Here is a 72,089-nt window from a genome sequence, read left to right on the forward strand (position 1 = left end):
CATTCCCACCAGCAATGGATGAGGGTACCCGTTCTTCCACAGCCTCTCCAGCAAAGGTTATCCTTGGTGTTTTTGAGTTTAGCCATTCTGACAGGTGTAAGATGATATCTCAAAGTTGTTTTGATTTGCATTTCCCTGATTGCTAAGGAAGTTGAGCACGACCTTAAGTGTCTTTTGGCCATTTGAACTTCTTCTGTTGAGAATTCTCTGTTCAGTTCAGTGCCCCATTTTTTAATTGGGTTAATTAGCATTTTAAAGTCTAGTTTCTTGAGTTCTCTATATATTTTGGAGATCAGACCTTTGTCTGTTGTGGGGTTGGTGAAGATCTTCTCCCAGTCAGTAGGTTGCCTTTGTGTCTTAGTGACAGTGTCCTTTGCTTTACAGAAGCTTCTCAGTTTAAGTAGGTCCAATTTATTCAATGTTGCCCTTAATGTCTGTGCTTCTGGGGTTATACATAGGAAGCGATCGCCTGTGCCCATCTGTTGTAGGGTATTTCCCACTTTCTCTTTTATCAGGTTCAGTGTGTTCGGACTGATATTGAGGTCTTTAATCCATTTGGACTTGAGTTTTGTGCACGGTGAGAGATATGGGTCTATTTTCATTCTTCTACAGGTTGACATCCAGTTGTGCCAGCACCATTTGTTGAAGATGCTTTCTTTCTTCCATTGCATACTTTTAGCTCCTTTATCGAAAATGAGGTGTTCATAGGTTTGTGGGATAAAATCCGGGTCTTCTATACGATTCCATTGGTCGACTTCTCTGTTTTTATGCCAGTACCACACTGTTTTCATTACTGTAGCTCTGTAATAGAGTTTGAAGTCAGGGATGGTAATGCCTCCAGAAGATCCTTTATTGTATAGGATTGTTTTGGCTATCCTGGGTTTTTTGTTTTTCCATATAAAGTTGATTATTGTCTTCTCCAGATCTGTGAAGAATTTTGATGGGATCTTGATGGGGATTGCATTGAATCTATAAATTGCCTTTGGTAGAATTGCCATTTTTACTATGTTGATCCTCCCAATCCAAGAGCAAGGGAGGTCCATCCATTTTTTGGTATCCTCTTCAATTTCTTTCTTCAATGCCTTAAAGTTCTTGTCAAATAGATCTTTCACTTCCTTGGTTAGATTTACCCCCAGATATTTTATGCTGTTTGTGGCTATCGTGAATGGTGAAGCTTCTCTGATTTCCCTCTCTGCTTCCCTATCCTTTGTGTATAAGAGGGCAACTGATTTTTTGGAGTTGATCTTGTATCCTGCCACATTACTAAAGCTGTTTATCAGCTGTATAAGTTCTTTGGTGGAGTTTTGGGGGTCGCTTATGTACACTATCATATCATCTGCAAATAACGAAAGTTTAACTTCTTCCTTTCCAATTCGAATCCCCTTGATCCCATTATGTTGTCTTATTGCTATTGCTAGAACTTCAAGCACTATATTGAAGAGGTATGGTGAGAGTGGACAGCCTTGCCGTGTTCCTGAGTTAAGCGGGATGGCTTTGAGTTTCATAGCAGTATTATTTGTAATAGCCAGAACCTGGAAACAACCTAGATGCCCTTCAATGGAAGAATGGATGAAGAAAGTATGAAATATATACACGCTAGAGTACTATGCTGCGGTAAAAAACAATGACTTCTCGAATTTTGCATGCAAATGGATGGAAATAGAAAACACTATCCTGAGTGAGGTGTCCCAGACCCAAAAAGATGAATATGGGATGTACTCACTCATAATTGGTTTCTAGCCATAAATAAGGACCACGGAGTCTACAATAGGTGAACCTAAAGAAGCTAAGGAAGAAGGTGAACCGAAGGAAAAACATATAGTTGTCCTCTTCGCTAAGGGAAGTAGACCAAATTTCCGGGGAGAAAATGGGATCTTGGGGAGGGGGTGGGATGGGGGTAAGGGGAGATGGGGAGAGAAAAGGTAGAAGGGAAGGAGGGGGGACCTGGGAAACGGGAGAATTGGGATAAAGGAAAGGTGGATAGGGGAGCACGGAACCACAATTCTTAGTTAAGGGAGCCACTTTAGGGTGGGCAAGCGACTTGACCCTAGAGGGGCTCCCTAGTGCCCAAGATGAGGTTCCCAGTTAGTTCCTTGGGCAGCTGAGGATTGGGAACCTGAAATGACCCTATCCTAGAGCAATACTGACGAATATCTTGCATATCATCATAGAATCTTCATCTGGTGATGGATAGAGATCGAGACAGTGACCCACACAGGAGCACTGGACTGAGCTCCCAAGGTCCCAAGGAGGAGCAGAAGGAGGGAGAACATGAGCAAAGAATTCGGGACCACGAGGCGTGCATCCACCCACTGAGACAGAGGAGCTGATCTACGGGGAGCTCACAAGGCCAGCTGGACTGTGACCGAAAAAGCATGGGATAAAACCGGACTCTCTGAACATGGCGAACAATGAGGGCTGATGAGACACCAAGGACAATGGCAGGGGGTTTTGATCCTACTTAATGTGCTGGCTTTGTGGGAGCCTAGCCAGTTTGGATGTTCACCTTCCTAGATATGGACGGAGGGGGGAGGACCTAGGACTTACCACAGGGCAGGGAACCCGGACTGCTCTGTGGACTGGAGAGGGAGGGGGAGAGGTGTGGGGGGAGGGGGAGAAGGGTGGGAGGAGGGGGAGAAGGGTGGGAGGAGGGGGAGAAGGGTGGGAGGAGGGGAAGGGAAATGGGAGGCTGGGAGGAGGTGGAAACTTGTTTTTTGTTTATGTTTTTTTTTTCTTCTTTTCGCAATAAAAAAAAACTACTTATTATTACATACTTAAAGATCATGATTCTGTTTTTAAAAACAACTATAATTCGAATATGTAACTTCATCACAGAATAAATTATTATTCTTAAAAAAAAGAAATGAATTGATTTTCATGGTTATATTTTCTAGTAAAAAGAAAAGTAACTAGATAGTAAACCATTAAGATAAATGAAAAAGGGATTAATTTTAAGGGCATATATTGTGTCACCCTTTTATTTCCTTTTGATTGGTTTTAGATACTTCTTGGGTTTCTCCTATATTTTGTAGCTATAGCCCCCTTCCCCCAAAAAAGCAAAAATTAGAAAATCTTTTTGAGGTTGCAGACTATATTCTTCACTCAAATTCCACATCTTTTGCCCTGAGGATAGTATTGTGAGTAAGCTACATAGCTTTTGATAAAGAACTCAAACCCATCTAAAGGTTGAAAATCATATGTATACATGCTTCATAGTACTGATAGGCTTTCATAAAATAATTGTTTCTAAAATGCATATTGTTTACTATATGTAAAACTCAGCAATGAGCATCTTTAATGTAATTCTTTTTCACAGTAGCACAGTCAAACTGGTAACTGAGGCAATAGCCAAATTAATTAATTTGTCAAAGGTCATTAGTAAGAAAGTAGACATGAAACTGTTCCCTCCAGGAGCCTTGTCAGAGGCTATGGGAGTTGCAGCAGGCGGCAACTTGTGTTCAGATATTACAGAACTAGTCATAACAATAACAACAACAACAAAACCTGGAAAACTTGAAGAAAGAAAAGGCTTTTTCTTAAGGCTTCCTTAAAAAATAGCTAATAATATTTATCAGCATATCAGTGACTCGAATGAGCCCTTAGAGAAAAGACAGGGGCTCAAAAAAAAAAAAAAGAGGATAATTAGGAAGATCAGAAAAGAAATTATGTAACTCTACCAGAAAAACAGAAAAGTAAGGCTAGACAAATTTTTAAAGTACAATAAATGCAGCAATGTGGAGAACTAGAAAGACAATGTGACATTGTAAGCGTGTCTTCACAATTGACAAAATCAAGATCATGTCCATGGAATGAAATAATTCTGTAATAAATTACATCTCAAATGAAGAGTTTATATGCAGCCCCTTTAATTTCATAATGGCAATAAAGTTTTCCATCTTGTTTTTCATTTTTCAGATATATGATATTCCAACGTAACTAACTTTATGACAGTGATAAAATCATAAAGAAATGCAAAAAAAGGGTTATAATAAATAAAGAGCTTTAAGAATGGAAACAATCAACCCATACATATGAGTAAAACTCCATAAGCAAGTCTATACACTCTAGTTTGACATAGAAAAAGCTCATTTAAAAGCTTTGTGATGAAAATTAGTAAAAATTTGAGATTACATCTGCCAATTAGAATTCCTGGAAAGAAGCGGTGTGTGCAAAGACCAATGGACTGATAGAACCGCAGTGATGTGGAGAGGCTGGGATGTTCTAAGTTCAGAGATTAATTACTTTATTTTGGGCTAGGTTTCGCCCCAGGAAGAACCATTCCTTGCTCATAAAAGTTAAAAGCCTTTTGGAATCTTTTTAATGGAGTCCCCTAGCTTCCACCCATTCGAAAGTTACAGACATCATTCAGGAGCCTCTGAGGCCAATAGGAAAGCTTCTTCCATCTTACTGTACCCACCTTTCTGATGGAAGCACCAAGGTGTCTTAAACATGTATTGGTTTATGACTTTGTTCTGTGAAACTATAAAACTCTATAAAACTCCCTTCACATGGAAACAATGAATTTTTGATAACCTTAATTTGTGTTCCCATGGCCATGGTCGTTCAAATTTGGCTCTAGGCTAAACTTTCTCTGTTCCCTTTAAAGTGTGAGCTCTGCTTTTTGTCTCCTCACTCTTAGCAAGTGCAGTTTTTCCAAAGCAATAGCAGAGGCAGCAGGAAAAAAAAATGCATCGCTACAAGGTGTCTTAAAATGCATCGCTGTGTTGCTTTTCTTTCATTCCTGTTGAATAGATGTGTAAATAAATTTAAAACAGCTATTATGGAGGATTGGAATTGTACAGCTTTATTACCCATATAAATATTGAGATTCATCCTATACTAAAGTGATCAACTTCAGTGACCTGTTTGAACATGGAATCACTTAATGCATTTCAAATGCATGCTTTCTGTGTATCACAAATGCTCCAACCCTGATGCTACTGGTGGCTATGAAGCTCCTGGGACTCCAGGCTGTTTGAGAACCAGGGAAACACTTCAATTACTGTTCCTGCCTAGAATAACCACAGGTGCTGCAATTGGCAGGGGCTGCTTCTCCTGGTCTCTTACATAATCTAGCTCCTGGGAAGACAAGAAAATAATATTCAGGAGACATAAAAGAAACTAAAGACTCCAAAAATGCATAAGGTGTTACATAACAATAAATGGCCGGGGGGGGGGGGGGGAAGAGAGAGAGAGGATAGAAATGGGAAGAAAGGAAGTGGTCATAACCCACCCACATAGCAGGGTAAGTGGTATTAAAGATAATCAGAATAGCTCCCCAATACTTCTCCTCCCTCCTTTGATTTTTTTCCTTTTCTTTCTAACTTGCGACTTTTCCTCCACCTTATACTTGTCAGAAGTACAACCCCACCATGTCAAGTGTAGTAATAAGAGCGGTGGGGCTGTGTCCCCAGCACCCCAGCCGCCTGCTAGCTTATGCCCCGAAATAATTACACGGACACTGTATTCTTTTAAACACTGCTTGGCCCATTTCTATCTAGCCTCTTCTAGGCTAACTCTCGCACCTGGACTAGCCCATTTCTAATAATCTGCTGTAGCCCACGAGGTGGCTTACCAGGGAGATTCTAGCCTACGTCCATCCTGGGTCGGAGCCTCATCGCATGTCTGGGAGAGGGGAGCATTGCGTCTCTGCTCCAGAGAGCAGAGCTGTCGAGTCTGAGCTCACTTCCTCTTCCTCCCAGCATTCTGTTCTGCTTACTCCTCCCACCTATGTTTTAACCTATGAGGGCCAGCCAAGCAGTTTCTTTATTGCTTAACCAACGAAACCAACAGATTGATATATGACACTCCCACATCAGTCAAGCACACCTCTAATAAAAAAAATGGGTGTAATAATTGTTAACATTTAGAGGACAAGGTATTGTTCTGACCTTCCCAGCCCTCTTAAATAGTCACTGCAAATTTATAAAGATCACAATCCTGGGTTAGGTGGTGGTGGCATGCACCTTTAATCCCTGCACTCAGGAGGCAGATGCAGGCGGATCTCTATGAGTTTGAGAGCAGCCTGGTCTACAAAAGTTAGTTCCAGGACAGGCTTCAAAGAGACAGAGAAACCCTGTCTCAAAAAACCAAACCAAAACAACAACAACAACAACAAAATGATGGGAATCCTGAAAAAATCAAATAACAAGAGTCTCAAAGAGAAAGCACTTGAACCCCAACCTGAATGTACTTCTACGGGCAAGCCAGAGGGAGTATGAGAAACACTGAGAGCTTAGCAATGCGAAAACAGTGCTAAGGAAGGAAGACCACGGCTTGTGAGAACATTCAGGTAACAGGCCTGGCACTAGCTGGCATGGTTCCCCAAAATTACTATATGAGAGAGAGGTATGCAATGTTTGCAGCACTCTTGGGAGACGCAGTGCTCTGGAAGAGCCATAGGGAAAGTTGGAAGACTGGGAGATGCCATGTGGAAGGACCAACAGCCGGCTGAGGTTAGGGCTAGGGAGCAAGAGTGGGAGGGTTTCCATGTTTAGTTGACTTTAACTGAATCTATCCTCATAGTAGACAGTCTGTATTATTAGAGATGATAGCTTGTGTCATTTTTTTCTAAATACACTACCTAAGTCAACTTCCTGGAGTTTTAAATGGTCATGATGGGTAGGAACTTTTGCTAACTCCCTACATGTTTTAAGGTAGCAAATTGTAAATAGCACAGGATACCAACATGGTGGAGAGAATGACCGATACATGATTTTTGGTCCCTGGAGCTTCGTTGTTAACGGAGCTTACAGGTGCAAAGAGCTTGTTATCTGTAACGTATAAAGCCGTGAGTGAGGTGGTGCCAACAGCTTTGACTAGGTGATGTCTTTCCTGTAGGGAAGCACCCCAGGCCAAAGGGGCCCCCTTGTCACCAGAAACTAGACTAGTGCTCTCCCGTTTGTTGCCATATCTGTGATCAAATCGGCATCATTCGACCTCTTACTACAGAGAAGTCTGTGTAAATATACTAGACCACTGGAGTGTATTTGAATTTGCCAACCTAACTGCTGTAGCTCCATGAGATGAGCCTTTGATTCAATAAACATTCAAAGCAAGCTAGTAAATTGCATTGACTGTTATTATGAAAATGCCTCCTCTGAGGAGAAGGTCAGAGGAGTTAAGGACTATAGGGGCTCACGTAACAAACAGAGGCAAGCTAATAAGTTCAGCTAAAATTCAAAGATCTGGGAATTACAAGGACTGGAGCAAGTAGCAGCAGCCCTGAAACCATACAAATACCTAGCTTACAGGCACTGCCAAGGACCAGGGTGAATCTGGTTGCTTTGGCTTTGCCATGGGATCTTTATTTTTTAGTCTAAGAATCATAATGGTTCCTATTTACAAAAGCACCATCAAAAATACTTGAATTCTAGCAGGGGCCTGAGTTGAAACAGTTTCTAAAGGATTGTCAAAAAATGGAGATCTACAATGTCCTGCTAGGATGCTAATTTGGTTGCTCAGATAACACTGGATATTTCTGAGACCAGAAATACAGACTGTAGCTAACAACAGGAATGAAATAGTTCAATCAGTAATTTTCTTATGCCTGAGCACAAAATCCATCTAAGATATCTGTTCTAATTACGTATTGGAAGCCATTGCTAGCATCTCACTGAGTACTGGCCTAACACATACAAAAGAAAGATACCAGGCAATTTTGAATCTAGGATACCAAGGTAAAGTTAGAGGCATTTAAATATTAATCAAGTCTCATAGCAAAAGTTGTTCATGAATTAAAATGTAATGCATTGGGAAACACTGGGAGATGAGCAAATTCAAGGAAGGCAATCACTCCATAAAAGCAGTTTTGCTTTGAGGGCTATAGGATCGGCAATGAAACACCCAGGGGACCTCTCTAACCCCATTTCTGCATGCCCGTTTTCTAAACATTGGCTCACAGTTGATCACAAGAAGGCACATGACTTGCTGCTAAACATTCCTGGATGTGCCATCGTGTGGCTGTAAACCGCCAGTGACATACAATGCACAGGAGAAAAGTTTAAGCAGAAGTCACTCAAATCTCCTTCATCTGCAGCCAGGGACCTTGCTATAAAGTCAAGGAAATAGGCACCCATTGAAAGAGTTCTCCTGAGAACTGAGACCATGTAAACTATGTCACTGACAACCAATTGCTAAGGCCAGGTGTGAATAAGGCACATGCTTTAGCCAGGTTTCTAGAGTTCATCACGTGTCTCCTGTAGAGAGTAGCCTTTAAGCCTTCAAACTTGTGTTGTTGGCTTAATGAGACAGAAGGGACACCCCAAGGAAAATATTCAATCAAATCTGACTGTGAAAATTGGGCTATTGAGGTAGAATCTGGAAGATATGATGCTAAAATGAAATAAGTTGCAAGGGGACAGATGCTACGTGATTTAACTTATATGAGATCCACCAAATAGCTAAACTCACAGAAACAGAAAATAGAACAGGGGTTACCCGGGGAAAGAAAGGGTGGAATGTATAGATTGTTCTGTTACACAAAATTAATTTGCTATTGAGATCTGTTCTAAAGCCCGTAATTAGCAAGCCTACAAGTATTGCCATGATCTGAATGTTTAATAAGACCCCCTCAAATCCCTGTACTGAAACCTAGCTCTCAAACCTAAAAGAATTAAGGAGTCTTGAAGAAGTGATTAAGTCAACACAGAGCATTTAAAAGGATCAGCTTCTGTATAAAGACAAATTAAAGTTGCCTGTTTGCTTTTCTGCCCTACAAGGATACAATTATAAGGTTCCATCTGGGGAATGCAGACCTGGCTAGCACCAGAGGGTGAAGCTGCTATCATCTTGATCCTGGATTTACCAGGCATGAGACCCTTGAAACGTCAATTTCTGATCCCTACACAACTTCATAATCTAAGAAGCTTTATTACATCAGTCCAAATTGACTAAGACATGAACTTAGACATTTGTGTGTCATGTCAAAGTTGTATTTCTTAATTTTATTGTTCTGGTATGGGACAACTTTACGATTCCTTCTATATACAAACTTTCCACATTTCCCAGGAGACATGGCCAGGGAAGAGCATCATTAGTAATGCTGTTATGCTTGTTGGTTTTGTAGCAAATCACATTCCCGCTGAACTGGAAAGTTCAACACAAGTAAGAGGTTTGTTAGAGTAGATTATAGCAAATAGCTGGAGAGCCATTTGATTTCAGGCCCTAGGAAGAAGGTGAGCATGCTATTTCTATGCCAATTCAGCAGGGCAAAGAGAGTAATCATGGCCATCTGTCTCGGATCTGGTTCTGGCTAATAGCCAATATTGGAAAAATATCCTTAGATTTCTTTTCCCTGGAAAATAAAAGATTAGGTTACCATCAGTCTGTAATTTGAAAATTAGAAAGAAAAAAACGTATTATCCCAAATGATGCTGTGCTGGTTAGCAATGCCTGTTGTGCCTATAGCTACGTCAAACTGTTCGCTACAGCTAGATGGTCTTTTGAGGGGGTATAAGCCTGTTAATAAGACTGGATGGAAAAAGATTTACACACATGATGCTCACTAGGATTCGGAGATGATGGTTGGAGAAGCTGAGCTGGAGCTTCCCCGAGCTTGCTCTTCAGCTTTTGTTCTCGACTTGCCTGCATTTCTGCCTTCTTCATTTTCATCATCTGGTCCCTATCCTTACCTTTGAGCTGCACATGGACAAGTTAGGGCACAAAGAAACCTGAAAAGTCCTGCTTCTTTCTCATGCCACAATGAGGTATTCCACAGACCAGGCAGCTTTTTTTTTTTTTTTTTTTTTTAACTTTCCTGAGAGCTTCCCTGAGCGCCTCAGGGATGCTAACAGTATTGTTGTGACTCTTTGGTACACAGCCGTTATCATGTTCTGTGGAGAAATTCTTCTTTGGCTGATGCTGGCTCTTTTGTAACCTTGTGAAATCTTACAGGTCCTGCTACAGCTTGTCAGATGCTCCCCCCGCCAACGCCCTGGCCACACACACACCCGATTCACTTGCCTTCCACCCGCCCCTCTCACAATGGCATCTTCAGGAATTACTCAAATGCATGGTCTAGTGTGCAGAAAGTTGTTTGTCTCTGATTTACCCCTTGAATTCAATTACTTTCGTTCAGATTTCCTGATGAAAATCATACAGAGGCTTTTAACTGTGTTTAAAAACATACTAATCAATTATTCTGTCAGCATTTTACACACATTCCATGTATGAGACAATCATTCCCACTGTGCCACTCTTTCATATGTTAAATTCATTTCTATATTGAATTTTTGAACAGTTAGGCTATGGAAAGACATCCACGTATGACAGATTGATTCATTTGCTTTGGTGCCTAATAATATCCATGAGTATATTCGTTGCACTTCAAGCTCCTATAACTTGAATATTTAATTCGATTTTTAAAAAGATTTTGTTTTACTTTCAATTGCATGTATCTATGTGTGATAATATGTTTTAATGAATATGACTGTGGTGTCCACAGAGGTCAGCAGAAGACAATGGACCCCTTGTTTCTTTAGTTATAAGTGGTGGTGTACAACTTGGCATGGATACTGGGAACTAAACTCTAGTACACGGCAAATGCTCCCTTAACAGCTGAGCTGTCTCTCCAGTCCATAGTCTTTGGCTATCAATACAACACATTTGGATTTGTTTGTTTGCTGTGTTTTGTTAGCAATCATTTTGAGGGAGGAAATGCCTTTTTTATTTTTCTATTTTTAAAAGAGGACAGCAGACAAAAGCTTGTTTTTTATTTTGATGACTGACCCACCCAAGCCCACAGGCAGCCCACTATGTACAGACACTAGGGAAGCTTTATTTCTTGGTCTCTCCCTCCTTAGTGATCTCCACCCTCCTTGACCTGCTCCAGGTGCTATCACGCTTCCATGGTCTTAGATCTGCTAGCCCCAGCCTGGCCAGTCAGAAGCTTCTTGCAGGTGGTCCTCATCTGCCTTCAGCCTGTGGATGTGCTCCATAAAGATTTGCCTGTTTATGAAAACATTCCCTTTGACCTTCAGGTACAGGCTGTGGTCAATCTTAGATGCATGTTATCTCCTGAGAAGTCAGCGTAGGAGCTGCATCCTTCTCATCCAGGTCATCTCAGGCATTCGAGCATCACTGTGTATCTATTTAAGAGAAGGAAACCTGCGGCATGATGTTTCTCCACACTCCCCCACCCCGATCATGAAATGAAATTCTATACCTGAAAGAAGATAAGTGAGTACTAAAAAAGAAAGCCTTATCAAGGAAGTTCTGATTTGGTGGGGCATTGGGGTGGTTAATTTCAATAAGCAACTTGATACAACCTGGAAAGCCCTATGAAGAAGAAAAAGGTAGGTGAATTTAGGCAGTCATCTCTTCGGTCTTAAAGCAGCCAGTTACCTCAAATTCCTGCTTGAGGACTCCAACACTGGGAAGGACTGCATCCTTGAATTGTGAGTCAGAATAATCCCCTTTTGTCAAGTATGTTGCCATAGCCCTAAGTAAAGAAACTAATACAGGCACCCAAGAGTTGCTGTGGTACCTCTTCAAGTTTCTGAAAAACAATCAGCTATGGCTGATGGCTCCCAGGGCTGTGGTAGAAATGGAGCTAGGCGAGAAATGTGAATTTTATCTTCTTTCAGCATTTTTACCATTTATCTTCTTCTAGCATTTATCATTCCTAGGTTTCTTCATTATTCCAACATTATCTAGCATTCCTAAGCCACTTTTTCCTCCCAGGGAATGAAATGGGTCATTAAATAGTCCATCCAGGATGCTAAGCCCCTAAAGCATTATCACCTTTTAAGTGCTAACTATTTGAGAACAATTTCAGATATCAATTTCTATCCCAAACCTAGGAGCAGAAAGAAAAGGAAAAAACGCTCAAAGGCTGAAGATTTTATCATAAAAGCCTGTCTTCCACCATCAGCCAACCAATTTATGAACCCCACTATTTGAATTATCGCAGTCTCGTGATGAGTTGGTCTCCTCTATATTATAATCTAGGAAGAGAAGCGGATGTGACAAAGTTGTCAGAAAAATTGGGGATAGGTTAAGGGAAAGCCGGAGAGTAAAGGAAAGAATGGGAAGTGTGAAACAGCGATGCATATCTGACGGCACAAAAGCAGGGGGATTGTCACAGAGGCCATCCAGACCTACCACGCTGCTAAAGAGATGAGGGCGCTATGACTGAGGAAATAGTGTTTGATAGTTCAAGTGCTGACAAAGTGTGGTCGGCTTTTACATTCTACAGCAATCCTGTATGCCTTACTTATAATAAACAGCCACCATAAAAGTGTATTGTAGATATTTAGAGAACAGTGTTTATGTATATAGTCCTATATACACTGTGTTTTTTTTTATTTTTTTTAATTTATTTATTTATTAAGGAATTCTGTCTCGTCCCCGCAACCGCTTCCCATTTCCCTCCCCCTCCCCCGATCAAGTCCCCCTCCCTCATCTGCTCGAAGAGCAATCAGGGTTCCCTGACCTGTGGGAAGCCCAAGGACTGCCCACCTCTATCCAGGTCTCGTAAGGTGAGCATCCAAACTGCCTAGGCTCCCACAAAGCCAGTACGTGCAGTAGGATCAAAAACCCACTGCGATTGTTCTTGAATTCTCAGTATTCCTCATTGTCCGCTATGTTCAGTTAGTCCGGATTTATCCCATACTTTTTCAGACCTAGGCCAGCTGGCCTTGGTGAGTTCCCAATAGAACATCCCCATTGTCTTAGTGTGTGGGTGCACCCCTCGTGGTCCTGAGTTCCTTGCTCGTGCTCCGTCTCCTTCTGCTCCTGATTTGGACCTTGAGATTTCTGTCCGGTGCTCCCATGTGGGTCTCTGTCTCTGTCTCCTTTCATCGCCTGATGAAGGTTAATATTAATATAAGTAGTTGTATATACAATTATATACATGTATACAGTTAATATACATTGTGGATGTCACACAGTTTTAAGGACATTTATAATTCTTTTTAAGCATCTACTTTTTTTTTAATTTTTTTTATTTTCGAGACAGGGTTTCTCTGTAGCTTTTTGGTTCCTGTCCTGGAACTAGCTTTTCTAGACCAGGCTGGCCTTGAACTCACAGAGAACCGCCTACCTCTGCCTCCCAAGTGCTGGGATTAAAGGCGTGAGCCACCACCGCCCGGCTAAGCATCTACTTTTAACATGATATAAGAAGTCATAGCACTATCAACCAAGTTTTGTTTCTTTAGAAATATATGATTTTAATAAAGTTTTCCAATCTGAGAATTGAGGGGAGAACTAATTAATAGAATCTTGTCTATACATATCATAAATTTCAATTTTCTCAAGTAAAACATTAATATATTTAGCAAGTTTTGAATATAAATGTGGTTTTGTCAGAAGTCAATATGCTTTTTCTTGTATCAGTTCTTGCCTGTGTGAAATATACACATGAACCTAAAACACTCATATAATTTTTCAAAAAAATTAAGGTAGTAACAGAACTAATAAATAAATGTAAGACAAAATTATACCCCATATTTTAACCAGTTAAAATATTTATGATAAACATATGATTATTTTCTCACAATCAGTAAAAATCCAGAAGAAACACATAAGCTATATATGTAAAATCTGAATTTCTACAAGCTTTTATTAGATTAATCATAGTCATGCTCTAGATGACCAGACTATGACCTACTTAGGAGACTGAGAACGTCAAAAAGCTGAAATATATACTACAACGCAAAGCAAAACAGTTAAAACCTTTTTCTCTTGCTTGAACTAGTCTTTAGGTTATTTTTAGAATTATTTTTAGTTTCTGATAGCAGACAATGATTGTTCACTGGATTATCAAACAAGAACAGAGGACATCAAGGAAAACATGCTTATTTATATTAATTATGTGCTTGGTAAAGAGTAATTTCATATTATAATTTAGTAAGAGAAGCTTCCCGGAGTGATCTTGTCAGAGCACAGCAGGACCCAGCAGTTGTGACAGAGCATCTTCTGGTTATCTATCAAACAAGCAGGTTACAGACACTGCATCTTTCAGTCGTGAATTGAAAAAAAAAAAAATCTGCATTTCCATTTAGTTGTTTCTTTTAGATTTTGTATTAGTGTGAAAGAAAGTACATATGTAATACAAGTATACTATGAGAATTACCAACAGACCATTTGAACTTTAGATTTTAATTTCATTTCAAAAGTTTGGTTTACTGAAAAGTCATGAATTTTAGAGTAAGTGGCATGGTAGTTAGTGTAAGACTTCAGGGGCTTTGTAATTAGACATTTCCTTGTGTCTATATTTGAGATTTATATCCCCCAGTAACCTAATTAATCAAACAAGATATAAATAATTGCCCTCTTTAATAAACAATGATGCCAATACGAACAAAAACAAGTTGATCATCAATCATTGCTTTCCCAGACACTATCCCAGATCGACTCTAAAACAAAATGGTTTGTCCTGTGATGAAGTTGAAAATGTTCATGTTTTGTCAAATAAAAAAAAAAACACACACACACATTAAAGCCTGTTGTGATTTAAATGTGAAGCAGCCCCTTGTAGGCTCATGTAGATCAACCCTTGGTCTCTAGCTGGTGGTGCTGTCTTGGAAGACTTTGGAACCTCAGGTTACAGCCTTGCTGGAGGAAGTAAATTACTGAGATCCCCTTTGAGGTTTTATACTCTGGCCCCAACATCTGTTTATTCTGTAATCCCTGAGTGTGGATTTAATGTGACCACTCCGGCCACATTGCCTTCCCTGTCTCCTGCCATATCTCCCCACCCCACTGAACTGTATCTAGGAACTGTAATACAGAATAAACCCATCCCCCTTTGAGGTGCGTGGGGGGGGGTATTTTATTTATCACAGCAAGGAAAAATCAACTAAGGTAAGTGTCTTAGTTTTTTTCCCTCTGTGAAGAGAGGCACCATGACCACTGCAACTCTTACAAGGAAAACATCATCATGATGAGATGAGAGCATGGCGGCATGCAGGCAGGTGTGGTGCTGGAGCTGAGAATCCTACATCTTGACTCCAAGACAATAGGAAGTCAACTGACTTTTGCACTGAATGAAACTTGAAAAAAAGACCTAAAAGCCCACCCCCACAGTGATACACTCTCCAACAAACCACACAGATTCCAAAAAAACCACAACTCCTAATAATGCGACTCCCTCTGGGGCCATTTTCTTTGAACCACCACCACCACAAGGTACATAAGAAAGGAATTAACAACAATAATGGGGAAATGTGGAAGCTTTTTGTTGTTCTATCTTTTTTATTATGAAATGTCTGAGTTTTAAGCACGTAAGTGTATGTATGTGCGCATGCGCGCGTGTGTGTGTGCATACTCTCATGTGCTATGTTCAAACCCAGAGTGTTTTATTTTCATTTTGAAATGTCTTAATGACTCTGTGTTAAGCACATTGCACAAATATGTCAGAAATTCCTGCAGGCCTGGCACTGGAGTGTCAGCGAGCAACCCCTGCCAGCCGTAAAACCCCCTCTGGGCCATAACTGGCCTAGTTCAGGAGTTAGCACACAGCCCTAATCCATTCTTTGTGTTACAGATACCATTTGTGAATCTTGTCTGAGAGTTTCCCATGGATACAAAGCCTATGCAAAACTTAGAGGCAACCCAGAAAACCGTGGTACCTCGTGAAGGAAACGTTTGTACTTGGCATTGTATTTTTCATTCAATTTGTTTTGAGATATGGAAATCCACTAGCTAAAGTGTAAACATAGGGAAAAATAAAATTTCCTAAGGGCTAAGTGAAAGTGCTTCAGTCTACAGAGACTGAGGACCTCTGTGGCTGCTAAGGCTAAGTTCATTCTCAAAGTGTCTCTGAGTCTTCATTTCATGGACCCGCATGAAGCCACACACCTGTGCTGCAATACCCATGATACACAATGTTCTTAATTAATAATTTTGAATACAGTGGTAAGTTATACCTATAAGAGAAACTAAAGCAAAGACTTTGAGGCAGATTGTGCACTGGAGCGGGACTTCTGGGAAGAAAGAAGCAGTAAGCATGGTGAAGAGGAAAAGGAATAAAATCTAGCTGGGCAAAGAGGGCTTCTGAGTAAATATCTCAAGATAACAACGTGAGAGAGTAGGACATTTACCTAATGGCTCCGCACACCCACTTCAGTGCAGTTAAACGTCCTGAAGTTCAGATTGAGAGACCTGTACCTTTCAGGAAAGCACTAGATGGAAGAAGTGAGTTGCCTGTCTTTGACACAGTAGCCGCCATTGTACTTGGGGATGGTCCACATCAATACTGATGAAAGCACAAGATGTAGCCTAAATCATCAGCTAATGAAACGAACCTCAGCTACGTTTAAAATATTGTTATTAGAGGCAAAACTAAACATAGTCATGATACATTGCCCTTTAAAATTCTTTTGTAGCGTAGCTTTTAATCTAGTTATTTTATTGATCAAATTCTCTGATGAAGATCCAAGCATCCAGTTCTTGGGCCTTCTCAGTTTGATCCATTCTTTGTTTTTGTCTCGTCATCCCTCACATTTTCCAATACCAACCTTTGTCCTCAGTCACACTGAAGCCTCTCCTTCTCCTACCCATGACCCACTGTTTCTTGATCTTATTGGAAATGACATCAAAGACCAAATCTGGTAAATTCTTTTATACCATATTGAAACAATAAGTCTTATCCTAATAAAAAATATTTGAAGTGAAAAAGATATTTTCTGCTCTATATTTTAGTAATATTTTCCCAACTGTTTCACTTAAACTAAATTGAGCAGGACTAGAGGACAGGAGTAGAAGTGAGAAATTCATTCTGTGGTGTTTCTAGTAACTCACATAGGAAATGGCAGTGACTTAGATTCAGTGATAGTGCTGGGAACGTAGAGAGAAGAATGCACTGGGGATCTAAAGTAGTGGCAGTATGAACTTCATTGGCTAATGCACTGGGGTGTTGGTTAATTAAAAAAGAAGAAAACAAACTTAATCTGGGGCACGAGAACTAAATGGGATGTAGCAACATTTTCTTAAATTAGAAATTAAACTGTACTTTATATGAACATGTATATATGCATAAACATACATAAAAGCCTTTTAGAAGGCTGAATAGAGCTAAGTAATAAACCCAAATGCTGGAGTTTATGAACTGGGGCAGTAGGAAAAGCCAGAGAATAATGATAACAGTTTAGGAAATAATAGTATGTTGATGGTATTTGAGGCTATAGAAACAGATCACATACATGTGGGATCAAGGTATATAGGAAGGATACAGATGAGATTCAATCCCAGGGTCCCTTGATTTTTAGAGTTAAGGTGGATGATGGAGAACCAGCAAAGAAGATTGAAAAGGAGTTAGTGATACAACACAATCAACAGAGAAGCTAGTGTTCCTGAAACCAATCAGCTCTTCCAAACAGTATTCAGTTATGCCAAATACTAAGAAACTGAGTAAGAGCATACCAAGAGAGGCCATTGGATCTAAGTACACTAGACCAGATTATCTTTGCCAGTGAGCTGGTCAATTTGAATTATCACTCTAACTGTATTTAGAATCACCTAGGATAGATCCGGGAGGATGTTTACAGAGTTTAACTGACAAGGGAAGACCCACCTTTAGTGTATGTGACATTAAAAAGAGCTGGGATCCCAGACTAAATTAAAAAGGGAAAAAATGCAAACGGAACACCAGCATTCACCTCTCTGCAGTACCTGACTACAGCATGATGTGTCTCATGCTCCTGTTGCCATGACTTCCCCATCATGATGCTCAAACTGTGAGACAAATAAACCGTTTTTTCTTGGAACTGCATTTGTTGGGTATTGTGCTATAGCACCGAGATAAGGACCTAACAGCGAGAGGGATCGGGAAGAAAGGACGATTGCTGTGAACGAAGGAGGATGTCAGGCTTCTGTGTTCTGTACTTCTGTCGAGTGTGTAAAGTTACTTTGGGATTATTTCTGTTATCAAGTGATGTTGATGTATCTCTATGTTGATTTCCTGGTGTATCTGTTCTGACCTCATGGTGGGAGTATATTCGCTTTCCAAGCACAGATTCATCCACTTTGCTGTCATTGTCAATAGCAACCAGGCTCTTCTCTTCAACTCTGAGTCATGTCCAAGACTATGCAAGCTGACTTATGGTGGCCTCAAAGCCCTTCCATATCTGTACTGTAGACCTGCTATTGGGTATAGTGCACCTGTTCCTTTCCAATTATTCACTATGGTTTTGTTGCTGTTGTTTTATGCTTTGGCAATGTCTCCGACTGACCTTAAACTCACTAAATAATGAGAGGATGACCTTGAACCTTTGATCCTGTTGATTCTCCCTGCCAGTTTCCTGACTGCTGGGAGTAAAGGTGTATGCCACTATATCCTGCTGTATGTGGTGTTGGAGATCAGATCCAGGTTCCAGTGTATGCTATACTAGGTAAGTACTCTACTAATTGAATTATTCATTGCAAAAATCTCCCTAGAACTCTCTAGCAGTGTGTACTGTGAGATGAAGTACACTTGAGAAATCAATTATTAGTCACTTGCCTTTATGTCAGCAATGGTTCAGTTACAATGGAGAGATTTAATGGGATACTGGAATTCCACATTACGCCAGAGGCACATATCTTTTCTATAAAGAGCCAAGTGAAAAGCCAGAGATTTGCAAGCCACAGAGCCTGACAATCACCAACTGCTTCTATTGTGCAGGGAAAAGCCATAGCCAGCAACCAATTGGAATGGCTGTGATCTGAAGCTATGAGAGAATACTAAGAACCATGCCGAAGGCTGTATCTACTTTGTCTAAGCCTGCCCTACTCAACTGTGGGAGCTTCTGAAGAAGTGAGTTTCCAGAGGGAAGTGGCAGTGGGGAACAGGGGAGACAGAGACAGTCATCCTGAAACCCTGGTTCAGAGTTGGTAGATGCCATCAGGAAAAGCCAGCATGTTTACCTTGCTCACAGGGGTTGTGGAAACGGAGACCTGAGAGGCTTGTGGGAAGATATCTCAGTATAGCTACTGCCTATGGGATGCATCTGGTGGCAGGCGAGGAACTATTGTAGGTCTTTAGGGTCAGCATCTGGAAAAGTCCTTGAGATGAGCAGATGCGAGACAAAACTGAGTACCCAGATGTGCTGTGTGCACGGACATCATCTTCTCAGCCTGAGGACCTTGTGGATACAATGGCCACTGCTTCTTCAAAACCTCCCAGTTTCATGAGATTTTTCTCTCTTAGTCAATGCTCAGCTGGATGTTTAGGGGTTAAAGAGAGTCCAGGAGAACAGCTCTCAGTTTAATAAAGTTAACAGTAGAACAAAGCTTTTTCCATCTTTGGGCCCCACATGCATTTGAGGTAGAAAGAGATCATAACAGCATAAAGTGGCTGATGAACAGTAAATCTTTCCTGAGCTGAAGATTCCTGTGAAAAAAAAGCCCCAGACCCCTGAAAGAGAAATAAATAATGCATAGAAAGTACTTATTTTCACTTCTCTTAGAAACACTAAGATTAGATCGTCAGACATTTGTTTCTCTGAGGACAAGAGTTAATCATTCCTATTTATTAGATGTGTAGCTGAAAATACATTGTAATTTTGTGGATTTTTTTTTCATTCTTTCAACACTAGTTTTAAAAGAATCAAAGAACTTAGCATTTAGGAGCTATTAGACATGGATGTTATCTCTTCATTTTTTCTATATATTTATCTTAATTTTGTCTTTGCATGAAATTACACAATGTATGCAGTGCCTACAGAGGCCAGGAGTCAGATACCCTGTAACTGGAGTTACAGAGAGTTGTGGGCCCACCATGTATGTGATGACAACTGAACCCAGGTTCACTATAAGAGCAGTTAGGGCTCTTAATGGCTGAAGCATCTCATCTCTACAAACCCCAATTCTATCTTTTCTTAACTAAGGTCATAAGGATTTTTCATCTTATTTTCCTCTAGATATTTATTGTTTTATTTGCATCAATATGTCTTTGCTAATAATCGGAATTCATTTTTGTATTAGCTATTAAGCACAAACTAAGATACATTTCTTAACCCATATCAGACTGATTCAGCATTATTTGTTGTAAAGGCTGGGTTATAGGTTTTAAGAATTACGAGAGAGTTATAAGAAAGCAAATGAATTGGGTACTAAAAGAACGTCTTTTGAAGTAAGGCTTCTAAGGGTGGTGGTAAAAGTATTTTCTTGTTATGTAAGTAAGTTACATGCACTTAATTATTGACATAAAACATAAAAGGGACATGGCTGGTGTCTGGAGAGATACTCAGCAGTAAAAAGTACCTCCCACTCACCCAGAAGACAATAGTTTGGCTCCCAGTACCAGCATAGGGTGTCTCAGAGTCATCTGTAACTCCAAAGGATCAGACACCCTCTTCTGGCCTCTGTGGACAGATGCACACACAGACCACAGAGACTGTGTGTGTGTGTGTGTGTGTGTGTGTGTGTGTGTGTGTGTGTGTAAAGCTAAATCTTAAAAGAAAATGTATATATAGGGAGTGATTGAGATCCTGAGAGAATGTGTTTGGTTGACACAGGCATGGCGTGTCAAAGACTAATCCTCAGACCTATGGGAATGGAAAAGTTTTCTTCCTACGGTGAGGCCTGGAGGGATAGAAAAGCCTTTCCTGGTTCTGGGTGAGAATACCATCAGTCTGTAGAGAAAATTCATCCCCTAGGCATTCATGGCTTAAAGACTGCTCCCCTACAGAGAGGGCACTGTTGTAGAATATTATTTTAACTGGGAAAAAATGTTACATTTATTTATGCTGCAGACTATTACTCTAACTGTATAAAAGTGTGTTACTTTTATTTATGCTGCACTTTTTTAATGATGTAAGTATGTGAATTTAATTATGTAAAGATGTGTTGCATTTGTTTCACCTTGCCTGCCTAAGGCCCCTGATTGGTCTAATAAAGAACTGACCAGCCAATAGCTAGGCAAAATAAAGGATATGTGGACTAGCAGACAGAGAGAATAAAAGGAGTAGAAATCTAGGCTCAAAAAGAAAAAGTAGGAAGTAGAGAAGAAGGAGGGGAGAACAAGAGAGATGCCTGGGGTAAGAAGTCAGGTATACACCAGACAGACAGACATAGAGAAACAGTGATAGTAAGATATACAGAAGTAAGAAAGTTAAAAGCTCTGAGGCAAGAGGTAGGCAAAGAGAAACAGGTTAATTTAAGTAAAAACAGCTACCCAGAAACAAACCTAAGCTAGGCTGAGTATTCAAAACTAATAAGTCTCTGGCTCATGATTTGGGAGCCAGGAAAAAGCCTGGTAGAGTACATCTACAAAAATTAGCTAAACTTACCTCCTTGTTCAGCGTATACCCCAAACCTGGTCTCCTTGTTCAACTGTATGCAAGAATCTCACTTTCCTGTTCAACTGTAAGTAATAAATACACTGAATTTCTAGGGTGCTATGGTTTCTCATTCAGAGAGCCCAGCGCACCTCATCCCAGCTTTTCTGTGTCTGTGTTTCTCATTTCTTTATTCCCTCACTACCCTAATCATGGCAGTCACTGGAACTGTACAAGGACGGAACAGGCAAGAATGGCATAACAACATACAGAAAAAGAAGTTTTATGAATTGTGTGAATAATACCTCCACCCCCAAAATAAAGCTTTTGAAAGGATAACAATTACATAGGACTAAAATTATTAGTGAGTTTTAACAGGTATGGACCTTTAAGAAGACTGGAGACTAATTTGATCAGGGGTCAAATACAATATCAATCAATATCCACACAGTTAATTTTTGTGTGTACAGACAAGTTTAAGTGTTATATGTTAAGCAGTAGGACAGCTAAGACATTAGAAATAAACAATATGGAAAGGATTCCTCTGTCCAGCACCAAGGGTTTTTGTGGGGATACATTCATAAAGGCAAAGTGGTACTGGTGAAGAGAGATATCTAGAAAAGACCAGAGAAATCAGAAGTAGAGCCATGCAAACATACTCAAATTCTTGAAATAGCTACACAAGAAATTCAATGGGATTAAGTTGAAGGAAAAGTTCAATTGCAAAATTTTATTTATAGCACTTCATTTAAACTACATTCTTAACATAATGAAAATATAAGAATGGAAAAGGTTAATAATTGTGACTTAGGAAGGTGACTCTTTTTTGTATAAGTATAGCATGAAGATGTAACTGTTTCTTTGTGGATGATGGATCAACAAGCACATTAAAAAAAAACTCTATAGAAACATTATGGCTGGAGATTTGGCTCAGGTATAGAGCATTTGCTAAGTGTTGCAAGTCCCCCAGTTGGCACTCCAGCACTGAAAGAAACAAAAGACAAAAACCTAACATAACATAGATGTAACACAAGCACACATACACACACTGGGTGGTGGTGGGAAGACAGAAGCAGAGAGATGCTTGTAAAACCAGCAAAATGTGCAGAGGGTCAGTAGGTTTCATTAGCATCAAGTTTTTTGTGTGACTGTCCTTTAGTTAACCTTGGGAAACCGGTGGTGCAGGGGTCCTCCTGCCTGCTCTCTCATCACCTTCTGTGGACTTAATAGTCGTCTAAAATAATTTCTTAAATAAGGAAAAGAGACGCTCTAGCCTTTGTTGCCTTTGGTTTACTTGTTCATGGAACATCCGGAAAGCTTTCAAGGGCCACAGTGAGGAAGCCCACATGATGAAGGTGTTGGTGATATTATGGATGAAAGTTAATGTTGTAAAATATAAATCCAGCTAATTGAAATAAACAACTTCCATTGCTGATCTTCAGCTACAGTTATGATCTAAGAATATGATTGTAAAACATTTTATTTTAAGAGAGTCTAATACTTAAAGACCCCCATCAAACTAAAGCATGACACTTTCTGGGTAATAACCCAGGAATCATAATATAGTTGCAGGTTTTCAGTGATACCTCAAGTCACTGATTTTCCCTACTCTGTACAAACTTTTAAAATGTAAGAATAGTCTAGCAAAGAAAAAGAAAATGATCCCAGCCCAATGCATGCACACACAACAGAAATAGTATTTGAAAATCTCTACATGAAGAATGAAAATTGAACCTAATTTTCACTCCCTCTGAGTTAAGAAAAAAACCTGCTGAGGAAAACCCAATTTTCCAAGAACCTATTGTGTTAATACCAGTTCCCTACTAGCCTGAATGTCTAAGGGCTCGATGTGACAAAATGGAAACCTGCATTCAATGAAAACTAAAGCCCCATGAGAAGTCTGATGCAAAAAACAAGATAGGCCTTTGAGAGTTGATAGGGTTCTTCTTTGAGGAATGATGGGGGGACAGAGCCTGACAAAATGTAACAATTCTAATTACACTATTAAAGATTAGAAAACAAAACATTCTTTAAAGGATGTGTAGTTGATTGTTTTACTTCTTTTCTCTTTTGGGAGTCTACCACCCAGCTCCCCAAATCAATGCACAGAGTCTTCTTATTTTTTATAAATGCCCGGCCTTAGCTTGGCTTATGCCTAGCCAGCTTTTCTTAAATTGTTGGTCCCCATGGATGTGGATCTACTCCACCTTAACCAAAGGTCAGAGAGTTCAGGCCTATCCTTGCTCTTTCAAGGTTATGACAGGAGATTTGACCAGGATGTGGCCATCTACAGGATGCTTGGCCTAAAGTGTGGTCACTGCATATTCTGCCTAAACAACAGAATCTTGACTTAGGATATAGTTACTTGATGTTTTGGGTATTGGAGAGGTAATTACTTTGTTTCTTGTTTGTGTCATGGTGAAGAAGTCTTGCCTTCATCTCCCCCTGCTTTGGATTGGTGTATATAACGCATAAGGAAAAAATGCAGGTGAATTCAGTATTCACTGGGTTGCCCTCCTGACTCTATTCTGTGTCTCTATTTCTTTTGTATCTCTGGGTTTTTTTTTCTGTCTAATATTTCTAATTCCCGTGTCCATACCCTGGAATATACAAACCTGCCGAGGTTGGACTCCCAGCATTTAATTAAGTTATTCCATCTATCTTTTGCCTCTGGGATTTCTCCTGTCTCTATTTCTGTATACCTTTCTTATTTCTTACTTTATGGCTTGCTGTGTAGCTGGGTGGCTGGCCTCTGGAATCCCTCTCCTTATCCTGCTCCTCCTTGATCCATCTTCCCAGATTTTTCCTACTATTCATTTTCTCTGCTTAGCATCCTGCCTATCCTTTCTCCTACCTGATTATTAGCCATTCAGCTCTTTATTAGACCAGTCAGGTATTTTAAATAGCACAGCTTTAAAGAGTTAAACAAATGCAACATTAAGGAAGGCAAAAGATTTTTGCATCATTGAAACAAATGTTTCACAGCATATAAACAAACGTAACACATCTTAAATTAATATTATAGTACAAAGGTGCTTCTAATCTATTATCTCTGAGCAGAGACTATGCCCATGAGTGAATTAGAGACTCTGTGTTCCCTTTATTCCAAGGTCACCCGAAAGGAAGGAAGTGGAGATAATTCGGGTATCCCTGTATCAGAGTAATTGTATTCACTGTTTTCTAGCCAACCCTCCATTTCATCAGAGTTAGCGGTTGACTTGACATATTTCTGATTGACTCACAGCTCTGAAGAAGTGGACAGGGGTAGCATCAAGTATTTCCATATTAATCACATAGGGAAATTTTCTTCTGATAAATGTATGCCATCAAACAAACACCAATAAGCACTGAGCTAACATGCACAAGTTATACTGAAGAATACCTGGTATGGGGGACTTCAGAAGACACAGCTAATTATGAGCATTAACTAAGTGGTGGAAAATGGAAAAAATAGAACATACACAAAGATATTTTTGAGACAGTCCTGTTATGTAGTCCAGGTTGGTCTCAAACTCATGGTAATACTCTTGTCTTAGCCTCCTCACTATGGGATCATGGGCATGACTCACTACATGGACCACAACATCACAAGCATACATTTTAACATACCTGAGTTATTGTCTAATTTTTGAATAACAGATGGCAAACATGCATTTGAAACATTTATTTTGCAAATAAAAGAACAGTCTTTTTACCATTCTCTGGAAATCATTATGAGTGTCAACACTGAACAGTATGATATTACACACTTTATTTACATAGACTGATTAAAAAATAGATATTATCTTCTAATATCAGGTCACAGATGCACTAAATGTGTAGCACCAAGCGAGAGATGGCAGGCCAACCTTGAAGGGTGACTAGTGCATGGGCCCTCCCTTTCTTATGAAATGTCTTTGCTATGTTGAATTGATGCCCAAATGATCTGTCACCCTCAAGCTGGTTTCCTCTTCTGGTACTCAGTCATCGTTCTAATGATGAATGGCTTTAGTTGCTCAGTCTTCATTCAGTCTTTGGTGTACAGTAATTTGTCTCATCTCTACACTGACTGTCTTGCCAAAGTCACTTGTTAGTGGCTAAAGCCTATATTCAGTGTTGTCTCCTGCTATTCATATTTTTTATTAATACACTAACCCTTTCCTTCAGTTAAAGGTACTTCATCAATAAAACATAAAAAAGACTATGTCCAGTTCATCAGATCCAGCCTGAAGAAAGAGGAGGAAAAACCTAACTTGCCAATCATTTGTGGAACCCTCTAGTGGTTTGCCATCTCCTGGCCTCTGGGTAGTCTTCCCTGCATTCTCTGTTTTGTGTATCATATAAACAAAAGAGGGAGGGTAGTTCAGACTGAGAAAAATTACCTTACTCAAATTTTTGAAATTAAGTTTGTAACTTCCTATCATGACTAGCTCATGATATAAGGAAACACCTTAATCAGTTGTGACATTAAGAGGAACACCTTGGTTCCTTTCTTAAAATTAAAAATGCGTTGTGTTCTACTTCCAACTGAGTGAGCACAAATCATGTGTTATCCATTATTTATAAGAATCGAGGACTGTCTTTGCAGAAAACCTTATTCGATTTTAGTTGAAAAATTTTTTCAATGATAGCATTTCTACGTCAGGTTGACCTTTAATCCTGTCAGTGATGGAGAGACCCCTTCTGCTGGCCTATGAAAATGAGTCAGTGTATTTTACTGTGTAACATTATCTCCATCCCTTGCAGAGAATAGTTATTAGAGGAAGAAATATCATTTTTAAGAGTTTTAAACAAGTAAACTAAACTTGTTATAGCAGAAGTTTAAATTTTCCTAAATTTTGACCTGTTTGTATACAGGGTACAAGGGCTACAATGGAGAAAAAACAATTGCCCAGGGGATGATAGTGGCTTGCAACACAGGCAAACAGTAATACCACACACTGCTAAAATATTGTTCTTTTGGTCTAACGCTCCTTCCTGCAGAAGTTTCCTAACCTTTACTTGGGAATTTCACCACCCTAACCAAATTATGCCTATGAAAAACCTAAATCACCTCCTGTTCCAAATACTTATAATAACTGTCAGTTGCAATGACTCCAAGAACATGGGCACACAAATCCCACTGATACTGGTCCCTTTTGCCAGTTAGTAGCACAGCGTCATTTTGTCTAGATGTTAAAAGTACATAACTCCAGTACTATAGGACCAGGTTATAAGGTGTCTTCAGACATAAGGCATAAATGAAATAAAATGATCCACATGTCCAGTTGGCCATCTTCAGTAACTGAGATGTTAGGTCTCAGTGACCTATGCTATAAGACACCAACAGAAGTGTTTGTCTATTGATTTGGTCCTTGTACTCTGAAGTAACCAAGTTTAACTGTATAGTAAAAGTAATCTTTGTCAAAATAGATAAACCCCTGAATAGAGAACTCAAATAACACAAATAAAATCAGAATCAATCCAAATATTTGGATTAAATTTTCTTCTTAAGCATATCCACAGGCTGACAAAGAAGTACAATTACAAAATTTTCTAACCACTGCTGCTTTAGAAACTGTCAAGTTGCTAGACTGAGCCAGAGGCCATTGTACACAGGTAAGGACATAAATCACCCCCCGTGAGACAGTCACAGACGTTTCCTAAGCTCGGATTCCACTAAGTTAACAAGGCGTTTTGCTTTTCACAGCTTTTATTTTCTAAACTTATTCTCTTTGCTTAGATTTACTTTTGCTTTTTTTTTAATTGTATGTGTGTGTATGCCATGGGTGTTCAGGAGCCTGCAGGCATTGGAAGAGAGCATCAAATCTCCTGGAGCGGGAGTTACAGGCAGTTGTGAGCCATCTGATACTGCGTGCATGCGCAAGTGCATGGGTATGCTGGGAACTAATTCTGGATCCTTCGAAGAGCATTGAGTACTCTTAGCAACTGAGCTCTCTATCCAGACCCTTACTATTTTGTAGTAATTCCAGGCCTATATTATAGGGCAATAATACACAGAATTGTCCTATGATATTCTAATACAATCTCATAGTATTTTCCAAATACCAATACTTTGTTAACCAAAGTTAGTTTATCTTCTTTTTGTCTGCACAGTTGTAGTAGTAGTTTCTGAAGTTAATAGTTGTTAATGCAAGATCCCTGTGCTGCTAAATACTTTAGAGTGTCCTCCCTATAACATGGACATTAGAGTTTCTAGAAAGCATAACAGAATGATAGTGATCATGCTTTTCTATATTTCTGTGGCTTCTATTTTTCCCTTAGTATTTAATATGAACCTTTTTTTGTTTCTGTTTTTGATACAGGGTTTCTCTGTAACTTTAGAGCCTGCCCTATACTAGAACAAGCTCTTGTAAACCAGCATGGCCTCGAACTCACAGAGATCTGTATGCCTCTGCCTCCCAAGCACTGGGATTAAAGGTGTGCACCACCACCGCCTGGCTTTAACATGAATCTTTTAAGATAAATTCTAGACAATGTATTTTATTTTCATTGTGGTGGGTAAAATTGACTCAAAGAAAGAGTTATCTTAACATTTTGAAGATAGGTATGTGACCTTATTTAATAAGAGGATCACTGAAATAAGAATAGGGATCCAAAAGTAAGGTCATTTCACTTTAGGGAAAACCCTAAATACAAGGACAGCAGTCCTGAAGGGAAAGGTTGATGGAATTCAGACACAGGCACAAGGGAAAGCATGTGTTAAGACCTAGGCAGAGGCTGGAGTTCCACCATCAAAGCTGCAGAATGAATAGAAGTACAGACATTGGATAGGAGAAGAAGGGCTCTCATCTGTGATTTCTGGAGACTCCGTGGCCGTGTCTTTACCTTCCAGTGAGACTGCTGAATTTCAGACTATAGGAAAATAAATTTTGTTTTGTTTTTAAGCCTCCAGGTTTGTTACACAAGTTCTAGGATGTGTTAAGTCATCAAAACATTTCAACCCTCACTGATGCTGCTCACCTGAGTCAATTATGGTATTAGTCACAAAATAGTGACTTTTTTCTACGCTTATAAACTGTCAATCTACCAAAAGGAAGAACATTTCTGGCTTGGCCTTACAGCTTATACTACTATTCTATTACAATTAATTGCTTTTTAAAAGTTCTAATAAGGTATAATTTCCATATAAAATGTTCACCCATTTTTTAAACTGTATGTGTGATACAACTGCTCATATTCATGAATAGTTGGTACTTCATATCTGCCGATTCTTCGTCTACAGGTTCAACCAATCATGAGTCTAAAGAAAAATACTTGGAAAAAATTTTTGCGCACACTAGACATGTAAGGACTCTTATTGTTGTCATTATTCCCTAGACAATATGTTAACAGTTGTTTTCAAATTACTCACATTGTATGACTATAAGTAACCTACAGAACATGTAAAGTGCATGGGAAGATATTACTACATGCAATACACCATTTATTAGAAGAGATTTGAGCATCCATCAACTTTAGAGTTTGTCACGTGTCTTAGACACAGTCTCTTGTAGCTGCTGAGGAATGACTTACAATCTTTTATTTCCTGTACACACACCTGTGACGGGGCTTAATTTATATATCAGAAACAGTACAGGATAAGTGGCAATAATAAAATGAAACAATTACAACAAAAAGCATAAAATTTATTAAAAGCCTATTTTTTCTCTTTTCCACTGGCCTTTAGACCATGGCTGACTCCAGGTAACCGAGAGAAGCGTGGCTGACTCCAGTTAGCTCATAGCATCACTCACTACAGTTACCTGAGAGCAAGGCTGACTCCAGTTAACTGAAATCATGGAAGGGAAGAATAGAGATGGGTGAACTGATACATCATGACACTCAACTTTCAAGTTCACGAACCTTTGCTTTTGTTAGGGGACTATGTCTGTGTTTACTTGAGTGTGCTAGTGCATATGCCCGCTAGCATGTGGCAGCCATAGCTTGACACTGGGTGTCTCCTCACTCACCTCCACCTTATATTTTGAGTCAGGGTCTCTCACTGTAGCTGGAGTTCTCTGATCAGTAGACTAGTAGGCCAGTAAGACCTAGGATCTGCCTGTCTCCACTGTCGCCCTGCCTGGCTGCTTTATACCAGTTCAGAGCGCAAACTCACGACCCTTTGTATTACAAGCACTTTACCAAGTGAGCCTTCTCCAAGGGCCTCTCTTATGAACTCTTAACAGAATAACCACCCTCAAAAAAATCATATTGCACTATAATCTTGGCAAGATTGAAAATTCTGCTCACACTAAATGAGTTGAAACAGATGTGTTCATTTTTATAGGGATGCTAAATTATAGCTCTAACTCAGCCTTGAAATTGAGTGCAAACTACTTCATTTGATAAATGTATTTTGGGTCCTGTATCCAAATAATACTTTTAAGAGGACATGCTCCGAGTTCAAACATGTTCATTTTGTAAAGTTTTACTCATTCTACCTGCTCACACACAAAATATTGCAATTAGCGTGTGCAATGGGACACAGAAACTACTGCATACTAGGTTGAAAAGGTAGGTTTTTAAAAGCTATTTGAACACAACAGACAACTGTTTTGAACACGAGAAATCTGCTTAGTAGAGAACAAGCGAGTTGGCCAGCGGAGTCACCCACAATGATTTTCTCAGAGGTTTCAGGAGAACAAGACTTTCTTCTCTGTAACTACATTGGTTGCTATAGACTTTCTTATATTTCTTCTTTTATAGCATTTTCAAACATTGTGAACAATATAGTGGTGTGGGAGGTCCTTCTTTCTATGTGTTGCTTGTATTGGTTAATGAATAAAGAACCTGCCTTGGCCCGATAGAGGCAGAGCTTAGGTAGGCGGAGAAAACAGAACTGAATTCTGGAAGAAAAGAAAGCAGAGTCAGGAGAAAGCATCCATGGAGCTGCCTGAGTCAGACATGCTGAATCTTTCCAGGTAAGCCACTGCCACATGGCGATATACAGATTATTAGAAATCGGTTAAATCAAGATATGAGAGTTAGCAATAAGAGGCTAGAGCTAATGGGCCAAGCAGTAATTTAATTGATACAGTTTCTGTGTGGTTATTTCGAAGCTAAGCAAGCTGGGCAGCTGGGACAAACAAGCAGGCCCTTCTCTCTGCAACAATATAGTAGCTGGCAACTCTGAAGCAGAAAAGACATCAAGCAGTGGAAGAAACTTGGCCCATCATGCTGGCGCTCACCAGGCCACATGACCAACTTTGTACATCTCGTTGGTAAACTGTTGGATTTGGTTTAAAAAAAAAAAGACCAAGTTTATATTCATTCTAGTTATAAAACTTTGCAGTACAGCTAACAAAACTCAATCTGTTTGACTATCAACAGGAAAATCTTGTAAAAAAGCAATAGGCAGAGGTTAATTTTCCCACATTCTGGCCATACTATCAAAAGATGGTGCCCACATCTTTTGGCACCACTCACTTCATTTAAACCATTCAAGTGGTTGCTCCTAGGTAGTCGTTGTTAGTCAATGTGATTTTATTGCATATTTTAAGCAACTTGTTTAGTTTCAATGCTATTAGGCATCAATTCCTAATGTTCCTCATGTGAAAGCTGAACTTGCTATGGAAGTGGATCTGCTGTAAATGGGCTGAACTGATGTTTATGACAACAGAAATAGTCAAGAAAAAAATGTAGTTATGATATGTTTTAGCAATCCTTTCTTTAAAAAAATAGGGAATCACTATTCGAAAATGTAGACTATGCAAATGCAAATTGAAATCTAGTTATTACCTTTAGAAAGAACAGTAAGACAGCTCCAGGTACTGAGCCCCGGCTCGGCATTTTCTCTTCTGTGTCAGGAAGTCTGAGAGCACAAACTGAACTTAAACATGAGGACCTCTGCATTGTTCCCTTTTATATCCTCCTGCCTATATAGTACATTTGCTTCCTAAGCTAATCAGTTACAAGAGGAAAAAGATCTCAGCGTCTCCCTGTAATTATGAGAACGTGCAGGAATTTTGCTCCATATAGAAGTCGCAGAATTGCAAATCCTCCTGCCGATAGCTTCCAGTCACAGCATCAAATGGAAGTTTTATTAGTAACAAAGCTCACACTCTAATGTCTCTATACCTGCATCTGTCTAAGTGTATCCATCTCTGGATTGTCCCAAAGTTGGGTGACGGAAAGGACACAACTATAAATTATGAAACAAACTATTATTCATATAGTATACATGCATCTTTGAGTTTTATTTGTTTACTCATCTACTCATTAAGGGTTTTTGGCTGTAAATATTACATAACATTCAAGCTCACTGGCTTGTTTCAGGTTAACAAACTTGCAAAAAAAGGCAGTTATCCGAGTAAATATTCATAAGAAAGACAAGCTCCTTGATTGGTGAAACTGCACAGAGGGGAACACAGTGTATTTAAAAGTACTAGCACAGACTTGCACAGCTCATCAGGAAAGGTTACACTGAGGGACAAATTGTGTGGAAGCAGAATATGAAAGATGGGGAGGAGAAGTTAGTGAGGATAGTAAGCATCTTCACTCAGCAAGCTAGGCTTGAAGGAAGCAGCCTGACGTGTGTCCACAGTGGCTACAGCCTGGGGACAGATCACAGTGTACTGAAAGGAAGGCTGCGATGTAGGTACTGATCAAACTGAAAAACCAGCGGCTGCTATAAGAACATGGTGGTATCCTACGAGCAATGGACTTTAAATCTGTACTAACAAGACCCAGCATACCATTCATGGAAGCTTTTAAATTTGTCAACTTTTAATTTGCTAGCAATGGCATGAATGTCATTTTGTGCTCAGGCACGAGAAGTATTCATTGAACCACTTCATTCCTGTCATTAGCTATTGTCTGTATGTCTGGTCTCAGATGTATTCAGTGTTATCTGAGCTACCAAAGTAGATCTTAGTTGGCCATTATAAATAGATCACCATGCTTTTTTCTTACAAATTCTGTGAATCTTTAGTTTAATTCTTTTTTATATATGTTTATAAAACTATTCTATGCACGTTATTTAACTTCATTTTCAGTTTCAATTTTCTAACTTTAAAAAAAATTAAATTTATTGGTTATAATGTAAAGTGCTTACTAAAGTCAACACCACCCTGGGCTATAAGGCAAGACAGCATCTGGAAATACTATCAATGAGTAAATAAAAATGAATAAAAGTATGAGATAATAGTGGAAGAAGAGGAGCTGCATATGTTCATGTTATCACACTATAAATTTGCAAGTGTTTTCAAAAATTGCTAAAATAAAAATAACAATAAAATCTAACAACAGCATTTGGTCACTAGAAAAAAATTCCACTTGTAGTTTTTACTATGGATTCCTATATTCATATCATTTGTAGTGAAAATTGTTGAATTAGTCTCATATATGTGTTGCAAGGCTGTTATATTTATGAAAGAAAGACAATATGATAGGATAGAGTCTATCATTGAACATTATTCCAGGCCAGTATTTTAATTCTCTCTACAGATACCCTCAATTTTTAAAATGTATCCATTCGTGAAGATTTGGTTTATTATTGGTCTCAGTTTAATAAACACTGAATTCTATAGTTTTTTCTTTACACTGAATACTTTAAATCTCTTATTATTATTTTTGTATTGCTAGAGACAGTGCATTCTTATTCTCAGTAATAACAGGGACATTCAGTATCCTGTAGGTTCATTCTGCATGAAAACCAACCCATAGCTCTAAATGCTTTATGTGAATAATTTCTTCTTTACTCAATCTCTGAAAGTGTTATTATCCATATGTTACAGAACAGAAACAAAGAAAGTGTTATTATCTATATGTTACAGAACAGAAACAGAGAAAGTGTTATTATCTATGTTATGTCTATACAGAACAAAAACAAATAACTACCCCAGGTTATGATAGAGCTATGACATAAGTCATTCAAGGTCTTTCCATTCAGTCTACACAGGATGGCAGCCTTCATCCTCACTTCAATACCCATTGTGTTAAGTTACCACACATACCGTGCACTCCCTTTAACTCACTGCCTCCATTATCATGTTAGAAATAATGTTTTACGGAGCATGTATGTTATGTTCATTTTTTTAGTCATCCAGCATTAGTTTGCCTTCCAGAGTGACGACACCAAGTAAACGTAGTGCGTCCCACACCATCACCAGTACTCAGCTAGCATAGACCTCCTAAAATTTCCCAACACCATAGTGATAACACCTTGGCTTAATTTAAATGGCTTGACGCATCTCTATTTTTGCATATTGATCATTTGGTAATCAAAGAACTAAGTAATAAAAAGTAATACATATCTCTCCCTTTGGGAAAATTGGAAATTTTCAGAGGAAATATGAGTGCTGTGGGCTCCTCTTTACTTGTCCACTTTTAACATGGTAATTGAAAGCAGTCTCTGAAAGTATAAATAATCTGTTTAGAGCCCTTCTGGTACCCCCAGGATGTAAGAATTACAAGGTCATGAGCAAATCCTTAATTTGAAAGTTGTCTTCACTGAGGTTTTGGTTCTTAGGGGATAAACTCTAATACAGACAACTATTAGATTTTACAGACTTTTTGGTGGGGCTAAATTACAGAAATATTCATCCTGTTTTTAGCTTTCCTCCAAATGAATACCCCCCTGACCAGTATTAGAAGGAAAATTTCTTCAAACTATTAAATTTGTAGAGCTTAATTGAGCAAGACAAAACAATTTCTTCTAGAACAAGAGCCAGTGATAGAACTCCAGCCAAGGCAGCAGACAGTATTTGTAGAAAAACAGAAGCGAAGAACACACAGAAAACGACCCCAATGGCATAGCCTAGACAATCGACTAGCTAACTGATAACAGCTAACCTAGTTGTTCGAGCAGACTCAGCAGGCATAGGACTTTCTACAATCAACCAAAGCTGGGTACTGTGGTTAAACTGGATAGTGCTATAGTCCGTTGAGCCTGTCGTACTTGCCCAATTCCCATCCAAGACTTCCCACACCCGTGAGAGGTTACAAACAGCTGTAACACATTGAGTGTGTTTGGTAAATAAAATCTCTGGAGCGTCAAAACACAGCTGCTGAAATGTTGGTGAGAAATGAGAGAAAGGAGTTCAAATGGAAAGAGCTTTAGTTCAGAGGAGATGCCAGGGAGCAGCCTTAGTCCAGAGATGCCCACATAATGCCCCCTCTGCAGCCGAAGGAGAAAATAAGTAAGAAATTTCCTTCACAATACTTAGGAATTAAAATTTTCAGCAATTACTTGAAGGGAACTTTTCTTCCCCAAGACTGTGGAGAGCACTGTTTGCACTATTCTTCCTTCATCTGCTGGTGTGTGTGGTTTGGGTTGTGTTATTATTCCTGATGGCCATTATTGTTCCTATCTGGCTTGCTTAGAGGGAATAGATGCTGAACTACTCGGTATGAGAACCTGACCAAGACATGTTTTCTCCATCTTGTGTGTCCGTGAAATCAATTGAATTTTTATTTTTTATCTGTCGGGGGTAGAAGAGGAACTGCTGAATAAGGTAACAGACACACACACAAAACACAATGAGGCACTGGCTTGCTCCTCTCTGAGACCCGGAGTTCACTTGTAGTAGCTTGACATCTTTTTAGATTTCTCAGATTGGCTCCTGAGAAAAGACGGTAAAGCATCTCACTTGTACCAGAGGCTGCATTCAGCTACCCAAGTAGATCACTATTCTATATAGAAACTATCTCTTCCCAACAGGTCATTCTATAGAGAAAGTAATGGATTTCAGAACCTCAGCTAAGGGCTAAAGAGTGGCAAGGCAAGGTGAAGGCAGCCTTTTCCTTCTGGATTCTCCTTCTCCCGTGGGAAACCAGGGATTTCTAAAGACTGAAAAGGTTGTAGTGATCCGATTCTAACATCCTTTTATGTTTTAACAGTGTTGGAGACAGCAAATACCGCAAAGGGCTTGCTTGGAGCAGAAAACTAGGGGTGGGTGGTGGGAGTCTGTAACTGAAATGAGAAGTTGTCTCTACCTCTGGATGTGTGTGTTTCAGATTCTAGAAGACACACGAAGGACATGGAAGTCGATATGCTGTGGCAAACACTGCAATTCAAGGAAACAGAGGGGAAAAAAGAAATGAGCTATTATCTTCAAGTTCATGCTAAGCACGGGACTTTCTAGAGGGCAATTTATCAAGATTACTAACATACTATAAGCAAGAGAAGAGTGTGAAACCCTATTTGATGTTTTCAAACACGCATGGCAGTGTTCATCCAAAACCAACTCCACCTCTCATTCAAGGAGCATGCTACAAAATGTATACTTCCTGGTTTATGACGCTTTTAGGAATGAAGTTCTTAGCTGTGTCTGAAACACAGCTGGAAATCCTTAATGCAAAGCAGAGGCTTTGCAAGCCTTTCCCTGCCCCCACCACACTCCAGAACCCAAATGCAAGAACAACTACAGCAAATGCAGAGTCTTCCAGGCACAAACCATTTCCTGGCTCAGAGTGAATTCTGACCTATGTATTCCACAGTTTTGACACCTATGGAAGATAGTAGGGCTGAACAGCACCAAAGAAACATGAAAATAGACTTCTACTATACATACACTCGTAAATTCTTCATGGTACAATTGCAACGTGAAAAAAAAAACTGCTAGAGGGAAAATAGATGAAAGAAAAGTAACAGAAACTTTAAATATTCCCGAAGTTGCTGATTGACATGAGAAAGTGGGGGATATGGTAGGAATTTAGGATGAAATTGCAAGGATTTGAAGGAAAATGACAAGAAGCGGAGGAGAGTGGTGTTCAGGCAACCCATTATTAAGTAATAACTAGGACACATTTCAGATTAATATCTAATTTTCAATATTAACATGTGCCTTTAAAGATAATGCAGTGAGCAACGATGTAGATATTTAGTTAAACCAGTCATCTTAAGAGGAAAACTTGGAAGCCTGCAGAGCTGCTGTCGCTCAGCTTTCTTGTTGATCTGTACTGGCTGTCGCTCCATGCCATCTTTAAACGTTCTATTGAGGTGCTGCAAATTCAGCTGTAACTTATGACGTCATTAATTCACCCAACCTATTTTTAATTGGGATTCCAGCTGACAACACAAATATACTCTTTGCAGCTTATAACACATTGACTTATTCATCCTTTATCCTCTTATGAAAATAATTTAGTGAGAATCTGGATACCCAATTCCAAGAAACTTGAATGTTTTCATTAAAGAAGAAATCCTTCCATTGTTCACATTATAATTAATACTGTTTAAAATAAATGTTGAAAAATATCACCAACCTGGCTGGAGGGAAATGAGAAGTAAATGCATTTTTGATCCTTGGTTTGTATGTGGTTCTAGTTACAGGAGAGCATTTTCCTCTTCTTCAACAGCGCAGGACTGCACTGCCTGCTTGTCTAACACAAAAGAAATCCCATCTCCAGCCCCTTCTTTGAGAGCTGGGTGTTGTCCTAGCACATTTTAGTCTCCCTGGCAAACCCTGATGCAGAAGACCAAACCTGGTTAGCAAATGAGAATCATCCTTATGAAGCAAGCGAACCGTGTGTGAAACTTTCGCAAACGCTCCATGCTCCACGATCCACTTACCTTCCTAAGGAGATTCAACTAAGTTTACCAGTGTTTACCCGGAGAGGGGTCGGGGACTTTGAGGGTGAGAAAGCACCGCCATCGCAGCCTGGTCCCCTCTGTGAGCAGAAGAGCGCAGGCGTCCACTGGGTGGAGCAGCCCAGAGAAGCCCCCAGGGCGAACTTCTGCCGGAGAGAAGACCAGAGATTCCCGGACAACACCCAGAAAGCCCAGGAAACGGAAAGCCTCTGGGGAAAGGTCAAGAGTAAAACCGCAGATTCCAAGCTACCAGGTGTCACCGAGGCCAGTGGTGGCTCTGGGAAAGGGTCTCCCACCCACCCTGAGAACCCAGGCAGTCTCCCATCGCCCTCACCTGCTCAGGCAAAGAGTCCCAGCCGCGTTGAAAGAAGAAGCCAAGCAGGGCTGAGCAACAGGTTCTGTCTGGGTCGCCGGCTTCGTGCTCTACCATCTAGCAGAGGGGGGACTAGTTGGCCACCTCCCCTGGGTCTCCAAGGCTCGCTGCAGTGGGCGGCGGTCTCTGCACTCTGCACTCTCTGCTTTTGTTCCAGACACCACTTTCGGCGGCACCCAAAAACTGCTGGTTACCGACAGAGGTGCTCACAGCCTGCTAACAGGCTCTGGGTAGCTTGTGAATTCAGAATCCCTGAGCTGCAAAAGGGAAGCCGCCCTGATTACCACCTCCTGGGTCATTGATGGCTTGGCTCCAATTCCTAGGCAATCATTTAAACTCCTAGGTGCCTGTGTCCTTCTGTTGCAAAATAGAATTTCTGAGGACCTTAGTAGGTACTTTAAGAACTAAATGGGTAACCGTGCGTAAGTATGCCTGAGTGGTCGTGGTACATACTACGCATTCGTTAATTTTTGTCAATTCTCATAACAATGAGAATTTCATCTGAGAGTACAAACTAAAACAACCCAGCCAGCCCTCTGCTCTGAAGAGGTTGCTCTGTACACCCCTGGGATTCTGGAAGTGTGAATTTTTACAGTCACAGGTGGAGGGAATCAAAGAAAGTCTAGCAGTGATTCTAACACCGTTTCTGCTGTGGTGGACTAGTTAAGAGAAGCCACGCTTAGAATATGCTAATTAGAGACTCACATGGTGGGTGAAAAGTTCAAGGCGCCTTAAGAGAGTAAAAGACTAGGGTCGAGGGTGCGAGCATCACACTGAGCATCTGGGTATGACACTAACAGCCCCAAGAAACCATAGGGTATTCTTTTTAATCCACTTGGCACCAACACTCAGGGACTTGTGCAAGATCACGGGGGGGGGGGGGGGGGTGCATTTATATCACAGCTCCAGAGGTCAAGATCTCTGTATTTCGTTTCCTGTTGACAGCCACTAGAATGCATGGAATACTGTGGAGAGTTGTCTGTAAAAGAATTCTTGGTTGGGGAGTAATATAGAATCACCTATTGTGTGTGGGGTGTGTGTGTGTGTGTAAATCTCAGTTGTTCAGTTGTGAATAATTTGAGAAGCCAGGCAGGAATAACTGTACTAAGACTTTGCAAGTTCAAGATCAGGGTCTGAGAAGATATTATCTTTATCAAAATGTCTAAGGCACAGGAAGCTAGGTAGGGATAAAAAGTCAGGTCGGCAGGTAACTAAGAGGTGTCAGGTCTTTGGAGTGTAACAGCAAAGAACAGTCAAACGGGCAGAGAGGATCTGACAGTCTAAGACTGTTGAGAAGAAAATGCTAATAAACGAGAGGAGAGGTGGGCCACTCCACACAAGCCCCTGTCCCACCGAAAACAAAGTCACCAAAGTGAATGAAAGCAACAGCCAGGTTCTGACAAGACAGAGAGAGATGTCTACCTTGCAGGAATTTCATTTCAAATGTAAAAAACAAAAACACGAAATTTGTAAATAATCAGATCAAGAATGAGCCAACTTGTCTTTTATAAAGCAATGTGGCATAAGATGAACCCCATAAGCTGCCCCTAGAAGCATTACGTCATGTCTGTGGCACAGTAAGGGGCCTGCGATGGAACCCTCCCTCACTGTGCCCTTCTTACACACCCCAGCAGCCACCTTAATGACTTTGCCTCACCAGGTTCCCCAAGCTGATCTCCAGGGCCTCCAGCATGCTTCTAGCCTCTGCTTTTCCCCACTGCTCCAGCTGCTATCCAATGAATTATTCACCCCAGCTTTCAGATCCTCTCATTCTCTCCCACTTAAACTAAAAATCCAAACCAATTCCCTCACGGCCTCAAATGTGGTACCCACATTATTCCTCCCCAGGAGCAACCACAGTCTATTCTGTGGTCTGTATTTCTTCACTTCTCACTCACCCATCAGCTTGTTCTGGTCAAGCTCCTGAACCCCTATGGAAGGACCCTAGGAGGAGCATCATTTAGCTCAAGGTTGATAAATGAAATGGGTATTTTTTTGCTTCACGCTTCCTTGATCTTAGCCAGCTTGATTTTCTAAACAGTTCCTATCTTGACATTTGTTTCACAGTGTTCCTCTATTTTGCTTGATGATTTTCTCTGAATTACTGGCTTCTCAATGTCTATCCTTTGGAGTTTTCATTGTTTCTTCACTACCATGTAATACAAATGTTCCTCCAAGGCTGGGTGCCAGGCTTGCTTCTTTCACTCTTAATTCTGCACTAACTTTCTGAGCATTTTTGTTCATATCATTAGCCTCAAGTAACCTATTAAAGCACACGCAGAAGATCATTGCAATCATGCCTCTCTGTAAAGGACATCCATTCTGCATAAGGGACTCTTGCCTAGCTCAACATCACCACAAACTCAGCAATCTAAGCACAGGATAACAGCCTCCACAAAACTCATCCCTCGGCTCTCCTGACCTAACTACCTGCCCTTAAATGCTAGCTTAAATAAGGTCACCGAATAAGAACATAATGTGGAAACTGGGTGCTGAGGATCTTAAAGAAGCAAGACAAGAGGGACCTGTAGGGATAAGTCCTGCCCTTTAGGGGGCGTGTACGCCTCGGGCTAATGTTTACCTATAAATCTGGCAAGCATGCTGGCAGCGAGCTGGCTTCTGCTTTCCTGGTCTCCGTGGAAACGGTGGTTCTGTAAGTCTATTTCCCCATTAAAGCTGTATATATTTTTACAATCTGTCTGCATTCATTTACGCCGTTACAGGGACCCCTGTCATTGACAGCTTCTCTGGTTCTGCCTGGAACCCACATTTCTCTTCCATAAGGAGAAAATCCCAGTTTTTAAAAATAGTGCTTGTGTCTAATAAAGACATTTTGATCAATAAGGGTCTGTAAGTTCATAAGAATATTTTGGAACTGAAAATGTCTTTTGCTTAATCTCTCTCCCATTGTGACATCACAGCACATCACATTCCTCGTGGTGGAGCCACTATAAATAAATCTACGATGCTGCCAGTCCTTTAAATAAACAGTGCACACAACTACATATGGTACATGGCATTGATAATGCGAGCAGCTATGCTCCTGGCTCCTGGATTCACTCTTTTATACTGCTTGTTATTAGAGTTCATTCTTCCTACTCATTAAGATCTGACTATAAAACTCGATAACATTTCACAGAGAGTTGTAACAGCCCCCAAATCATGACACAGAGACTTATTATTAGTTTTGAAGGCTCAGCCTAACTTAGGTACATTTCTGGCTAGCTCTTTTAACTTAAATTAACTTGTTTCTCTTTATCTAACTTTTTCCTTGGGCTTTTTTACTTTTCTTTCTTTATATATTTTAGCTGCTTCTTACTTCTGCTCTCTGGGGGCTTCCTGGTTTCTGACCCCAGCCATTTTGATTTTGCATCAAACTTCACTGGTTTTCCACTTATAGGGGGAATATAGATCGATGTGTGTCATTGAAACAAATTCAGAAAACTACATCGTTAGGTAATTATGTGAACATCTTGGAGCACACTGAAATAAACTGAGCAGTACAGGTCAATCTGTGGACGTGGATGGCCCCTTGATCCAGTCCACAGAGGACACAAACATGAGATGAAGGAGCTACTCTCTGCTGTGGAACACTGTTTATACTGTGGAATTTAACTGTGGAAAGTATGTTACTTTTGTTTATGCTGCATTTGTTTAACAATGTAAGGATGTATGTTTAATTATGTAAAAATATGTTGCATCTGTTTCACCTTGCTTGCCTAAAGCACTTGATTGGTCTAGTAAAAAGCTGAATGGCCAATAGCTAGATAGGAGAAAGATAAGCAGAGTTGGCAGGCAGAGAGAATAAATCAGAGAAGAAAAATAGGCTTGAAAAGGACACATCTATCTATATTCCCCCTATAAGTGGAAAACCAGTAAAGTTTGATGCAAAATCAAAATGGATTATTAATAGATATTAAAGTCGAAATGTTAAAAAAAAATTTCTGGGGAGTTTGTACATATTACATTTTAAGGTATCTTAAATAGTTCAGTGATAGTACTTTAATTTTGGGAACACTACCTACATAATATGAAGATGAACTTATGGAAGGAAACACAGGAAAACTGTAGAAGATTGTCAACTACACGGGGACACTTTGAAAGCTGGGATAAGGGGCAAGGGAAAGGGAGAGGGGGTATAGGGCACCCTAACTTTACCATTTCTTATCCACTGTGTTTGGTTTAAATTCAAGTTTTGTGGTTGCTTTTAGGAGAAAATAAGATTGCTTTTTAAAAGATGTTAAAGAAGTCAAATAATATTTATGGTAAGAAAAGCACATAGGCACACTACAGAGATAAATAATGTAGCAAAATAATATCATTGCAAAAACCAAAGGAATTGACATTGTCAAACCTATAAAATACAGATTAAAATAAGATTTAAGTATCATTTTCCTATTTATATTAACAATAATACCCATTTCTCAGTTGGTAAGGAAAATAGTGTTATCCCTTTAAGAATAACACTTTCAAAAAACAGTTTGACAGTCTAAAGCAAATTACAGTTTTGTTAGGTTATCATCTAATAATCTCATTCTTGGAAATATGCCCACTGGAAATAGCTACATAAATACTAGAAGAAGCAGGAAGCTATTTATTAGTTTTAAACAAATAGCGAAAAAGCAGGATACTTCTGATATGGGACACAATGAAATTTATGTGGCCATAAAAAGTATTCATTACAATGGCAATAGCAATAAAGAGAAAGAAATGAAGAATAATATTAAGTGAAATAAGCATGATAATTGGAATAAATTACAATTATATGCAAAGTAATAAATTCTTAAAGGAATGATTTCATGAGTATTTGGATAAGCCTACGCATTATATTGTAATTATAAGTGAAAACTGAATACATTTCTTCCAGTTTTTTTTTTTTATTATTCCAGCAACTGCCCATTCTTATAAGTTTTGATCCTTTACTTTTATGAGCTCCAGTGACAATGATTCATTTCACGGTTTCCTACTTGAAAGAGCCTAGATTCTTGCTCCCAGCTCAGCAGGCCCTCTTCACTCACTAATTTGTAGTCTCTCAGTCACTATTACTCATGTCACTGGGGAAAGTGTGGATGGCAGAGGGTGGTAGACATGGATTACAATGGTCTTCCATTATTCAGTAGTCTCTCTCTCTCTCTCTCTCTCTCTCTCTCTCTCTCCTTTTTTTTTTAAGTTATGTTGAGGGTCTTGGAGTCAGGCTGTGCAGTCTAAACTGGTCTTGAATTCATGATTCTTCTGCCTCTGTCTTCTGAGTGCTAAGATTGTGGGGGTATGTGGCCATGCTCAGCACCTTAAAATGCTTTGAAAAAAAACCTTTGAGTTTGGTTTGTAAGACCTAAGCCATTTTAAAATCATCAACTTCATTTAACTCTCCTATCAGAACTCCACAGAATTAGCAAAAGTTAATATCAACAAGGAAATATTACTTCCAAAAGAAGGAACAAGGATGAGGTGTTTCAGTTATGTCTCAAAAATAAGTATATTTGGACGTGTCAAACAGTGGGTACAGTTGATTTTTTGACTCTTTGGAGTTCATCACCCAGCTTCCAAACAAATACACAGAGAGTTATTCTTACTTATGAGTGCCCAGCCTTAACTTGGCTTGTTTCTAACCAGTTTTTCTGACTTAAATTATCCTGTTTATCTTTAACTATTTTGCCTCTGGGCTTTTTTACTTTTCTTTATTCCAAATATCTTTCTTTTCTTCCTACTCTGTGACTGTGTGGCTGAATGGCTAGCCCCTGGCTTCTGCTTCTCCTCCTTTTCTTGCTCCTTCTCTCTTGAGCTTAGATTACTCCTCCTACTTATTCTCTCTGCCTAGCAGCCCTGCCTGTTCCTCTACTTCCTAGCTACCAGCTGTTCGGGTCTTTATTAGACCAATCAGGTGTTTTAGAGAGGCAAAGTAACAGAGTTAAACAAATGCAATGTAAAAGAATACATCACATCTTTGCATCATTAAACAAATATTCCACAGTATGAATGAATGTAACACATCTTAAACTAATATTCCACAACAAATGGGTGATGTAATTTAGGCAAAGGTTAAGCCCTAAGAAATTATGGAGCTAAGGAACACTGTGATTGTATAGAAATGGTGCTTAGCTCAGTGTGGCAAAAGCAGCGTCTGTGTAAAATAGCAGAAAAATCTCTGCATTTGAAGACTTGTTAGCACCAGGACACTGTGTAGTGTAACACACGTACAACTGTGCTCATATCAGCAACAAGAAGAGCTTTTGCAGTTCCTTGTCATGAAGCCTCGGTGCATCCCACGATAAGCTCACAACACAGCCAGCATGACCGTAGAGGAACCCAACTGACCTGGTAGATAGAGGTAAGAGACTAAGCAGGTGAGTTTCATGCATCATTTCATAAAAACTGTGCATGGGGTGTAATGGAACCACAAAAATCCATGTTCTCACTTGAGCAAGGGTAGAGGTTCTGAGCATCTAAATCAGGATATGTTTTCGAAGATAAACAGCATGGTCAGGACTTTGCCAGAGAGGACAGGGTGCTTGTCTAAAATGGGCCACTGGGGGTTGGCTTTAGCTGAAGGTGACAGGACTAATCCTCACTGCCTGGAGAGAGATACTTTCTGCTTTGACCTCAAGATACAAGCTAGCATCGTAGCCGGAAGCAGGGAAGTAAGAAGAAGGCATTTAACACAAGGTTTTAGGTTTTTAAAGCAGAACTAGACTGTGGTGTTACAGACACTCAGTGGCAAGGTTTTGTCTCTTCAGCCCATACATGATGAAGCATGTCCTATTGGTTGTAGAACAGACTGGAGTTCATTGTCTTGTCCATCGGTGAATAAGAACGTGACTGTGCTGTGGGGACTGGTGGCCTCACGCACTAGACTGGAGATCACAACAATTTGTTAAACTTCCTAATACACATTTCTCTTAAAATAGAAGTAATATTTGTTACATTGGGAAAAACTCAAAAGGTGATTTTAAAATTTATCACTAGATATTAATGGTTGGCTTCTTGTTTCTCGAGCTATGCCCGCCCTCTTACCATCATTACTCCTGTGTCATGCAAATAAAATTCTTCAAATGGGTTCTTTTTAAACCTTATTTTACCTTATTTTCACAGATGAAAAACTGTAGCTTGTCATAGTGATTCTCAAATTTTTAAGGCCATCTCAGTGTAAGATTTCCCAGTATTTCTGTGATGAGTAGACAGCCTTTATCTTCTCCAAACTCAAAATTAATACAAATACCGCTCTTCTATCAATCATCCTTTGAGTAACAAGGTCTTTTAGAAGTTGTTAATCGACCCAAACCACATGGCTTTGTTGCCCCAAATTTGTTTGAGCCCCAATCCACTGTGATGGTCCATTCTGCCTAGCTAATTGTACACAGACGAGATGAAGTTAGTTCACACAGGCAGAGTGTGTGTGTGTGGGGGGGGGGGGCTTAGTGTGGAAGCTACTTAAGTCTTTGTGAGTATGTGGGGGACTAAGCCTTGAGACCATGTTAAGTACCTGAGGAAAGCTGGATTTTTATTGTTTTTTGAAGACTTATTTATTTATGCATACAGTGTTTTGTCTGCATGTATGCCTGCATGGCAAAAGAGGGCACCAGATCCCATGAGAGATGGTTGTGAGCCACCATGCGGTTATTGGGAATTGAACTCAGGACCTCTAGAAGTGTAGTCAGGGGCTCTTAACCTCTAAGCCATCTTACCAACCCCTCAGATTTGATTTTTAGAGAATATGGAAAAGAGTTAGGGCCAGTCAAGATAATTTTTTAACAAGATGTATTTGACCTTATTTGCTATGCCTCTGTAATGTTTTTTCCAGATACTCTGGAATACCATTATAAATCAAAAAATAACCAGACTTGTTTCCTGATTAACTCTTCTTTTTGTTGAACTAAGTAATTTTCTACACTTTCCATTTCCATGTGATGTGACCAGGTAATTTCATGTCATCCTAGTGCTAGAAGTAATTTTAGTTCTGCTTAGCTTCTACTTCCGTATCTCATTTTTATTATTTAGCTGCTTTATTAGAAATCATGGCTTGCTGCAATTGTAGTGGCATTTCATCTATATTTTAATAAATAAAGCTTGCCTGAGGATCAGAAAAGTAAACCAGCCACACTGGCCAGCTTTACAGACCAGACAGTGATGAGACACACCATTAATCCTTATAGCGACACTAGTTTGCCATAAAACCAGGTGGTAGCAAGGTACATCCTTAATCCCAGAACTAGAGAGGATTATAAAATAGGAGGCCAGCTCTCAGGCTCAGTCTTATTCTGAGATTCCTGGAGGCAGGATCCCCATTTTTGGACTCATGTCAAGGTCATGTCAGTAGCTGGCTGCTTTGCTTTTCTGACCTTCAAGTTGAAGCCTGATTTATCTCTCTGAGTTTTTATTAATAGTGCTTCATGCAATTATGTGAAAAAAACAAATGAATCAATTGCCTCTGGGACAGGGTTATACCATCACATTACAGTGAGCAGAAAAGGGACAGAATCCTGGTAGCTCCATGGAAACAGGGTTTTCAGAATCCCAGAGAACTACAGGCCTTTCTTCACTCAAAACGATTGATTAATTATCAGTCTTTCTTTACTCAAAACCATTGATTGACTGACTCTGAAATATCTGTGCTTCTAGGTTTTCTAAAGTACTCAAAAATTTTGAGAATTTAACTCAACCTACTCTAAAGAGAAGGAGTAGCTTTGTAGTATCAATTTCTAGAATGATACAATTCTTTAAAAAAAATGTCTGAGTTTATTGATTAGTTATCTGCCAAGAGGACACGTTTCCTTTAGAAAGAAGACTATAACCTTATCTTTTCTCACAGGTTTTAATGTTTATATTGATTCTATAACTAAATTCAATACACAGTCCTTCCACAGTGCTTTGGAACTCAGGAGTGGTGATGACAGATGACCACTGAAAGCCAGGAACTCTAGTGGTGACTACCTGGCAAATCTCAGCCATGTGAAATTTCAGTCTGAAGAATGTAGTTCCCAAATAACTGCTCACGGGGGGGGGGGGGGGAGAGCTTCCAAACTTTCTAGGGTGGCATCTTAAGTGACTGTGTAATTAGCCACATTCAGGAGCCATGGAAAATCTCTTCACATTTGTCTCATGAGAACCATAAACAATTTTAGATAGGCACTGATACAAAGGAGTGTGTATGTACTCACACACATGTGCACGTGAGCATCTGCACACATGTGTGTAGGCTCATGTATATATATATATATATATATATATATATATAGTCTCTATATATATATGTGTGTGTGTGTTTTGATTATTTGTGTATATATGAATATAATCTCAGAGATGCTCAGAAAATTGACCAAGTTCACAAGTCGACCATGATGTTGAAAGAAAAATTGAAGACATCTTATTCAGCTCTGGTGTTTTCACCATAACACCTAAAAGTCACTTAAAGTAAGTTATTCTTTTAACAAGTGTCCTAATGTAGAAAAAATAAAATAGAGACATGGGAAAATATAATTAATAGTATCATTCATGACTATTTTTTCTATTTGTCTGAATTTATTTAAAGCTGACTTATTTGAAATACATTTCTGAAAGCCTAGAATAAGAAGAAAAATTTAAAGCTTATGTTTATAGCATAATGCATTCACTGGAACATCCATAGCTTGACAGTCCACTATCAATAGCTAGCATCTACTTTTATCCTTACTACAAATTGGTGCTCCAACGTGTGCTAGATAGATTCATATAAAACCTGAGAAAGCTTAAAAACTAATTCTGGACACAAAAGAATAGAGTTAAGCATGGCTTCTTGGTAGCCAGCATTTTCCTGGCTGCTGGCAGTGTGATGCAACTCCTTTAAGAGAAGTCGTTATGATTTAGCAGTAACAAAAATAAAAGCCACACTGTTTTAAAAAGGCTGCTTCCTGGGTTGTGCTATCAGTACAAACTCAGGCGAGGTCCGGCTATGGAGCATTTGAATGGGGTTTGTAAGCAGAATGCTACAACTTGCTTAATGACAACTAGACCCTCTGTGTACCTGAAAATGGGGCAATGTGCTCTGTGGAAAAGTCCTGCATGTAGGCTGAAGATGGATGCTCCAAAGATACAGAAGAACTTTGTGTGACTGTCTAAGCAATGAGATGTCTCTGTCAATTCTAGAGTTTTGGAAGTTGCTTAATATGTACTTCCTGTTTACTTAGGTAATATTATCCTTCTGTGGTTTTCTGATGGAGTTGAAGAATTGGTAGTTATAGTTTTCCTTAGTTATGATAAAAGATAAAGTATATATAAATATTGAAACTATAATTCTTACTTGATACCTGTTTCTTTATATGTAATTTTGCTATGTTAAAGTTAAAACTCTCCTTTTTATTTAAACAGAAAAGGGGAGGTGATGTGAGATTCCCCTCTGTTTGCTATGAATATCATTGGTGAATAAAGAAACTGTCTTAGGCCTGTGATAGGGTAAAGTAGAGCTACGCGGGGAAAACTAAACTGAATGCTGGGAGAAAGAAGGAGGAGTTAGAGGAGAAGCCATGGAGCCACTGGAGACAGATATTTGGGAACCTTGCCGGTAGGCTACAAACCTCGTGATAAAATATAAAATAATGGAAATGGGTTAAATTAAGATGCAAAAGCTAGCCAATAAGAAGTTAAAGCTAATAGGCCAAGCAGTGATTTAATTAATACAGTTTCTGTGTGGTTATTTCGGGAGTCTGGGTATCCAGGAAACACACTAGCAGCCCCTTAGTTTGAAGATCATGGCTGAGGCACGAGTGTAAGGAGTGCTAAGTGGGCATGGTTGGTCCTAAAGTCAGGGCTCACTGAGGAGAGGGAATCTTATGTAAACTTTTAGTATAGAAAAATCTAGGAAGAGAACCAAGGCTGAATGTCAGTAGATAGAATCAAGTATATGTATAGGTGGGTGTAAGTGCCTGAATAAATATAAGCAAGTCCATCCGATTACTGTATGCCAGGCAACTCATAGCAACTGCAGAGAAGTTTAGAACATTTGTTTCCATGCTTTGCATCCTTTGTCCAGCTTTTCCAGTCCAAACTCTGTGAGTATGTGTATGTTTGTGTATCTTTGTCATTTTTACCAACTCTCTGGAGTTTTAAAAATTAGCTAAGTTTGGACACACTTGTTACACAAACCATGGAGAATTTTTTCCATGTTGCATCTGTTAGGTCAAAATTTCATTAATTCCATCCATAGGTTGAACTGATATATGTGGGTTTGCAGACTGACGGGGTTTTCAAAGATTTGGTGAGTTTTTAGCTGGATGGGTTTTTTATTATTATTATTATTTTAGCAAATAGTCTTATTTGAGGGACAAACAGTATTGGCACATTAAATTCTGATTTTAAAAGTCTTTTTTTTTTAATCACAGAAATCTAGCAAAATGCCAGGCAGTGACATCATCTCTGTACATACTTGATGAATCAGCAAAAAGATAAAGATGTCTGATTTTTGTTAATCTTAAACGTATTTTTATAGAGAAGTTATCAGAAGTTAGTAAGTATACAGCTGTTAAGTCAATGAGTTGTCTCCTTAAACTGGTCAGCATCATTCATTCAACAAGTGCTTATTGAGCATTTGCCAGGTTTTGAAGGCTATAATGCGCGCAGAGTCTTTCCCCTTAGTGCTAAGAAGAAGGCAGTGAGTAATTACTCCCCTCTCAGACATAATTGAGGTGCTCTGGAAGTACTTTGCAAGGTTCTTCCAGGGAGGATTCCCCAGGGCTGATACTTCACCTACTGTTTTGTTATCTGAGCACTTAGGGCATCAATTAATACTGATGTTGAATGTTCTTGAGTAGTTCAAGCCAGCAGGATCGCTTATTTACAGGAATACAGGGCAAGAAAAGAAATAATGACATTAATATTTGCTAAATGCTAAATTAGTTTCAGGAATTTTGAAATTCCTGTCCCTCTCCCACGTCATCCTCACAAGTCTCTGTTATAGTTGGAAATACACAGCTGCAGTGTAGTGACCACCCTGCAGAAGCACAGCTAATAAATGCAATGCTAGCATTCAAAATCATGACTCCAGGTTCTACTCCATCTGTGGTTAGAGTAGCTGGAGGAAGCTCAACACAGCTCTTTGTGTGTGTGTGAGAGTGTGTGTGTGTGTGTGTGTGTGTGTGTGTGTGTGTGTGTGTGGTACGAGCACGTGCATTCACAGAAGCATCAGCTAGTGTGTCAGAGCAGGGCACAGAAGGGCAGATTAGGTGAGGTGGTATGAAGCTAGTAGTTCAGGAATTTATATTGTCCCTAGCGGTAAGAGGGAACAAAGATTCAAGGAGGTAATGGCATGGTTGCTTTGATAGTCTAGAAAGGTTGCTGCCTATAAAAAATAAAGTGGACTGGAAGAAATGGAAACATAGCCTGCCTCAAAAGATACTAAAACCCAGTTTTACAAACTCTATTAACAATGCAGGAGCCTGGGTAGAAAGGAGAAGAGATGTGTGGGGTGATATAACTTAGAGACGATAGAGATGTCAAGTAAAGGGCTGAAGACATCTCAGATACTTCTGTGTTGGTGAGGCAATGGTTTTTGGTGCCATTGACCAAAATGAGAAACCCCAGAGGAGAACAAAGGTTAGCACAAGACTGTTTTAAACACAATGCTTCCAAAGTAAAATTGTCAGATAGGTAAGTGGATAGAAGCATGCCTGATGCATGGTCCACATGCTCTCTCTCCCCTTTTAGGAGTCCAGCCATGTAACCTCAGGCGGAGACACGGTGCTAGCACCACGCTGACTGTTTGCACAGCTCTCTGTTGTCTAGACCTTACCCAGGTCTTCCCAGTGCTCTGTTGACACTATTTCATTTACCAACAAGTTCCATGGAAGTGGGTTCTGATTCAGTCTCTCTCAAATGCTCAGCAGACAGCATTGCTGTTGTCTTAGAGTCAGTGCTCAACCCATGTCTTGTGCTAAAAACACCTTAGAAAATCATGAGCAGAAAGATGGGTATGAATTCTTCAGTGTGTTATGACTTGAACAAGAGTGACATTTGTTACAGATCAACAGAATAAAGGCAGAGAGACCACCTGGATTTGAATTGTAGGTCTATAGTTATAGCTTTAGTAAAACAGAAAAGCTAAAAACTATTTCATCTAAGCTATAAAGAGCAGAAAAATAGTGTATCTAGTTAGACTCTAAAATATTTATTCTCAGTAATAACTGCTTCTCAAAATTCTAAAGAAATTAATGAAAACACTGACCCAGCTACAATCTCTTCAGTCTGCAATGATGACCTGCCTTGTAAAAGTGACATAAAGCTTTCAGGGGTAGCCAACCAATATAGATTGGATTTAAGGTACACTTCATGAGATGGAACCCATCTCCAACATTGCATTGGTAACCTAGAACATGAGATCAGATAGGTCATGAACTGTTGGGAGTAGTGAGCCCCCAGATCCTGAATTTCTTGTAAACAACTTCTTTTCCTCTAATCTGAGTGCCTACAGCTGCTCTGAACATGAGACCCTCAGGAGTTCCTGATGGCAGGAGAGTGGTTTCTGGTGCATTTGGCTGGGGTGTGGATATCCCTATATAAGCTGATCCTGAATACACTAAAGGGGGCATTCTTGGGGCATTTTGGCTTCAAGGATGACCTGTGTCTCTGTCTGTGCCTTTCAATCTCCAGCTCCTTGCCCCGTTCACAAATGGTATGGCAGCGCATGGAGCGCAGACGGGCGTCGTGCCCTGCAATGAACCTATCTGAAAACCAAATACTACTACATTGCTAAAGGAATGTAGCACAAAATGACTCCTAAGAACATTCTGCTATACTTGCAGAGAAGTGTCTTGCTCGGTCCATCATCAGAGAAGTAGATGGAAGCAACTCCAGAGGCCTTGAATACCTAAGAATGCTCAGTCCTAAATAGGGTATCACCATCAATTCCTTCCCCTGTGGGCTCAGGGAATTCTGTGGAAGTCAGAAAGAATGTAAGAGTCAGAGGGGCTGGAGGACACCAAGGAAATAAGACCTTCTAACTGAAACACTAGGAGCTCAGAGAGACCGAGGCAGTGCACAGAGGGACTAGACAGGTCTTCACCAGATGAGGTCCTAGAGCTGAAAAAGTGGACACATCTCTAATCCCGAGGTTATCTCCAGTTGATAACTACGCAGAGTCTTATTGGGGGATACAACCCACTCTTGAGGGCAGGTTTCATGCCCAGCAATAGATGGCCAACACAAAACCAACTCAATGGCATCTTTGGAGGTTTGAAGGTTCTTTGTCTCATAATATTTTGTTGGGGCTTTATGTTTTTATGGTGTGTACAAGCGTGTCTGTTTATGCATCTATATGTGTTTCTTGTGCTGGTTTTTTGGTTCATTTTCTTCTGTTAGTTTACCTTGTCCTAGTCCCCAGTTTGTTTGTACCTGCATGCTTAAAGGTTACTCCTGGACAATGAGTGAATATTGTATTTTGATGGCCACTGTGCACCTGCATACTTAGGGATTAGTCCTGGTCATGAACTTGTCACCTCTTGACCATTTGTCTTATTGATGTAACTGCTATCATATTTCAAATTTGGAGTGACATTTTAAGAGAAATCCTACTGAGCTTAGGTTTCCCCTGAAGGAAAGTTTATCTTAAGAAAACTTTAATGTCATCATTATTCTATTATGACAAACAATTGTGCTTTATAAAACATATGGTTACTGTCCAACCATGAGTGTATCGATTGGCACAGATACACTGTATTTGAGGGGGAGTAGTTAATTGGCTTAAGGGAAAAAAAATCGCTTACACAAAATTAAATATATGAGTGCGAAAGGGTGGAAGACTGGCACAATCCTCTTTGACCTAGTTTGCTAATGGATGCTCTCATGACTAATGCTTTAGGCACGGTCATACTCCATGAAAGTGTCTGTTCACGAAGCATGACACAGAACACTGGAGAGGCTCAGCGTGTCAGCTGCCTGAGTGTTCTTTCATTTTCCATGGGCAGAACTCAAGGCCTGGTGAGGAGAAGCACTTTAAGTGCTAGTCTCTGGCAGCTTGGATTGGCAGCCAGGCAGATAGGCAGATAGCTCCCTCTAGGGTGCCAGCCCTTCTGCAGCCTCTCCCACCAGGACCCTTGTTCCTGAAAGTGCTACAGTCTGCATGCAGCAGCCTTGGCTCTCAGCATCCTGAGCCTAGGCAGCAGCCAACAGCACAGCTCACCCTGGCACCTGAGCCCTTTGATCCTGCAAACCTGACAACCTTTTAGAGTTTCTGGTGACTAGGACCTGCACCATCTCTTTTTTGACTGCATTACAGAGACTTCCATCCTTCTGCAGCTTCAGCTCTCTATCTTCTCCTGTCCTATTTTTCTTTCTTCCCTTCTGTGATTCATTCTTCTCCTTGCCCCAGATGCTCGTGAGCTGTTCAGCTGCTCTCCGCTATTCCGCAGCCAGCTGTCCTGCTGCTTTCCCAGGCCTACATCTTGACTGCTTATGGCCTATTACCGCTGCCCTTATAAACCCTCTGCTGTCACCATAGCCACAATGTCCTGTTGTTTCTTTCTTTGAATTACAAGATCAGCCATAACTACTAAAATTTGGGGAAAACATTAAAGAAAAACTTTGGGTGGGCTGATATTGAAACATCATGGGAGGAAATACAGGAGAGTACCCTCCAGCAATCCACTGAGGAGTCTGAGCAGCTTGCTTGTATATTAGATATACATACATATATAATATATACATATATGTATATACAGATAGATATAGATGTGTGTGCATATATATACATAGAGAGAGAGAAAGAGAGAGAGAGAGAGAGAGGAAGAGGGAGAGAGGGAGAGAGACAGAGAGAGAGTATGCAACCCATACATGAAAGTTTCTTTTTTTCTAGAAAGCTTTAATTATAGCAATGACATCAAGTATTGATCACCTAAGTCCTACTTTCACAATAAATTTCAAATTATCAGCTTAAACCAGGAATGTTTTTATTACTTTGAAATATGTCGTGAATTAAAACAAATGCATGTACACCTGGGACTCAAAGAAAATAGATGCATTTTCTTGTGGTGTCCACAGCAGCAAAGACCTAACACCCTTGACTGAGAGTGGTGGGCAGGGTCCATGCGGCTGCAGGACTTTTTGATTTGCATGGGAGCCCTGAAGGGAAAAGAAGAAAGAATGTTGGAAAACTATTTACCGACTCTTCAACATTAGCTGCCAGCAAGATTGATAAGTAGCCCAGAATCTCTTCCCAACAGAAAACTTAAACTTTTCAGTGCACGAAGAATGACTCTTCCCTTGCCTGGTACCCCCAACTCTAAAGAGCAGACAGTCACACAAACTAGACATTAAATGCTCTAGCTAGAAGATATTTTAATTTGTAACCCTGTATAAACTCTTAGGCCATTTTAAACGTTTCAGCTCTCCTTTCAGCTTAATTTCTGAAAAAGAGGGCAGCATGCAAAAACAAATGGTTGAATGGTATAAGGAAAATCAGATGTGGAGATGGGAAGCCCAAGTAATGTGGTCTGTGTGGAGTATGTGTTAACTTTATATGTTTTCACTTTGGAGGGCTGAACTTTGATTGCATATGTAAGATGAGGTCTAATCTGTATTCCTAGAGTCAGGAAGAGAAGCCCTAAATGGACAGAGGAGAATGGGATGAGCCACAATAAGGGCTGAAAAGCCTGGGAATGAAAGCCCATGTGAGAACAGAAGGAAGTGATATGACCTGCAAGAATGGATAATGCAGAGACTTGGCAAGTATCACTAGCTCAGAACAGTGTACAAGACCATCATCTAAACAAACACAAGGGGATGGAAGACGAAGTGGCTAGAAAAATAAAGGCTGAGACAAAGATTGACATCTGTGAGTTCAGCAGGGCTATCAAGCTATTAGCTAATATAATAAGGGTCAATAAGTTTGAGAAAAAGGCTCTGGGGGCAGAGAGTGAAGTGGACAAGAGATTTGTGGGTAATAAAATTGTCCTTGGCAGAGCCACATAATGCATCATTGAGGCATCAATCATTCAGGTGTACAGCAGGTTTATTGAGTAAAGGACAAGCATTATCCTTTGAATTTAGGCCATAGTATGGATTAATGTTTCCATGATCACAACTGGTTGGTGCACCAACATTCCTGACTACATCCACGTAAAACCTGAGAGGGCTTTCAAAGAAATTCTAGGCACTTAAAAAAAAACAAAGTTTAGCCGCATTTTTTTTTTGTTTTGTTTTCTTTTGGGATGGGCTCCGTTTGCTGGCCACAGCTCCTTTAAGAGAGGTATTCCTGATTCAGCTGTAGTAGAAAAAAACCCACACATTTTTGAAATGGCAGCTTCCTGGGCCATGCTGTCAGCATGAACTCTAACTATTTCTAGAGGTCTGGCTATGGGGCATTTAGATGGGGTTTGTGAGCAGAGTGCTAAAGCTTGCTTAACAGCAACATAGACCTGCTCTATGCCTGAAAACCGGGCCTGTGAGCATGGCTCACACTTAACAGACCTCTGCCCTGCTATGTTGTACTGGGTAGAGCCGAAAGGAAAAGCAGCCTTAGTCTTAGTAAGGACACTTCGCATTTTAAGAAGAGCTTCTGGTCAGAAAATAATTACAGATATGCAATAAAAACAAATCCAGATGCAAAAGACCTCTAAATGGGTCATAGTGTTGGATAATGTATGTAGGCATTGGAGGGAGAAAAAAAAGAGTATAGAGAGTTATAAAAAAAAGAAGTAAATTTAAAAAAAAAATAAAACAAAGACTTTAAAGAGACAGAGTAAAGTCAGTCATAGATTAAAATGGATAAATAAAATAAGTCACATTAAGATGGAAAATACACAGAGAGTCTGAATTGTGTATATTATTGTGTTTTCTTTGAATTTTTTGACTGTGTAGGAGCTAAGTACAGAGAGACATTTAATTGTACAGGCTGCTAAGATAAACCAATATATGTATCTTAAAGGTGTCTTGACTTCAAAATATGGGCCTAAGGATATATTGATTTGGAAAAGAGGTTCTTCTTTTGTTTCTACAGAAGATGAGAACCTATGGATTCTTTCCAGACTAATGTGGCTTGATGGACCAAGATCCCCCAAAAGGTTGCCATGAACACCCCCAAAAATTACTTTGGTCAATAAAAATCAGGAAGCATTTTGGAAAGAACTATGTCTAAATTCCCTAAATGGTTGCTTATAAATATTTGGTCATATTTAAAGGGGGATATGCTATAGAGATTTGCATTGATATGGATTTTGTCTTATTGATACATTTTTTATTTTATTGAGTTTTTTAATTGATTTTATTGAGCTATACATTTTTCTCACCTCCCCTCCATGTCTCTCCCATCCCCTCCAACCCTCTCCCATGGTCCCCATGCTTCCAATTTACATAGGAGATCTTGTCTTTTTTTTAATTCCCATGTAGATTAGATCCATGTATGTCTCTCTTAAGGTCCACATTGTTGTCTAGGTTCTCTGGGATTGTGATTTGTAGGCTGGTTTTCTTTGTTTTATGTTTAAAATCCACTAATGTGTGAGTACATGTGATAATTGTTTTTCTGGGTCTGGGTTACCTCAATCAATATGATGTTTTCTAGATCCATTCATTTGCCTGCAAATTTCAAGATGTCATTATTTTTCTCTGTGGTGTAGTACTCCATTATGTAAATATACCACATTTTCCTTATTCATTCTTTGGAAAATGTGCTATATTTATTGATACAGATTTAAGGTTCAATTTTGTTATATGTATATTTCTGCTCTTGATTAAGGTATTATGTTTGTGAAGCTCATTTACATATGTAATGTATAATTAAGAAATACAAGTTAATATATAATCATATTACCATCCTTTGGGGTTCCTGTTTCATTAAAGAGTCTGCAATATTCTGCAGGACACAGAAGAAAGTGACAGACAAACTGCAAATGTAGGTGGAATTGTCTTGAGATTTCCTGCTTCAGGGAAAAGTCTGCTGAATACTATGGGCCTGTAGGCTGAAGATGGATGCTTTAACAATATAGAACTTTGGAGGACTGTCAAGGCAGTGAGATGTCTCTGTCAATTCTAGAGTTTTGGAAGTTGCTTACAATGCACTTCCCGTTTATTTAGGTAGTATTATATCCTTCTGCTGTCTTTGATGGAGTTGAAGAATAGATAGTTATAGTTTTTGTTAGTTATGATAAAAGATAAAGTATACATAGATATTGTAACTGTACTTCTTGCTCTACTCTTGTTATATGCAATTTTACTAAGCTGAAGTTAAAACCTTTCTCTTTATTTAAACAGAAAAGGGAAGGTGATGTTGAATTCCCCTCTGTATGCTGTGAATACCGTTGGTTAATAAAGTAAGTGTTTTTGCCTGTGATAGGGCAAAAGAGTAGAGCTAGGTGGGGAAAACTAAACTAAATGCTAGAAGAAGAAAGAAGCCATGTAGCCACTGTGAGGAACAGACATGCCAGAACCTTGCCAGTAAGCTATAGCCACGTGGTAATATATAGATTAATAGAAATGGGTTAAATTAAGATGTAAGAGTTAGCCAGTAAGAAGCTACAGCTAATGGGCCAAACAGTGATTTAATTAATACAGTTTCTGTGTGGTTATTTTGGGGCTGAGCAGCCAGGAACAAATAAGTAGCTCTCAACTACACTTTTGGTTATACAGCAAGTCTGAAGATGTAGAGAGAGGCAGGGTGCTTTAGATATTTCTTACTTTTTCTCCATTTGTGTTGAAAATACTGCAGTATGTTTATAAAATTGCTCACTCATTCCCAGAATTATCAGTGGTGTTATTCATTTTAGTTATCAGACTACATCAGGTACCACATTTCAATATAAGATGGAAGAGCAGAAGTAAAGAATGTTCTAACATCTATGCTTTTCTGTTACAGTGGTTACCTGCAAGAGAGCTCAATCTTTTGACTGTTGGTCAATATTTGTATAAATGTCGTCATCAATCGCCTTTCCTTCTTAGTTTTGTATGTTTTGTTGACTTTGTTCTCAATGCTTGGATAATTCCCCTGCTTTAAACTGAGATTACTTAACTGTGAGCACATGTGCTGATGACAATGGATAATGTTTTCATAACCACAGATTGTTCAGGAAAGGGGCCTGAACTATGCAGCAATTCTCTTCCAAGAATCATACTGCCAAAATATTCTGGGTAATCTTGGCAGGCTGAAATGGTTTTTTTTTTTTCAATTTCTGAGTGATAATGCTTCTTTCCTTATGTACATATGAATTTGGTGAACTGCCATTGAAACAGCACTAGCCACTAAAGCAATATTGTTCCATCCCCTCTAGACTAACTTATATAAGTTCTAACAAGGACATAGAGTGAGAGCAAGGGCCACTCCTCAGCTTTTTGGCTTATGCTGTGGTAATTCTTCATACTTGTCATTTTGCATGAAGCCTGTGAGAAAATAGATTATTTTGACTTTCTTGTGTTTAAAACGAGAATGGGCCCGGTTGAAGTTTAATTTTGTGGTCATCAATCACTGTATTTAGAAACAAGTTGATTATCTGTTAAGGAAAAAGCAGTGACCAGAAAGGTCCAGGAGACTTTCCGTGCAGGTACATTGTTTCCTCTGTCTCTCTGTAATTAGATGATGGAGAAGAGGAGTGGTTTGGAGACTTCAAAACTCAGCCTGAAATTTGAAGTAATGCTGTCATAAGGAAAGAAATCCCACCAGAAAGAAAATAATTGTAGACATCTTTTTCTTTTGGCTGCCAGTTCACAAAAAAAATGACATGGAGATTTTTTATTAATTATGAAAGCTCGATCTTGGCTTCGGCTTGTTCCTAACTAGTTCTTATAACTTAAATTAACCCATATATTTTAATTTATGTTCTTTTGCGTGGCTTGGTCACCTTTTCTCTGTACTGCCTATCCTGCTTCCTCAATGTCTTACTTGTGACCCTGTTTTTCTTCTTCCCAGAGTCCTCTCTGTTCCCGGAAATCCTGCCTAACCTCTTCCTTCCTAGGTATTGGTCATTCACCTCTTTATTGAAGCAATCAGAAGGTGACTTGGCAAAGACACATCTTCACACAGTGTACAAATATCCGACAACAAACATTGCAAGTACGGACTGATATCTTAGTGAGTCTTATTTAGGTAAGTAGAAGATGGAAATAAAGGTGGTCTTCATGAAAAATAGTATGCTGTGGGGGATAGTGATAAGTTCACTTTTGTAGGCTGGATGATATCAATGTTATCTGTATCTTGACATTAGTATTTGAGGCTCTTGTTTATGGGTTAATCTCTCAACTTCATAGTGTCTTTCACTGATGTCAGGAACTTGAGAGACATGTTATGACCAACAAAACATCAAAATCTAGCTGTGAATAGCAGGCTAGCTGCTGTGCAGATTTTCTAGCATTGACACAATTATTTCTCCATGTGCATACATTTTCTATCCAACTCATACATAGATTTTCTTGGAAGTGAAACAGTGGTGGACAAGAAACCATATCGCACTGGACTATTTACTTGTGCATATCTTTTGCTTTCAGTTTAAACCCTATCCTTACGTTAGAACCCAGAAGATGAATATAAGGAAAGATGTCACTAGATGTCTTTGTCCCTCTTGCCTATGTGACCACATTGAGTAAATCTCTTTTTTCTGTTTTTCACATTTTAAATAAAGTAGGGCATTGTTTTTGTGTCTCTATGGTGCTTAACTGTGAATTATGCGACTTATTATCAATAAAATACAAGTCTCCTTTTAATTTTGGTACTACTCTAAGATGAGACTTTTGTTCTGAGCATTTATTCCATTTTCATCTATCAAATACTGCTTTGAAAGGAAATGAAATTAATTTAAGAAAAAATACTTTAAGATACAGCATCTTTAAGGCTTAAAATTATTCTCTAACTTTCTCTTTTACTGTCTACTGAAATAACATAAAATATGGAAGATACAAAAATGCATGATTCCCTATGTTTCAAGTGTAGTAAATATGTAGTAGTTTGAAATTTAGTGTATGTGTAATATGTGTGTGGGTAACTCGGTGATATTTCTCTCTCTCTCTCTCTCTCTCTCTCTCTCTCTCTCTCTGTGTGTGTGTGTGTGTGTGTGTGTGTGTGTGTGTGTATGTGTGTGTGTGTGTGTATGCATGTGTGCTTGTTCATTCATGTGTCTGTGTGGAAGTCAGAGGTGATACTGGGTATCTTCTACTGAGTTCTACCTTGTTTTTATTTTATACATTTTACTTATTTGTTTGTTTATTTGGGGCACCAGCCATGATGCCCATGTGAAAGTCATAGGCCAGCTGTGAGAGTCAGTTCTCTCTTTCCTTCACGTGGGTTCTAGGACCAATCTCAGATCATCAGTCTTTGTGCCAAGCTCCTCTGCCTGCTGAGCCTCCTCCCCGTGTCTCCACCTTATCTCCAATTGGCTTGTTGTGCATAGATGTGTCTATCAGTCATGTCGTGCATCAGAGGAAGTCTTTCAACAGCTCTTCTCCTCATCTGCTAGCTCTTAGTTCTTTCTTTCTTCTTACATGAGATATTCCCTGAGTCTTGGATGGAGGGAAGTTGCTATGGATAATTCATCCATTTCTGAGAACTCAACACACTTATTCTTAGCACTTGGTCCAGATGTAAGCCTCCCATTGCAAAAAGTAACTTCTCTCCTCAAATCAAATATGCATAACTTATTCAAAGCTGGGCAACTAAGAAGCAACTATAAATTTCAACGCAATCACATTTCACACAAAAAAAAATGGGTTAGGCTTATAAAGCAGTGTACCAGTTAAAAAGATATTATAGACTATGGGTGTAGTTCAGGGATAGAGTGCTTAGTTAGTATGCATAAGGCCCTGGCTTCAATTTCAAAACTTTAAATAAATTATAATAAATAAATAAGATTGTACTGTGATGGAAAAAGAGACTCAAGGCTCACAGTCAGTGTAGGAACTTACATCACCAGTTTGGTCCTCTTTCCTGAAATCAAGTCTTATACCTAATGGCATTTTATAGTTAGAAACATCTCTTCAGTTACGCATCTCTAGAAATGCCCACAAAGACACACCCCTGTGTGCCTAGACCAGTCCAAATTCACAAGTGCACAGTGAGTAGCCGTGGTAACAAGAGATACAGGAGACTTTGCCACCAGTGAGCTCCACCTTTAATGTTACAACAGGCAGCAGAAACATTTCACTCAATAGCAAACATTTCACTCAATAGCAAACGGTAGCCACAAACAAGACCTGGTCCCTAGGCCTCACTACCGAGACATCTGAATGTCAACACAACAGATGCTAGGCTTTGGTTTCTTTGCTTATTTAGGTTTCTTTTGTTTTGGGCTTTTGTTTTTTTGTTTTTTGTTTTGAGAGGAAAGGGAAGATTCAGATGTATTTTTCCTCTAAATGTTACAATTTTTTTCAGTACAAATTAACCTCTTGATGAGAGATTTCTCTGAACCAAATGTAATTTCACTGGGCAAGGACTGTGGCATCTGCCAAGGCTGAACAGATGATCCTCTCATGTGTTCCCAAGTTTTTCTCCCTAGCATGCACTAAAAGTCAGCAGCTGTAAACGCAGCAGAGCGATCATCACAGTGCCATCAGAGACAAGGTGAAAGGGGGTGCTTATGTAAATAATTCAGGGTGGGGTTGTTATTGTACTTACAGTGCTCAGACTAGAAGTGGTGGGAGATAAATCCGCATTGTGGTAACTAAATACACTTAATTACATGTTCTCTCCCATCTGTCCCTCAGAAATATTTATCTGCATGTCACATTAAGCATTCCCACTTGTCACAAAGATAGATAATAATGATATCATAGGGCAATTACCATGGTAACTAAATTTCCCTTTGTCTTTGGATTTTGCACATGTGGCTTGGCCATTTGTAAAACAAGACTTCTACTTAAATGAAGATGGATAATTCAGTTAACATGCCGAAGTCTTTTGAAAATATATTTAATAGTGAAATATATTCCTTTGTCTTGTTTTAGTCAGCTTGAAAATAAATGAACCTGGTTATTGTCTGCAGTTATTTAGCCATCAGGAAATTTTACTGTCAGCTGTAAACACTATTGGTGCATTTCTAAACAATTGTCTATTTTATATGCACAATACATTCATATTGATCTAAGTAATAGACCTTGAAGAGGATTATTTTGATGTCCAAAATAAAACATGAATTGATTTAAACTATCTAAAGTATATGTATATATGTTTTACTTTAGTATATATTAAATTTTACTAGGATAAATATATATATATATATATATAATTACTAATAAACAGTTGATTAAGGTATTTCAACATTTTATAATTTTATAAATACTGCTTGGAGTCTTATGAGAATGAATGACTTGTAGTTTTTCAAGTGAAATCAGTTTTCTTTACGACAATTCTTATAATGAGAGACTAGGTACAAATTAGTTCTGATCATTATGATGGGGAAGTAGCAAAAAGTCAATCAGAAGTCATTAATAATCTCTCATCTTAATCTACAATGTTACCAGATTCTGATGGAGGAAGGTCATTGGTAATAAACAAACTGCCTTGGCCCATTTTGATAGGCCATCCCTTAGGTGGGTGGAGTAGGCAGAACAGAATGCTGGGAGGAAGAAGAAGTCAGCTCAGAGGCCATGCTCCCCTCTCCCGGGCAGACGCACGCCATGAAGCAAGCTGCCAGGTCAGACATGCTGAATCTTTCCCGGTAAGACCAGTGCTACACAGTTTATTAGAGATGGGTTGATCAGGATATCAGAATTAGCCAGTAAGGGCTAGAGCTAATGGGCCAAGCAGTGTTTAAAAGAATATAATTTGTGTGTTGTTATTTCGGGTAAAGCTAGCCAGTGGTAGGAGCTGGGTGGCAGAATGCAACCCGCAGCTCATACAACAAGATTCACCACCTAGAGACATAAAATGAAAGAATTTACTTCTGTAAATGTCTGGCCTGTCTTTTGTCATCTATAGTGGCAGGTGTAAGTTGGCTTCATGTGTGAAAATACAGCTAATAAATATGATCCCAGGTTTCTACATTACTCCTTTATCTAGACTATGCATCTATGAATTTGCCCTGTGTCTGGGTCTCTTCTCATCATCTTATGTTAACCACATTGCCTACTACCCTATGTCTACCATCACACATGCTCTTAAAACTTCTCAGTTAGGGCTGGAAAGAAGGCATAGTCAATAACTCAAATTCCAGCCCCATCTCACGTAAAAGAGCCTAGGCATAGGCTTGGAGAGCTGGCTCAGCAGCTAAGAATACTGGCTGCTCATGCAGAGAAGTAGGGTCTGATTCCCAGCACCCACATGGCAACTCATATATATAACTATAGTTCCAGCAGATCCCACACCCCTCTGGCCTCTGCCAGCACTATATCCACACGACGCACATACGTATAACCAGGCAAAATATCCATACACATAAAACCAAATGGAAAAAACAACTGTCCTGTGCTTATAATCCCAGAGCTGGGGAGGCAGAGATAGGCAGATCCCAGGGGATATTGGGACAACAGACAGCTGCACGAAGTGCTAGAAACCCTGTCTTACCAAACAGGTGACTGTGCCTAAGAAATGACAGGGCATACACCACACACACACACATGGGCACACGCAACACACGCACACACGTATTTTAACATGCTTTGTTTTTAATTTTTAAAAAGTATTCATTTTATTTCATGTATCTGAATGTTTGGCCAATATATATGTATATGCACCACATGTACATTTGGTGGCCACAGAGGTCAGGAGAGGGTATTGGCTTCCCTAGAACTGGAGCTATATAATGATTATAAATTATAATGATTATAAACTCCATGTGGTGCTGAGAATCAACACCAGGTCCTTTGTAAGAGCAAGAAGTACTCTTAATCACAGAGCTATCTCTCCAGTTCCAAGCTTATCTAAAAGCGTAAAACAAATAGGCGTTGCTATTGTACGACAACAATCTTTCAATCTGACAGTTTTGTAGAGAACCCTTGAATATAATTAATAGAAAAATGCTCTGGCCTCAGAAACCTAAGTGAGATAACTGCCTCTTGAAACCTGAAAAATTCTGCTTCATTGTACAATGACAGTTCTAATATACTTGCTGACACTTTAATCGTTCCTTTGGGCACAGAACATGTTGAACATTTTAAAATACTTTAGCTCCCTAGCCCATAAATGAATAAAAACCATTACATTTCCCAGAGCAACCTTTTATTTCAGAAGTTTTATGAACTTTCCTCTCCTTCTCCTCAGAGTCAAGAGCATTGAAATGGCTCATGTTTTAATAATTCATAATGTGGAAGAAATCACTGAATAAAGAGATTTGGTGTGATTATTCTCTCAGCAAAATATATTAAAATATAAATATTGATCAACGTTGAAAATCAATACAAAGAACATTTTCTCTAGAAGCCCAAAAATTAGAAGGAAAAGAATGACATTACAGGTGAGCTCATAACTAGAGATGTATAATGGTGTGGCTGTTGTGAGCTCTATTGTAAGGGGAAAGAGGTAGTCACCAGTGAGGATTCAATGCAAGTAATGGCTGGCCCTGGGAACTGATAAGACTTCCAGGACTTGGGAGTAAACAAGCAAGCAAGCAAACAGCTCTTGCAAAGATTGAGCTGTGTCCCCAGAGGCACGATTTGGCAAGGGATGAACTTTAACAAGGTTTAACCAGGAACACATTGGAAGTCATTTGATGACTTTAGATTGCAAACACGACTCTTCTGTTACATAAAAGGAAAAGTATGAACACAAATGGCCAAGTCCATTTTTAAAGATAGAATAAGCTGCCATTACAGCGACAGCCATGTGCTCACAACTGGGAGCGGTGGCACCATCAACAGAAGCACCAGGCACACACCTGTCTGGGGCAGATGGCCCACATATACTAAACTTCTTCAAAAAGTCCAAGGACTACAAGACCCTCCATTTTCAATAGGAATTCCCAGCTTTAGCTTAGACTGTCCCACTAGCTCTTTTCCCTAACCTGTTCCTATTCATCTGTGTTTTTGTCTCTAGATCTTTCTTTCATTCTGTATGTCCTACTTTCCTGCTTCCTTCATGTCTGATTGGCTGGTCCCTGGTGTCTCCCTGCCATCTCTTTTTTTTCTTCCCTTGAGCCTAAATTCTTCTTCCTACTTACTCTTCCTGCCTGGAAGTCCCACTTATAACTTCTCCCTCAAAATTGGCCGTTGATCTTTGTATTGGACAAATCAGGTGCCAGAGGGAGGCAAGATAAAACAGCAACACATCTTCACATAAATAAATGCAACGTATCTTTACATAGTTAAACGCAACACATCTTTGCATAGTTAAACAAATATTTCACAAAAGAGATGGGGGGAGCTTGCTTTTCTGTCTTTTCATTTTCTTAAAACATTTCAGAGTGCCTTTATATATATATATACTCATTGAATACACCCAACAACATTCTTATCTATTTTTTGTGTGAGTACTCACTGCTTATAAGCATTTTTGAAAACCCTAAAGAATATGAAAAAAGCCGGGTGGTGGTGGTGCACACCTTTAATCCAAGCACTCAGGAGGCAGGGGCAGGCAGATCTCTATGAGTTCAAGGCCAACCTGGTCTACAAGAGCTAGTTCCAGGACAGACTCCAAAACTACACATAAACCCTGTCTCAAAAAACCAAAAAAAAAAAGAAGAATATGAAAAAAAATAAAATATCCTTCCAAGCATAATTTATCATTACAAAGGAAAGAGATATCTAATATTCAAATCATGTGCAGAGGAAGGGAGACAATGCCAGGAAAGGGACAACCGGGAAAGGAGATGCAAGCAACAAATTCCTTACTGAAACTGAGTTGCTATTTGAAGCAATGTAGGCTTTTATGAGATGGTATTAGCTTAATAATGTTCCTTCAAAGATATAGCTTATAATCCAAGTTTCTCTAATTTTCTTCAGCATTTGGCCAGATTTTCTCCTTTCATGATAATTATTTTATCAGCTACTTAGTGATATATGAAAAAAAACTGTTGGGATATATTAAATTATATATGGGAATTGATTTTCTGGCCAAGGTGTTGTTCCTATGCTGTCCAGCAGAGAACTCTGCCTGTTTTAGGTAATCATCTACTCAAGCCAATGCCTTCATCTTCTTGATGCCACAACACGCTGTATTCAGGAAAACTACTGTGGAGAGGGTCCCATCTGCATGTGTTCCTCAACTGAAGACATCATTTCTGACCACAACTAACTGTTTCAAACTTCCTTATATATGACTCAGCTGAAGAGGACTGGAAATTGAAATTTACTCTGAGATGAGAACCAATATCACATGGTAAACAGTTCTTATAAGTACCAAGGTTTGTACTTTGGTTCCCACCAAGAAAAGAAGTAGAGAAGATAAGAAAAACACAGTCAGTTCTTAACGACTTAGCATTAACTGTTTAGCTCTTCAAATACATTTAAAAAGGAATCAGTACCTGTCATTAAAAGAACAAAACAGCATTGTTTTACCAATCAATATTTCATGTCATAAAGATAGCAGATATAAATATATTTATATTTACTTGTTTATTTTATGCTAAACACTTTAGTTTCACTAAAATATAAACAAAGTTAAAGACAAAAAGAGATAATAAAATTCATAGTATAGCCAAATCTTCATTTTTTTCCTGAATATTCCATTTTCGTCTCTTCATCATCCTGACATAAGTTAACTTAGACCACTGAGTGCCAATCAGATTGAACACACCATGAGGCATCAATTCAAAGGTAGCCAGTGGTCAAGGAATATCATGGAAACTCACTTTCAATCTAAATTATCCGTTCTTGGTTGAAAAAAATCAAGAAATTTAGGTTTTTTTTTCTATATCCAGTGAGCAAGAAAAATTCATAATTGAAATTTTATAGATGAGCCAGGAGAAATATTAGGCATCACAAATGCAACTGATTCATTATAAATTTGAAAACAACTAAGGAGAAATTGGCATGTTATTTTATATTTCAGTGGAAGTTGATGTTAGCTACTAAATGCTGCTTAATGCATAAACACTTTAATAAACATAGTAAAATACAGATTTATAGGCTTGTCTTTTAATTACCCACTGAATTATGAATAGCAGCAGAAGAGCTACAAATTTCCCCAGACTCTCATAGTTCTTCATTAGTTGCTAACTAAGTAGGTCTACCAGTCAGATTAGGTAATAGGCTATCTATGAAGTCAACCTTTGAGTGCAGCTTTGGGACTCTCACTGACCAAAAAGCATGTCCCGAGAGATGATTTTGAACACTGCAGTAATTGTGATGTAGCACTCTTGAAACAATTGGTATTATGAAATAAATAGCACACACACACACTAAAATCTATAAATTTAGCACCCAGGGCCTGGATCTTGTACCAGAAATTGTGGCCAAATGTTGGCAGTAGTTAAAGATCTCATAGGCAAATAGGAGCATAGATGTTGGTTGTTATGGAACAATCCATCAGGATGCATTCTTTTCTCTGTTCTACCCTATGGTTTACAATGATTGTTCTTACTTTCAGATTAAATATCTACATTCTTTTTAAAATGTGATTTTTCCAATAGTGGTTACTCAACACAATCTATTGGTTTTTTATGAGGCATAAAATGAGCCTAAAGAGGTGAGGGTGAACCAACCCTGAGGGCATGGGCAAGGGAGAGTTGACTCTGACCCCTCACCTGAGGCAGGTGGCCCCAGTGGCCTGGACTGAACATCTCAGCCACCCCCCAGGCCCACATCTGGGCCTTGATTGGCTCACTCTAACATCTGCCTCACCTAGGAGCTTTGGAGCTCATGTCGGGACTGGCCCTGTGGAACAATGCCTGCAGGATCTACAAGATTCAGGGTGATCACAGGATATCCCAGAGCAGTTCAAGTGAGGATCTAGTGATGACGGTGTACCAGAAACCAGTGACTCATCGCAATGAACAATTGCTAGGAAAGCTGAATCAAAAGGACATGCTATGTGACACACTGAGGCCTCAAATGCCACCAGGAAGAATGAAGAGGTGTTGGATAGGCAGGAAAGAAGGAGAAGCGAAGAAGTGTTTTGTTTATTTCATTTTGGGGGCTCTGGAGGAGTGAGGGGAGGATATGGAGGGACCAGAAGGTGAGTGGAAATTATTAGGTGCATGATACGAAACTCCCAAAGAATCAATAAAGAAGTTATATTTTTTAAAAAAAAATGAGCCTGTAGATGTTTTTAAAAAGGCAATCGGGTTTCACCATCAAATTCCAGGCATTTTTGTGCAAAATATTCAAAAGCAAGCGTTACCTCATTCTGTAACAGTTTGGCCCCTAATAGGTGTCCTGTCCTGCTCTTTGGGCCAGGGTCTTCTACTGGTTAGTCTCATTCCTAAGCAAAGCATGATTCCAGTCATTCTGGGGTATAAACACGGAGGCCTAGAACCAGAAAATAACTACACCACTGAGGAACAGCTTTCCTGCCTGTCTTGGGCACCTCAAGAGCTCAACTCAGCTGTAGAAAGTTCTACAGACTAAATCTCTGTCCTATAGTATCTCTAATGAATAAGCAAGCCAGAGCATGGCCCAAGGACAGAGGGCGTGTGAGAAAACTCCAAGAAAAAAAAGACAAGAGTCTTGTGACCTCAAACTTGTTTCTTCAAAAACATTGAGTTGTCCTTGGAATATGCTTTTGTGCCCTCCCCAGGGTAACAGATACGAGTGAGTTTTCAGATTATTAGTTACCATTGTTATTTGTTTCTATGCCTCTATGGAAAGATAGATACAGATAAATTAGTTACAACACTTATAGCTAAGACTAAAAAATTCCCTTGCAACACAGTTTTCCAAATCATTAGCCAAACCAGTTGAAGACAATGCTAATAAAGTCAGTTATAAGACTGACTTCAGTCTCTACTCAGTTTCCTTCATTATTTGTGCTTTTAGGTGTGAAGAGAGAGAAATGAAGAAGAAAGAGGTTTTAGCTTAATTGTGGGACTGTAATTTTTACTGTTGTTTAGAGTTGAATGGATTTCCCTACTTGCAGTCTCCATAATTTTCAACCGACCTACATCAGGTCCTATAGCTCTCAAGCTCAAAAGTTATGTAAGAAGGAAAATACCCAATTGGCTTCAGTATCTGAATATTAAGACAAAATATATAATATAGATATTATCACAATTAGCATAAGTACTTAAATAATTTCACCTATACATTGTTAATAAAAATTACAAGTGTTCTTATTAATAAGCTGAAAATGCCTTTGGTGGCTTTTGTTGGAAATGTATGCATTTTTGTCTTCTGTGCATTTTTACCTTGAATCGAGAGCACCACCCAAGAATGTCAAGTCTGTTCCCACCTCCAACACACTCCCCTTCCTTACCCCCCCCCACATAAATATTTGGCATTTTCTTTTGGGTAAAATGCATTAAGACATAAAATAGAAAGGTAATATGTCAACAGCATAAAATAAATATTTATTCAGAAAGCATGGAAAACTGTAGTGAACATGCATTTCTCTGAGACTCTAGAAGCTACCATGGGCGGATCTGCTCCTGTCACATCTTTAACTAAGGCATTCCTCTCCCTCTAGAGACCACAAAGATCTCAGGTTGACCAAGAACTGTCAGGCCAGGAGGTTTATTTCTCCAAACTGATTCCAGTTCTACAATTGTAATTCCCACTGTATACTAACTCTATGGTTGTAGCATTTGAATGACTTTTCAAACCCATCTCTGGCAAGTCCATGTGCCCATAAACTCTTTCTGTTTTACTTACTTCATTATAATAATTTAAAACTACATTGACTACTCCTATGACTTATAAAGACATTTTTATGAAATAATGAAGCAAGTGTGTGAAAAAGATTGCTATTCTACTGCCAAGCATGAAGAACCATTGGTCTCCAGGGAGACTGGACCTTAAATTCAAAAGTATTATAGAATTTCTGAAGAAATGCTTTTAGCCATTTTGTGCGAAAGTCCATTACCGGTATCACTCTATTGCTCCTACCGACATGAAATAAGTTTTTCAGCTTTCTTCGTCTAGTTTCTCAAAATTCAATTGATTTTACTTCAAATCACTGTTGTATTGCGAGCTGCAGGCATCAGAATTTCTCAGCAACTAAGTTATTGATTAGGATTGGAGCTTCCCCCACTGTATTCCAGAACTACCTCCAGCATGAGTGCAATTATCTGCAATGATTTTTTGTCATTTAACCATAATAAAAAGATTCAGAAGTTTAAATGACATAGGCTTTTATAGAGTTTAAATTCTGCTATTCTACACAGCTTTATAATTCCACTACTATTTCAAAAACAGCAAAATCAGAGAAGAATTCAATCCCTGAACACGTAGTTACTGAGAACTTGTGTTGGGCACATCACCAGGTCTGTGACTACAAAAATGAGTGAAGCCCCGGATTTCCTGTGATCTCTGAGAAGGGATAAATGAAAAAGGACAATATGACTATCACATGCCTTATGATGCAAATTATATTTGAAAGCATATAAATAACCTGATGTTCATTCCTGAATTTCTGCAGTGAAAAGCTAAAGGGTGATCTACAAGGCCACAAAAAAAAATAGATTTCTTAGAATTGCTGTTTTAAGCATAATATTTAATGAATACTTGGGGCAACATTGCAAGAATGAGATCATCACTTTTGATATGTGAGAAAACTTTCTTTTCTCAAGAAGACAAATGAGCACACTCAGACTCAGAGGATTAAGGAGCTTGTACAAGATATTAAACTAGATTGAGAATCAAGCTGAAAGCATGATGAGAAATTAGGTTAAATTTCTATATTTTCTTATCCTATGTTTTTTTCTAATATTATTTATGATGGGCACAATACCCTGAATATGCTGAATTTTACCTCTTATTCCTTTTCATATAGAAATAATTACACTAACATTTCAATAAGAGGTTCTCATCAAATTTTTATGAGTCAAGATCATGGAATTTGAGTGAATGTCTATAATTGCTGCCTACTGCACACTCCCCACTCCCCACTGCCCACTGGCCAGCCTCCCCACCATGATGGACCCCTATCACTTAGAAACCATAAGCCCAAATAAACTCTTTCTTGTGTAAGTTGCTTTGGTTATGGTATTTTGTCAGAGCAACAACAAAGAAATGAAAACACATGGATGTTATAAAACTGATATTTCCTCTGATTACAAATCCAATCAGTGTTTTAATTTTAGACTGAATACTTCAAAACTATGAGACACAATACTTAAAACTGTCATGTACTGTGCTTGTCCTCACTGGGCATTTTCCATCTTCAACTACAATGATTTTGTAAAGCATGTTTCCTATTAATAAATGAGCTGTTTTAGCCCTGGCATAAAATGTACTCTACCACTAGTGGTGTAGGATTCCTTCTGTATTTGTGTTGCTTTCATTGGTTGAGTAAAGAAACTGCCTTGGCCTAGTTGATAGGGCGGAACTCAGGTAGGCGTGGAAGACAGAACAGAATGCTGGGAAGAAGGTAAGTATGGCAGATGCCATAGTTCTCTTGCTTGAGACAGACGCTGGTTAGACTCTTTCTCGGTAAGCCACGACCTCATGGCTACATACAGATTATTAAAAATGGGTTAAATCAAGATGATAGAGTTAGCCAATAATAGGCTAGAGATAATGGGCCAAGCAGTGTTTAAATAAATACAGTTTCTGTGTAATTATTTCCGGTGTAAGCTAGTCAGGTGGCTGGGACAGAACAAAGGGGCCCTGTGCTCCTACAATACACTAGTACTTTGGGATGCCTGTGAAGGTTACCCAGAGGGGGGAAAGGATATTTAAGTCAGAACTAAAAAAAAAAAAATGACCTGTTTATCTAGAACCCTTCCATAATTTTTATACTCAATTAAATTGTCATAAAACTCTTTTTGAATGCATAGACTAACTCTCAGGAAAGCAAAAGAACATTCCATGAAGAAAACAGGGACCAGGAAGACAAAAAGATCTCAGCAAGTTGTAGCAGGTGTTCATATTAACTGCCCCAAATGTCCAAGGAGAAAACACAAGGTCTTCCTGTGACCGGGCATGAAAAAGCTCAGAAGCCTCACACTACTGGGTACCTTCATATTGTACCTTAGAAAATGTGTAAAATCAAGTACAATAAAAGAGGAACCTGTCAAAGAAATTTGTCTCCTTCTGCTTTGCCTCTGAGTAGAAAACAAAAATGTTTCAGTCGAGAATATGACCATGGGCTAAGCTTGCACAGCTTTAGAGACTAAATGCTTAGGCTCTTTCTTTTTGTAACATATTCAGGTTGAGCATATTCAAGTGAAATTGTATGAGCATTAGAAGAATCTAGTCTGGAGGAACAGTAGCAAGTTGATCCTCCAAGAATTCTTCTCAGAAGTGTTCAAAGCCAAGATTTCACATGCAACAGAGGTCAAACAATATGTCAACTTATAAAAAAAGTTATAGCTTGAAAAAAAAAGCCAGGTAAGAAATCTGAACAGAGATATATAGAGAGAGTAGGTAGAGTCAGGGAGGCACCATGTAGCTGCTGCACGAGAAGGACATACTGGAACCTTAGGAACCTTACCCAATAGGTCACACCCTTGTGGCAATGCACAGATTGGTAGAAATGGGTTAATTTAAGATAAATAAATGATCACCTGTCATACCCTTTGCTAAAGTTTCCAGAATAGTGTGTAGGATCATAATAGGTATAATAAATAATAAACACTTCAAATGGTGAGTGATTGCTTGGGAAGGAGAGATGCCGTTTGTAATTCTGCACCACTAAAAGGCATTCCTGCTTCCAATAATTGAGATTTTTAAAAGTTAGGCAGGGAAAAAATGATAAACCTAATTTTTTTACCCCATATAAGTAGGTAATGAGGTAACATTTCTCATCAATGTTTATGGAAAAATAGCTTCTATAAGTGTGCAAAATCCCATAAATTTTAACAGTGTTTAATTTTTAGTGAGCTGAAAGTTGATTTTAGAGAAACCCAATTACACTGTTACATTCTAGAAATAAATTCAAAATTCAAGACTGTCTATTCTCCATCTTGTCTCAATCTATAGGCGACTACACAATGCCATTTCCTCATCACCGAGAACATAAGTGAGCAGCAGATGGGAACTGTCTGCTGCTAGCCTGGTTGCTCTTGTTTCTCCATTTCTTTTTCCTCCACGTATGGCAGCGTTTTTATACTTTAGTCTTATG

This window comes from Microtus oregoni, unplaced genomic scaffold (assembly GCF_018167655.1).
Source record: "Microtus oregoni isolate MIOR12 unplaced genomic scaffold, Mior012 000021F_ref0000039, whole genome shotgun sequence".
NCBI classification, from domain to species: domain Eukaryota; kingdom Metazoa; phylum Chordata; class Mammalia; order Rodentia; family Cricetidae; genus Microtus; species Microtus oregoni.